General features: G+C 47.9%; 1 protein-coding gene across 1 annotated transcript; it reads left to right on the forward strand.

Annotated features, from left to right (window-relative positions):
- Nucleotides 1-15,041: 15,041 nt before the first annotated feature.
- FAM124A (family with sequence similarity 124 member A) lies at nucleotides 15,042-60,516 on the forward strand. Its single transcript, XM_037132496.2, has 4 exons — nucleotides 15,042-15,209; nucleotides 30,862-30,893; nucleotides 40,330-41,063; nucleotides 57,161-60,516. The coding sequence occupies exons 1-4, from the start codon at nucleotides 15,142-15,144 to the stop codon at nucleotides 57,959-57,961; spliced, it is 1,635 nt and encodes a 544-aa protein (XP_036988391.2). The 5' UTR covers nucleotides 15,042-15,141; the 3' UTR covers nucleotides 57,962-60,516.
- Nucleotides 60,517-63,193: the final 2,677 nt, after the last annotated feature.

Here is a 63,193-nt window from a genome sequence, read left to right on the forward strand (position 1 = left end):
TTTCAACAGCCAATGGCTCCAAATAATCCCTGTACAAAGTGGCATATTTTGGGGAGGCGTGTCCTCAACTCCTTCCGTCATATTTTGGGACAACATATTCTGCAACCCTCAACACCAACTGTCAAATACATGTTTTCTGTTTTTTAAATGATTTATGAAGGGAGGGAGAAAAACATCAATGTGTGCTTGCCTCTCATGCGCCCCCTACTGGGGACCTGGCCCACAACCCAGTCGTGTGCCCTGACTGGGAATCAAACTGGTGACCCTTTGGTTCTCAGGTGAGCACTCAACCCACTGAGCCACATCAGCCAGGGAAAATACATGGTTTTTTTAAAATTATAACCAAAAATTACTGTTTCCTTCTTGAAATAATATGTGTTTGTTTTTTTTTAATGTATTCCTGAAATCCTTCTAGAGCAACCGGGACATTGGGCTCTACACAGCATGTACAAACTAGACTTTGATGAGAATAAACGCAGCCGAAGGTTCTCGTCTCTAAAGAGTGTCATTCTGTCTGCACTGCATTTTCCCTTTCATCACCAGCTAGAGCCCATCTGGATGCAGCCGTCGCTTGAAAAACGATTGTCATCTTCCCGCATGGTTCTGATGAGGAGCCTTATTTTTAACTCCAATCTAAAACACATTAGGGGAGCCGTCTAGTGTTTGGAAGTTGGCATTTAGGAGTTATATAGAACATCCCTCCTCCCTAAATTTGATTTACCATCTGTGTTCACTCTCCATGTTCCAAAGCATCAACACAGGATATGTATTTCATTTTGGAAAGAAATAAGATTAAAAATAAAAGCTTTCTAAGCAGCCTCGCACCTGATGTTCTGGTATTTAGAACAAGGAGCTCGGCCCCACGGTTACTGCTGGTGGATTCCCGAGGACTGGCTACAACAAGGTAACAGGAAACCTTTGGTCTTTCTGAAATAAATACATTGTATGTCCAGAAGCCTCTCAAACAGGAAACCTGGATTAAGATTAGCTACCATATTTTTCAGACTATAAGACCCACTTTCCCCCACCAAATCTGGGAGGAAAAGGGGGGTGCATCTTAAAGTCCAAATGTAGCTTACCTGGCTCTCTGTGGGGGTGGGGGAGGGTGGCAGGCTATGGTATTTATGTTATTAAATATTGTACCATATTTTTGCTTCAAAATTTTTTTTCCTATTTTCCTCCTCTATAACATAGGTGCATTGCATTTTATAGTCCTAAAAATATGGTATTTTTCTACACCAAACTAGGGCCAAACCTGGACAGAGGCAGCACAGGTTACGGGCCCCTTGACAAAATTTCAGGAGCATCAGAAAAGACTCCCAAACATCTTCCTCTACCTCCTGCTTCATCCTTGCTCATTAGATAACAGCTTCATCTGAGATGTAATTGATGTGGCATAAATTGCACGCATTTAACAAACTATATAATTCCAGGAGCTTCAGCGTGGGCGGGCACACATGGAACTATCACCATAATGATAATGAATATTTCATTAGTCTCAAAACTTTATCCTTGGAAATCTCCCACGTTCTCCTTCCCTCCCAGCTCCAGGTAACCACTGTTCTGCTCTCTGCCAATACCGATAGATTTGTTTGCCTTTTCTAGAATTTTATAAAACTGAAATCAGACAGGATGGACTCTGGTCTGACTTCCTCACTCAGCACAGTGATTGTGAAGTTCCTCCATGTTGTTACACGCATCGCGATTGTGTAACTCTTTATTGACGAGCCATGTTCCACTGCAGAGACACGCCCAAGCGCGATGGTCCATTCATCTCCTGATTGATAGTTGGGTAGTTTTCAGTATTTGGCTACTACAAATGGAGCTCTACAAATATCCATGTGTAAGTCTTTGCATAGAACTTTCATTTCTGTTAGGTAAATTCCTAGGAGTGGAATTAACTCCTCAGATTGTATGGCTGTGTGTGTGTATGTATATATGTATGTACATATATGTTTATAAACATATATTTATATATAAATATATGTATACATACATAAATAACATTTTCAGATCATAACTTTATTATGAGTGTAACTAGTTAGTTCTAAAATCAGCTAATTGCAAAAGGCAGTCAAGCCATTGTTGCTACCACATTGGCTAAACAAATATTAACTGAATGTAGGGTTTTCTTTCCATTTCTATAGCTCTTATTTTCAATGTGCTATAGGCCTATTACTTTATCAGAGACCAAACCAAAGTTATAATAGAAATATAAGAAAGTTAAAAATAAAGGAAATTTTACCCAATGTCATTCTATAAACAGGATTATATGTTCATCAAAAAATATCAATAGAAACTCTTTTGGCTATAAAGCACCAAAATTTGCCAAGAGACTCAATGAACATAGAGCCCCTCTCTCTGCCTCCCCAGTCTTTATCCCCACTGCCACCCTCCCGTCTGCTGGACTCGAACACACCAACTGGCAAGCGATGGGAAACCCACCAGCTCTGTGATCCTGGTGAGACTCCGGGATCTTAAGCCTGAGCCTGCAGTTCCAGGCTTAAGGGTCAGTATTCCCCCATCCTGATGACATCGTAACACATTACGAAGAATCTAGGGCATAAAGGAGCCACTGTAAGCAGGAAGTCTTGGGGACATTGTCCTACAGACACCTCTTTGCCAAAAGGAAATTAGAGAAGTTCCCTTTAGATGGGCTCGTTTCTGTAAAGGGGTGTGCATTTTCTGGGGTACACATCTCACCTCAGCTTCGATCCCCCTTTTCCTCCTTCCCCCACTCCCTATTGTCTTTCTGCCTATCATGCTCCCTCTTTTTCTTTCCCCCTCTTTCTTAAATAGACAAGTGGTTAGGAGCACACACCCCTGACCCAACTCTAAGTTCAAATCCGCACTTTGCCATTTTTTAGCAGCATGCCTTTGGCCTCCTGACTACTTTTCTGTGCCTCAGTTTCCTCGTGTGCAAGGACAGTAATTGTTCTTCTCTCTACCAAAACGGTAAGATTAAGTAAGTTCACATATAAAAACACGTGAAATAAGCCCTGGCAGGTGGCGAGTTCTCCATAAAAATTAGCCCCCCCCGTCAACATCATTATCACCATCGTCACTGTCGCCGTCATCCACACCATCGCTCCTCTCGTCATTATTTACGTGAAAAGCAACTACTCCCCTGGGTGGTGTAAAAGAGAGAAGTCCTCAGCTGTCTCTGCCCTGCTGTTCACCCAGCTTCCACTCTGACCACCCCCAGGTGTTAGGGACAAATTTGGGGTCCCCCAGGAGAGACCCTCTCTGGGTAGCCTTGAGAAGCCAGCACACAGGTGGAAGGTGTCCGGCACGGAGCGGGGACCTCATAGACATTGGCCCATGGCCTCCCCCTGTTCTTTGAACAAGTCTCTCCCCCTGGTCTTTAACTCACCCAGCTGCCCCAAATATTAAAATAACACTATGAGGTGTCATAACTTTGTGTCTAAGATAAATAAAGTGTGGTCTTCTTGCTACTGATTTAAGATCTAGCTTATTAGAGCTTATTAGATCTTAATAAGATTTAACAAGATCTTATTAGAGGGAGGGTGTGACCTACTGCAAATCAAATGAAGACCAAATAGCAAAGCTCCCTAAAAACCTAGACTCCTTCTCCCCAGAGCCCCTCCCTGTCACCTCCTCCCCAAAACAGAACAGCAGCAGAGCTTCCCGCACGGGCTCCTCCAGTCTCATCTCTCTCACTCACTTTCTGCCCTTAACATGCAATTAGCGTCCAACCTCAGGAATCATTGCCCAGCGAGCCAGGTCTCTCCACTTCTTCCCCCATCAGCACCATCAAGGCATGGGAGCCTGAAGCAGGGGAAGTCTTGGAATAGCTCAGCTTTGGTGTCTGAAGCTGCAGATTTGTTGCACTTCGGCTGCATCCAAGTGCATGAGTTTATCCGGAGGATGTCATGGCCTTGAGCCCATCGGCGCACGGTAGATGGTGTACCTGTGCCTACCACTAGGTGGTGCGAGAGCATCACTTTCATTCCTTCAGTGTCCGAGCCCGGGAAGGATGTAGAAAGGCCCAGGCAAACCATTACCAACTCCCTTCTGCTTCAGAAGTCACTGAACCATCTGTCGGGAGCAAAGCAAGCCAGGCAACAGGCTTCTAAGGTCCGTTCAAGTTCACGATTTATCGATTTTGTCAGCTGGTGTTTTCACTAAATCCTCCATTTGATTTAACCGAGCTTCGGTCGTTTCTTTCTTTCTCTGAACGCGCTTAAGCTGAATTCCTACCAAGAGGGATTTTTTGCACACAATACAATCCTGAAATGCAACTCTTCTCATGATGCAATGAACATTTGTGACTTCAGACATAATCAAAAGGTACTTGCTACTATCTTCTTCAAATCGGATGAGTTTAGTGGCCAGTGGGAGGTGCAGACTTGGATGCCCAGTTAGCTTCGTGTCAGAGAGTAAGCTGGAGCAGACGTTACTATTCAGGTTAGTTCCAGACACGAAACGGTTCGTAGGCAGAGAAAGTGAGGGTTGGTGGAATCTCAGGTTTAATTAAGCCGTGGGCCAGACAGAGAAGGAACTAATGAATTCGTATTTCTCACTGCTTGTTGTGGCATGAGAATCGCAGTTGTACTTGGCTTTACGGCTCACTTGAGCTTGACGGTAAGATTTGGATGAACATGATGGCCAGCAGGGGGAGCAGCGCTCGTGCACGCTGATGTTTGGGTTCCACACTAAAGTTCAGGTCGCGGTGGACTGGGCAGAGAGACCTGAAGTTAGCGTTTGCAGTGGGGTTAACGCAGGTGTAGCATTAAGTTTCTTTAGCAGTGACGTGCACACCCACTTCAACGGTGTCCTTCAATGGGAGCCCACGTGTAATGAAGTTTTTAAAGGAGCTGCCAGGAAACCACGCTTGCCCACAATGCTAAAACCGCAGAGGGCGTTATTTTATAATGATGTTTTTGAAAAAGGACAAGCTTTCCCCCCCCGCTGTGTCCAGCAGTTGTATTCTCTCACATGGAGAAATGTATGTGCATGTACAGTCCATGACATGACGTGTAATCTAAAAGTCTCTAAAAGCTACAAGGAAAATGTGTCCAGAACACACCACTTTTAGTCTTCAAACTGCTTTTCATTGTGTAAAACCTATAGCAAAATTTGTGAACACTCAAGCTTAATTCGTACCAACAATGATTTTTGCAAACTTCCTTCAGCAGAGAATATAATTTCTTAATGCAACCCTCTCTTTGCGTTAGGTAATGGATATTTGGACCTGGAGAGCATTACGCTAAGTGAAATAAGCCAGTCAGTGAAAGACAAATACCATATGATGTCACTTATATGGGCGATCTAATTAACAAAATAAACCGACGAACAAAATAGAAACAGAACCCTGGAAGCCTGGAGCAGACTGGCCGCTGTCGGACGGGAGAGGGGCGGGGGCTGGAGGAAAGAAGGTGAAGGGATTAGCCAAAGAGCATTTCAGCAGGGCCCAGGACTGGACTGGGAGGACTGACCGAGGAAGCGGGGAGGGTGGGGCTGGGCGGAGGTGGGCACTGGGAGAAAAAGCTGGGACAACTGCAGTAGTCAACAATAAAACCTCAAAAAAATGAAAAGAAAAAAGAAAAGGCCCGACACCTCAGCACCCCCCTCAGCCCATCCCCCACCAGATCCTCAGGGCTCTAGGCAGATGTCTCTTCTCCCCCTGGTGGCCTGCGGATGTTAGTGGCTCTTCTGGGACCAGGAATCGCCACCCTGGCGCTCTCTCTTTCTCACTCCCAAGGAGATCAAAAGGAAGAGGGATTTTGAGACTGTGAATTCGGGAATCGAGCCACCTGGGTTCAAATCCCAGCACAGCCACTGACTGGCTCTGTGCCTTTGGGGAGTCACTGCCTCCCAGGGCCTCGGTGTTCTTGTCCACAGGAGAGAAATAGAGCCACTGCCTCCTGGAGATGAAGCGCTCAATTCACGTCCAGGGTGTAAAAGCATGGCTGGCTCTTCCTTAAATTCTCCCTGTCATCCTAGTGGGCAGAGCCCTGGGGGGGAGGGCATGGGGGGGGCAGGCAGCGGGGAGACCACAAGTCTCCGTGGTTCTGAGCTCAGGACCCTCATCTTGCCTCTCCCAATTTCTGCTCATTAGAGCAGAGATGGCCTCTCCCCGATTCCTTTCCCCCGAAGGAAACGGCACACAGAGCTCATCTCCCTACAGGTTTTTTTCCCTCCTAAGACTCCTGGACAGGAAAGGAATCAAATGGCTGTTCTCTCAACTGCTTTATGTTCCTTAGGGCAAAAGTTTAATAAAGTAGAACATTCTTCCGGCTGGTTCCTGTCGAGAATACTAAGTTACCTTTAGAATTATGATACATTTTGAGCTAAATAGTTCTGACTAAATGCTGACCATTTCCATAGCCTTGTGGGGTTATTTTTCTTCTTTCTTTCTTTCTTTCTTTTGGGGGAGGTTGTTTGCTGGATTTTTTGTTTTTCTTTTTATAAGAAAGTAAAATCATTTGTAGAAAAAAATTCTCATATGTAAGTAAAAAGTGCTTCATTGTTTTTATTCTGATTTCATGTTTAGCAAAACACCAAGAGAACTTTAAGACACGGGGTCAGCAGAGCCTAGAAACATGTCTGAGAAAATTCCGGACCAACGATTCGGTAAGAACCATTCATCTCACGTCCCAAGCTTAGACACTGTGTTTGCCAAGCAGTCTGCTGATTATAATTTGTCTTATGTTAATTTGCCTTTAGGAAAAAAAAAGTGTATTGAGCCGTGAACTCAACACATTCTTTGGGAGAAATCAGTAGTTATAATTCTCTCTCTAAATTAATGAATTGACATGATTGACCATCAGTGATCAAACTGCCCTCAAAACACTGTCTGCTTCAGCAAATCAGACGTCCCCATCCTCTAAGTCTCAACAATGCTGAGGCCACACCTGGCCTGGTTACCATTCCGTGAGCCCTGAGGGAACATCTCGTTTCTCTTCATATCATCTCCGCTGGCTCTTAGGTGTGGCAGCGGCTACTCTGGTTGCATCTCCTATTACCACCTCTGTGTGCCACTCTGCCCAGGGGGCCCTGGCTGAAGGTCCCAACGGCACTTCAAGATCGCCATTTGTAAAACACAGTGCAGAGTCTTGTCCTGCAAGCCCATTCTTCCTACTGCTCTTAGTGGTGTTAGGAGATCACAGAAGGGCTTTGAGCAGAGTAATAACATAACCTGGTTTACATCTCAATAAAATTTCTCTGCCTGGGGTAGAGAATAGATTGTCAGAAGGCAGGAGTAGATACTGGGGTGTCAGGAGGTTAGCACAGTCATGCAGGTCAGCAATGATGTTGGCCTTGACTGAGGAGGGAGTGATGTTGGAGATGGAGACAAGGGGACAGTTGGGTGACTGGCTGTGAAAGGTGGGACAGAGAAAGAGATCAAAGATGACTCCTTGGTTGCTGGTGGACGGTAGGATCATTTACTAAGAAACATGGAGGAGAAGCAGCGTGTTTGGGGAGGAAGATCATCACTGCTGTTTTGGACTTTTGGAATTTGACACCTCTCTGAGAAAGTCCCAGTAAAATGCCGTGTAGGGGGCTGGACTCGTGCTGAAGTGCAGCCGGGAGGAATGTTCAAAGACACACACTTAGAAGTCACCAGCATAATGATAGTCGTGAACGTGCCTAGAATCTCCAAGGAAATGAGAGAGAACAAGTCGGGGTGAGGGTGAGGGGCAGAACTGGCGGAGGGGCAGACGCCACCACAGGAAGTCAGACTGACCTGTGACCCCTGGCAAAGGGGTCTGAGAAGCAGCAGCCTCCAGAGACCTGGGGGAAGGCCCAGGAGGGGTGAGGCCGAGGGAAGGGCGTGGCTGCCAGCAGATCAAGTTCAAGTGTCTACAATCTTTCTCTTGGGAAAAATTCCATGATAGAATTGGAAAATGTTTATTTTTTAAAAAACAGCTCTTTGGATAGCCAAAGGTTATATTTTGAAATGTAGTGTGAATCCTAGTTACACATGATAAACTTTTCAAAGATGACTTATGCAGCACCATAATAAAGATTTGAAAAAAAACCCCACATAATTCGTTATCCAAAAAGTCTGTTATTGCAATGCCAGACATTTGAATGTTTTCAAATATCTTACTGTTTGGCACCAATGTCGACCGAATGGGCAGATGTTCTGCTGTCTTTATTTTTTCCTTGAATCATCCTCATACTTAGGATCACATGCAAAACAGCCTAAAGCTTCGGCAGCTCACCGACCCGCCTTCCACCTTCTGTAACACAGAACCAGCCTCGGCACCTCGATCTTTCTGGTTTATGCGCCCCTGGCCTCTTCCACCACTGAGCCACCACTTGTCAGTGTGCCCAGACTCACAGATAAAACGTCCCACGTGCTCCCGCCACGCAGCCAAATGCAGATACATTTTGAGTCAGTAGCAGAAGCCCTGCGACATCCTCCTCCTATGGGGGCTGAGCTGGTTTCCTAGGTGACCAAGCCGTGCCGCTTAGTTACTGTTGCAAAGCGCACAGCCAGATTCCCATCACTACCTATTCCGTTCTATTCAATTCCGTTCCCAGGAGAACACTCAGGGGTCATGTGGCACTGCACACTGAGACTTGTCCTTCTGTTGGGCATTAATAGGATCATGGCGTCATCACTCAGTGGGGAGACCTGTGGAGCTCCCGGAATCCACCCACCGCCCTGCAGCAGGAAAACATTTACCCCGAGGAACGAAGGAATGGCTGTGTTTAAAAGGCAGCTGCTGTCCCCTTCAGAAGAGAAGATTCTACAGCCTCCAACAACAACGACAAAACCTCTCGGAGCAGCCTCCACCCTGGGAGAGCCCTGGGGTGGTGGAGACCACCACCCCACTGCCACGCTGCTAGTCGAAGACAGACTGGGAAGAAAATGACCCAGTTCCCTGGAGGCCACGCGCTCTGAACTCTGGAACTACTCGGGAGAAGTGAGAGCGTTAAAGCCCCACCAGTGCGGGGTACACGTGTTCCGCACCAAGTCACTGGTGCCTGGGAAAGCGCAGGGGTCACCTGGGTCAGTCCCTGAGGGGTTGCAGGGATTTACCACGGTCACCCCATGGCCCCTTTTCCATGCCTCTTCCAGTAAGTAAATTTCCCAGTGGAGCAAGACAAGTATTTGAACTGTGTCTGCCCTGTTATGATACTGTCTTGCCTGAAAAGGACGTGTTCATTAAACCATAAGTTTAAAGAAAGAAAGAAAAACATCTTTGAGGCTTTTTCTAGTTTCCTCCAAGGGCTTACAAAAGGCTTCCGATCATTCACAGCCCGTGCGCTCTGGCACCCTTTCGCAAACATCTGAAGACCCACTGTGTGCTGGGCTCAGCGCTGACTTAGGCACAGAAGCACCTGTCGCAGTGATACCAGGTAGAAGCTCTGTGTTAGTTGGGCACAACGGCAAACAGCGCCCCCTCTGGGCTTCACGATGCTTCTCATTCAGAGGGGAAAGGAAGAAATGGTCACAGAACCACACGAATATAAAATGCCCACTTCGCTAAGGTCCTCCAGATGCGTAAAGAAGGGGCACATTAGTCAAGGAGGCAACGATGATTGAGAGGCAACGTGGGAACCAAGGAGCAGTCAACCAGGGACGCTGAGCCAGGCAGTGCGTTCCAGAGACAGAAGGCGGCAGAAGCCCAGGTCTGCGCCTGAGAGCGAGCACAGCAGGCCGCTGGAGGGACGAAGAAGGCCAGTGCGACTGGAGGGCAGGCGGCGCAGAAAGACGGGCCAGGGCCGCGGGGCGCACGACTTGGTGTGATCCTGGTCTCCATCCCAAGAGCAGCAGAAGCTACTGCGGTCCTGTTGGCTGCCGAGGGGACGACAGGGCAGACTCGCCTTGCAGGGAGGGCACTCTGGCGACGGTGTGGTGACTGAAGACAAGGGCAGGAGTGTGCGTGGGGAGCCGTTCGTGTGACCAGCTGGCCTAGAGGAGAGGAAAGAACGGACCAAGCAATGACGGTGGGGTAGGAGGCAAGAGAAGTATTTCAGGGCCCCCGCAGGGAGCAGAAATGGCAGGGCCAGTCGCTGAACTGATGGATGGCTCAGGCACAGAGAGGTTTGAGGATGGTATCTAATCTCTGGCTTGATGCTGAGACAAATGATGGCCTCCCTCGCAGGGGGAATCACGGCAGAGTGGGAACCGCGATCCTACGTTCAGCGGGCATACCTTCCATTGCGCGTGCCTTTGAGACACCCCAGCAAAGCTGCCGAGGAGACAGCAAGATTGACAGGCCAGAGTCGCAAGGAAGGTGTCAGAGCCGGATTCTCTTTGGGGGCCATTGAGCATCAGCTGAATGGTGGGCCACGTGAGGGGCGCCACGAAGAGCAAGGAGAGAGCTTAGGAGCAGACTTGGAGGACGCGAGTCGGTAAAGGTCGTAGAGGAAGCTGCAGGGAGGCAAAGCGGACAGGACCGGAGTCCCGATGTGAGACGTCCCAAAGCCGCGTGGTGGCTCAGTGGTGTGCCTCAAATTCATATATTGAACCCCTCACCCCCAGTACCGCAGAATGGAACCCTAGTTGAAGGTAAGTTCTTGCAGGAGGTAATTAAGATAAGACGGGGCATTAGGGTGGGCCCTAATCCAGTATTGTTGGTGTCCTTGTAAAAAGAGGAAGTCTGACAACACGCGGCGCTGTGTGCACACCAAGCAGAGACAAGGAGAGCAGCCTCAGGAGCAACCGCACCTGCCGACACCTCGATCCTGGACTTCCAGCCTCCCGAGCCGTGAGGAGATGAATGTCTAGGGTTTGAGCCCCCTGGTCTGTGATGTTTGTTACGGCAGCCCAAGCAGACTCATACGGACAGCTAGCTGTGGGCAGCCGGTCACTAGGGAGGAAAGTGTGAGCATGAGCAGGGGACAGAGGGCCCAGCCTTTCCAAGTCTAGATGATAACAGGACCATAGGCAGGTGACCGGACCGCAGTTCCCAGGCAGCACAGGTATCCTACGGCGTCCTAGAGGGCGGTGTGCCCTGGGTGTGGGGTTTCACTGCATTCTTAAATTTCCACAGGGCTTTTCCAGGGGTCTCTCCCACCCCGTCTCACCTTTCTCCCACCCCTCCGCCCCCGCAGCTGGAGAGGTAGCTGACCGTGGGCGCGTCTGTTCTTGGTCTCCAGAGCTCAGCCATGAACGGCAGGCTCCAAGGCTGGGCCGCTGTGTCCGCTCTCCCTTATCGAAGCCCAGTCATTGATATTTTAATGAGACCCTTTTCCAGCTCAGCAGTTTATCTTCAGTCTCATGTTCCCCCCGCCATCTGGTCCCCTTCTGCTCGCATGTGAGGCTAGTGGCTTTCTTTGTGTAAGTAGATTTGTCAATAGTTGATAATTTTTCTTGTCATGATCATAATATTTATTTTGCACATCAGACAAACTCTTCTGGAGACTTGGAAGAAAGAGGTTTTTGTGTTTCTTTTCCTTTTTTTGGTCACGTCTCTCTTTACCCTGGATTTTTCTTTGTAGAAAACATGTTGTTTTTTTTTTTTTTTAAAAAGTATTAAATAAAAATAAATGAACCAAACCTCCCAAGCCAACATATCTTCGAGTTCTAATTACTGCTGGACGCCCTAAACTGGCACTTCATTTAAGGAACAGTTTCACAGCAGGCCGGCCTTACAGCAAATGGTCGTGGAGGCTTAAACTCGGGCAGCAGAAGTGGCCTCTGGTCCCTCTAACTTTAAACTCAAACCCAGGAAAATCCCATACCTAGGACATTTTTATTTTTATTCGTTTCTCAGTCTCTAACCCTTGAAGTTCTTGTCTTAAAGCTGCTTGTCTTTGGTTGTTCAAAACCCCTGGGTCCCCTCCCAGTTGCTCTGGCTTTCTTTATTACTAACCTTTTTCCTGCTCTGGATTCACCGTCAGATTATCTTGAGATTTTTTTTCCCCCTGCAGGAAAGGGCTTTGATATTCTAGGCTCCCCCTAGTGGCTGATGGCACCGTGCACCTGTGGGGGCTGCTGGGCCCTGAGGAGCGCTCTGAGGAAGGTCAGTCTTGGTGGGAAGGCCGGGCCTGCTTAAGGGCCCAGAACACGGCAAATTGACCTCAAAAGCTCCCTTTGGCCAGCCACTGCCTCTGACCTCAGTGTGTCCCCCATTGTGTCCCTGGCACCCAGCCACTGCCTGGCACGCTGAGCGCTCCATAAATAAGTGAATGAGGGGCCTTGTTTTCCAATACCAACATGTGCAATGACATCAACAAAGACCGAAACAGCATGTAGTGGCTGAAATAAAATTAGTGCAGTTCAGACCTGTTTGAGAAAAAGTGGCTAAAAACCTCACTGACATCTGATATTCCTATGCTTCCAAGTTTCTGGAGAGCTTGAAGTGCTCGTGAGGTTGATATCAAGGACTCTATTTTAAGGATGATGGGGACCTCAAGAGTTTTTGCTTTTGTTTTGGGGGTTGTTTTGTTTTTGAGGATTTAAAGAGAGCACATATGTAAAGCTCCCACCCCAACAGGACAGGCACTAAGAGCTTTGAACACAGCTGACGGTCCACCTCTTCTCTCTAGGACACATCGGAGTCAGGCCCAGAGGTTGGTTTCTTGGTTCCTGGACCCTCCTCACCTTCCTGCCACGGCTCAGTGTCCCTCCCACACTGCTCTCAGACTCTGAGGGGACACCTCTCGGACAGTAGGCAGGGCACCTTGGGCAGACAGTGATCCTCTGCCTCTCTCATCTTTCATGGGTGAGGGAGGGGGCATTGCACCCCCACAGTTAACATCATAGATGCTAAATAGCTGGCAGTCGAGCCTGGGAACCCGGCCAGGCATTGACCAGAGACCCTCCAGTGGTCACTACGATATCTCTGGGCTGGTTCCCTGCAGACAGACAGCTGCATTTCTGGGAGAAAAAAAAAGCCACACAAACAGTGAGGCCCCTCAGGCCCAGTGACTGGTCCTCCACACACCTGCTCGGAGGCACGTTGATCGCCCTTCGCACTTTCCTTCTGGATAATGGGTGCGTTGCTCAGTTGCCCTTGGACATGGCGCCAATGATAAATATCACCTATGTCCCCGTGGTCCAGGGGACCTGAATCAATGCATCATTTTGAGATGTGGCCCAGGCCTTCTGGCTGGTCTGACCTTTGTCAAGATGTTTAAAATAAACTGAAATAATTTAAGTAGACTCTCATGTTCCACAATCCTCTTTCTAAGAGCCATGCAGATTTTACTCTTTTTACCTCTGACCTTTTTCTTAAATCTGTCTCCCTAGGGGTGCGACAGCTCCACCACCAGCCCTCCAGGCAGATGACAGGAACTCCATGGCATTGAAGGGCCACCTGGCCCCTCCACTCATTCTGTCATCTGTGTATTCAGGACTGACCCTTCTGTCTGGCTAAATAGTTACTGAGCGCATTGATACATTTGAAATCTTCATTAACTCACAAAGTTTCCTTTGCCTCATCTGCCAGTGCTCTTTTAGAAATCAGCACATCGCAGTTGGGGAGGGGGATCTCCCTAACAAGCCCAAACTGAGTGGAATATACCATTTCTCTTTCGTGTAAAAGGAATTCTATGCTTGGTAGGGAAATTCAGTTAAGATATTTGGGGTTGGCATATTTACATGTGTGGGGTTTTTTTTCTTCATGATGAGGCTGCATTTCTATTCTTTTGCTAATTGGTTTTTCTTTTGTGTAATTTAAAGTCAGAAGGGAGTGACATTTAGGGAGGTAAGTGGGAAGGAAGAAATAAAGGGAAAGGAGAGGGAGACAGGGAAGAAAACATATTCCTCTTCACCATGTCACCTGTCACCCAGAGTGACACGGCTTTGCAAGTTAAGGCTGGGATTTCCTGGTGGTTGCCGGGGCCTAGTGATTGGCCATGTCAGGACTGATGATAAGTATTTTACCTACATAAACTTCATAAACTTGTTACATTCACGGCAGGCCGCAGGGCACATATAAATCGCCGCATCTTACAGGTAAGTAACTGAAGCTTCAAAGGAGTTAAATAACTTGCCTTGAAACAGAGGAAAGTAGACATGAGTGCCGTCCAGTGGCTTGGACAGGGCTGTCAGAATTAAATCCAAACTGGTCCGATCCTTCCTGCCCTCACGCTGTCCTCCCCCCAGTCTCACCTAAGGGCAGTGTGGGCCTCCACCAGGGGCCACTAAGTCAAGGCCCTGAGGCCTTGACCGTGGTACTGGACAAATAGCTACTGTCCCCTCTCTGCTTCAACTCCTGACTGGAGGTATAGCCAATGATCTTTAAATTATTTTAAAGACATTTTGTTTTAAAAAATAGCAGAAGAATGCATGACATGGATTATAAACTGGCAAGTTGGATGGTGAGAAGCCACTCAGCTCCGTGCTAAGAAAGCTGATAATGAATTCGGTGTTGGCAGTTCTGAGGAAACTTAAAAACACCTGGGCGTGCTAACGCCCCAGAAGCGAGACAGACCCCTCCTTGCTTTCACAAGGCGGTGGGCTGTTTCTCCTTGCTGCTCGCCTGGCAGGGCTCCGGAACGGGGCTCGGGAACCTCCAGGCTTGGGAACCTCGGGGCAACCCCTGGGGCTCCGACTGACAGGCTGTGGAGCCCGAGGAGAAAGGCGTTCCCGTGCGCACACACACAAATACACACTCACACACCACACACAGTTACAAAGCACAGACGGGCACGGGAGCCCAAGACACACACACAGACGTGTGTACCTACAAATACATACTTCTCCCGCCCGCGCACATCACACCACTAACACGGGCGCACGCGACTTCACACACCTCTCCCGCTCAGGCACACACACCACACACAGGCGCGCAACACGCGAACTCACACTGCGAACTCACACTGCTCGCGCATCTACACACGCATGCTCCCACGCCGTGCACACACCCTCTTGCGCATACACACACCCTCTTGCACAGGCACCCACTGCGCACATACGCTCACACCCCGTGCACACACTCTTGCGCACGCACACACCCTCGCGCGCCCGCGCTCACGCGCCGCGCCCCGCGGCGAGGGGCGGGGCGGGGCGGAGTGGAAGCGCCAGGCCGTCGGTGCCAGGCCACGCATGGCCAGGAGAGGGCGCGGCGCAGGGACCGCGGGCGGCGCGGGAGTTGTTGGCCGGAGCCGGAGACGCTGGCGGGGACGCCTGCCAGCTCTCGCTGCCCTCGGCTGGGCGGCCCGGAGGGAGCGCGTCCCAGGTCGCGCCGGCGCCCGCGGTCCGAGCGCGCCATGGAGCGCAAGGCAGGCGGCGGCGAGGAGGAGGATGACTGTGTGGACTCGGGCGCCGAGACCGGAGGGTAAGCCGGACCGGGCGTGGATGGGAGGCGCTCTCCGAGTTGCGCGGCGGTTCCTCTCTGGCCCGGACGGTCCTGGACCCCGCGGCGGAGCCGGAGCCGCAGCCGCAGCGGCTGAATGGGGCGGCCAGGGCGGCCAGGGCGGCCGGTCCCCCTGGCCCCGGGAGGAAGCCGCAGGCGCCGCGGCGAGCCCGCCCCTCCCAGGCAGGCTCTGAGGGCAGAGTCGCGTGGTGCACGGCTGCCCCGGGCCGGACGGGCCCACTCGGGGCGGGGGAGTGGAAAGACTCAAGGTCCAGAGACCACCCCCCAAAGCGCACGCAGCCCCCCACCAATCCCCTTGGGCCCTCGGTCATTGCTAAGATGATGGGGCGCGCCGGGCAACTGCAGCGTCCCCCTGAGGTCATTGTTAGAGAGACGAGAGATGCCCTTGCACCTGTTTCGGCCTCCCTTGAGGGCTTTCTGCGGGGGGCTCCGGGGCCCCCTGGAGACCGGAGCGGGGATCCGGGATGAGGAAAAGAGGGTAGGACCGCCGGCACCTAAAAGTCTCTCGGAAGTCGGCTAAGTTGGCCTTTTTTATTTTAAGGCTTTACTGAGTTTGCTGAGACTTTACCTCCTCTCCGCCGAACTTCCTCACCCCTCTGTGCACCTGCCCCACCTGGAACCGTTTGCCGTGGGTCCAGGTGGAATGAAGACATATTTAAAGAAATGCCCTTTTCACGTCAACGACTCAGGCTACCCAGCCCTCTCCCAACAAAACCAGCTGCCGCTTGGCCTTTTAGGAGGTGAAAGTCATTGTGAAGGCTCCCACCCAGCCGCTGTCTCCGAGAATTTCCCAGTGCAGAGTCAGCGCCACGTCCAGGAAGTGTCCAGGATGCGGGTACTGACCCCGGAGGGAAGGGTGGGCGTCCTTTCCTATCCGGAGTAACCCTGGGGGCGGCTGGAGCTGCCCGTCCAGAAAGCCTGGATCCGGGAAGGGTGGGGAGGTGTCCACTACTCTCGGGGGCTGGCAAACGGGGTGAGGGCGGGAAGGGAGCCCGGCCCCAGAATGGACTCAGGGTTACTGAGTCCATTCTGACCCCAAGAAGGGCTCCCTGCTCAGCCCCGCCTTCCAGCCCCACCCCCACCCTTCCTGGTAGCGCCGCTGCCCGTGCTGGCCCAAATCTGGACATTGTGCCCTAAGCATTTACCGTACAGTGGCCCTTTGGTGTTACCCAAACCTGTGAGCATCTGAGGTGCCCTACAGAACCCAGGGTTCGTTCCAGAGGGGCACCTGATTCCAAAAATGCTGAACTCCCTGGCTTTTCTCCCACACTTTGCATATGTGGTGTTTACCAACTTGAATCGAAGGTCCTTGGCTTTTTCCTCCTCCTGCCTTTAGGTAGATGGACCACAAATAGAAGAAAACAACAAAACTAACCAGCTCATCTTCAGCCTAGTTACATAAAAGCACTGACTAGTCTTTTTTTTTTTTTCTAATTTGCAAAGCTCACCTAAAACAAATATTTTTTCCCAAGACCTCTCTCTCTAGGAGAAGTGGGTGGAGAGGAATCTGTGACCCACTTGCCATTACCCCAGGGTCCCAAAGAGCAGCATCCATGGGCCAGGACCCCTGAGAGGGGCTTGCCAAACACACTGATTCCGCAGCTTCTCTTCTCTGCCTGCCACAAAAGTGTGCTTTGTAACTGGACAGAATTGTTTAAAGAATTCTTAGAGCCTCCATAGCAGCCTTACATTAAAGTACAGGTAAAGTGGCCCGCACTTAAATAAAATAGTTTCTTTGGATGCTTATTGGTCAGGTATCTGCCCCATGGTCCCAGACCCCTTGAAGTTTAGTTATCAAAAAGCCCCTCACAGCGTCCCCGATTTTCCAGAGCTTGCCCTCCCCTCACCCTCTCTGGCTTTCAGAGAGCTTGCCTGCTGAGATTGTGTATAAAAAGCCAGAAAGCACTCAATCCATGTTGGCTATCATTATTTTTAAAGCACAAATCTGATCACCCATGTCTCCCCCATTCAAACTTTTAGTGGCTCTGCCGTCTATAAAAGGCAAGGATCTCAGCGTGGTGTACAAGCCCTGATGCTGTGGCGTCCCTCCCCCTCTGGCCTTGTTTCTCGGCAGGTCCGCCCGTGCACCCTGCACTGAGCCACGCCCGCAGGGGTTTCCTGGGGCTTGCCTTTGTCCAGCTGACCTCTTTGCCAGCCATGCCCTTCTCCGCCGTGTATACCTGTCCACCAGGTGAAACTCTACTCTTCCTTTAAGACTCAGCTCAAGTGATAACATTCACTAAGGTGGGGACACGAAATTTGGGGTCCGTGAATTGCTTCCAGTTGTTTGCAACACGATGTCACTTGTGAGTTTTTATGGGAAGAGACGGATTTTTCATCAGATCCTCCAAGTAGCCTGTGATCCCCTTGAAACCAGGTTTGGGCAGGGCGGGAGAAGTTTCATTTCCAGCACGCTGCATTCGAGGTATTGGGAGATGTCCAAGGAGGGGTGGTGACGGAGCTCAGAGTGAAGGTCAGCACAAGGACATTGCATCAGGAAACGGTCAGCCTGAACATGGCCCTCAAAGGCCTGGGAGGAGAGACTGCGTTAACTAGAGGCAGCCCAGCTTTCCCTGTGTGCCAGGCACGGTTCTGAGCCTTCACATAGTTTGTGAACTCACTTAATCCTTCAGCGGCTCTACGAAGCAGGTACTGTTTAAGGCCAGCCTTGAACATGTAAGTGTCAGGGAAAGGAGGCGGAGACATTAAAGGAGCCTGAGAAAAAGTATGCATGGAATAAAAAAAAATTTTTTTAAAGGAACAGTGTGGTATTCCAGAAGCCAGGGGAAGAAAGGAAGCAGAGATCAACTGTGCTGCGGAGAAGCCAGGATGAGGATCGTGAAGCGTGGTCTGTTCAAATGGAGAGAAGGAAGGGAAGGGAAGGGAGTATCTGGCAGGGGAGTACGGGCCCTGAACTGCTCCGCTCAGGTAAGCTGTCCCAGTTGAGTGTTAGCGGGAAGCCCCTGGTTTCCTCTACGACCAGTGCACTGATGCCTGTCCAATCAGCACTTCTCTGTATGACCAATCAGGATGCGTAATGTTGACCGACAGGGTCTGCAGGATTTGGAGAGTGGGGTAAGGGAAGGATTTCCTAAACATAGGCAATAATTGAGCCATAGATAAGCACAGAAAGGATTCTGTAAAAGGGGAAGGATAAAGATATCCTGATAGTCTATAACGTCGGCTGTCTGAAGAGGTGGTGGCAAGTAGACTTGAGGCGGCCATTCTGATCTGAAAAAAAACGGCTTTGGATAAGAGGGGGGACTTCTCCCCTCTTGGAAGGAGCAGGAGAGAAGGGAATATGGGTTTCTATTTGATGAAAATGAGCCCTTCTTCCCCAGGAGAAGGGAGACCTGACATAGCTGTTGGGCAGTACTGAGTGAGCACCCAGTTTAGGTGCGTGGCTACGCATGTATGGTGGCCCCGGTCACCTTGCCGTGTATTTCCCTACAGCAGCTCTCCAGCACTGGGGTGCAGGCAGGCCGAGAGAGGTGGTAGGTGTTTGGAATCACCAAGGCTTGGGGGAGAGGGAGTATTTCTAGTGTGAACCAAAATTAATGTAAGACTCTAATGAAGAATAACAAGCATTTATTCAAGCAAAAGGAGCTGCAGTGTGGCAGAAATAGATACAGGTAACAACTTAAACCGTGTTCCTCTTGGGGGGGGCACGGCTTTTCATAGTGGAAGTTCCTGCCTATTCCCAATTAGGTCCCTTTTTTTTTTTGGTAAATGAGGTATCCAAATTTATGCACTTAGGATTGATCCAAATCATGCAGACCCTGTCGGTCAACATTGTGCATCCTGATTGTTCATTATGGAGAAGTTCTGACTGGATGCACAGGGCAGGTATCAGTGCACTGGTCATAGAGGAAACCAGGGGCTTCCTGATATTTGACTCGGACAGCTTACCCAAGCAGAGCGGTTCAGCAAGCCCATTACTGAACCCCAGTGGGGTTGGGCTGCCTGCCACCACCAAGAGGCAAACTCTAGAGGCAGAGGCTGATGGGAAAGGAAAAGGGTTTTTATTTGAATAGCGCGTGGTCTGGGAGAATGGCAGGCTCTTGTCTCAAAGCCCATCTCCTCTGCAAAACCCAGACAAAAATCCAACTGTCTTCAGTGAGAGTTCCTGTTCCCATTTGAAGTACAGTCCTTGGGACCTGCGGGCAGCTGCTGAGCAACTGTCCACACAGCTTAGCTTGGTCCTGGCTGCTGTCTGGCTTCAGGCTGTCCCCTGGAACCTGTGTGTGGGGCTGGCACCATCACTGGCCCGTGCATTCGCCAGGTGGGCCAGAGAGCATCCCTCCCTTCTGCTGGGTTTATATAATTTCAGGTGTGCCTAGTTAACTTCCCAGATTCCCACATGTTCCAGGTGGGTCCACCTTCCAACCAACCCCTTCTTTCCCCAGGCTAGACTGACAGTCCTCTTTGGTCCAGCTCCTCCCCCTGCTGCCGCTCTGATCTGAAAAAAAACTGGCAAGTCAGCTACTGGCAGTGGTAAAAAAATCTTTAAAAAAACAGAATCTCTTAAGAGAGGGACAGGCAATGTTGTAAACCCAAATGAAAGACATAGAATTAAGACAATTCTCTGTATTTATATTTGGCCAGTAAGCCACTCTTTCAAATGTGATTTGATGGATTACGTTCATTCAGAAGTTTGATCCGGCATGAATGGACTTCCACTGCAGAGTCAGCTGTGCCCGAGCTTCCGAAAAGATAGGGTCTGTCAACAAAAGAAAGTCCAGCCTGAGAGAAGCCTTGTAATAGTTTATCTGAGCAAAACTAATGACAACTGCCAGGAAGCAAACGCTCAACAGATTGAAGAAATGCTCGGGAGAAGGGTGGTTTTGCAGCTTATTTTATCCATTGGAACCCAAGGAGGAGACGTAAGGAGGGCACGTGAAATCCACTGGTGGTAGATTAAGGGGCTGGGAAAGCGAAGCGGGGGACCCCTGGGACTGGACCAGGAGCAAAATGGAGAAGCACGTGCTGCTCTTCATTGTGGGTGCAGGACGGGGGACAGTCACGGCACACGGAGGCGGAACGAGAGGACAGTGCGGCCTCGCGCTGGCGGCCGTGCCTTCCGGGGGCTGGAAAAGAAAACGACTCTGACCTTTTAAAGGTGTGTCGTCTTAGACACATGGAGACAACAGGCAGTGTCAGGGGTAGAGATGGACCTTTGTCGAGGAAGCTGCAGGCCCAGGAGGTGACTCCCGTCCATGACTTGCTGCGAGGTAGGAATTTTTATGCTCAGCCCGTCCTGTGTGGTTACTTTTGGTCTCTGGGTTTGTAAGGCTGCCACACGGGCCTCCACCGAGCGTGTCAGGTTTGGCTCGTGGCTGCTTTCTCACCCACACGGCGTACTGTGCCCTTTGTCTTTGTATGACCTCCAACTGCTGCGTCGCCGTGATTTAAGGGGTAACAAACAATTCGCAAGTCTAGAGTTTATGGACAGGAGGTGGATGGGCAACAGTGTGGGGAAGACCTTTTAAAATGGGATGGGTCTAAAGAAGGTAAAAGGAGAAATCTCGTATAGAAGACAAGCTGGTCTGTTGGGGACACCTCATTACCCTTGTGTTCAAGGCAGAGCTCCTCAAGTCTAAGTTACCGTGGCATCTAGTTCAAAGTACTGAGTTAACAGACGAAGTCTGTGATGCACCAGGCTACATTTCATAGAAACGCCAAGATCAATTTAACTGAAAATGCCAAGATCAACTCTTATGCCAAGATTTCCCTGGAGTACAGAACTTAGGAAGGTATTCCCTATATGCACAGGGATGCTGCCAGTGGTTAAACTCTCTAAAGTGCGGGTCTTTTTACAGATTGGGTGATCCCTATATGTATGATTATAATTAAAAAGCAGTCGAGCGCCTGCACTTAACCTTCTGTTCATCATTGGCACAGATACTGAATAAATGCACTGTTTGGAAACCTGGCCACTGCATGTGTCGGGGGGAGAAAATATATAATCCATGTATTATTCTGCACGTCTGTATTGCATGTCCATAATATTTTCATCCTAAAATTCATGAATGGCCTTTCTTGCTTTATTCTGGCAGAGTTGAAGGTCTTATGCAGAGCCAGCTGGGTAAATTCTTAGGATACGAGACCAGAACCAGGTTCCCAAGGCGGGTACCTCATTGCTTCTCCTTCCTCCGCTAAAAAAGCTGCAGAGGCTGTCCCCCGCCCGAGACTGGACTTACGAGTACCCACAGAGTTGTTCTAAGCTTTACAGTTTCTTACTGGCAGTGCTTCCAGTAAATAAATGTTTTGGGTTATTTGGACTGTATTTTGAGAGCTATGAAAGGGTGCATACCGTGTCCCAGTCTCTGCCCCCCCTCATGATAATTTTTCTAAGGAAAGGAAAGTAAGTATCAAGCTGTATTGATAAATATCTCATCACTGCGTGCTTTGCAGAAGTGAACAGTCAGGGACAATCATATAGCCAGCAAAAGGGAAACGGTTGAATAAATTACAGTAAATCCCTTTCTCTAAAATGTTAACGACAGGAACCAGGCGGCAACCTGTTATGACAGTGTCTAGTCACAGGAGAGTCAAACTCACTTTCACCGGGGGCCACATCAGCCTCGAGGTTGCCTTCCAAGGGTACACTGTCATTGCAACTCCTTAACGGTTAAGGAGTAGTTACGTGTGTACAGTCCTAAAATTACTTCAGCCCTTTGAGGGTAACCGTGAGGCTGATGTGGCCCCCGGTAAACATGAGTGTGACCGCCCCCGGTCTGGTGACAAGAGACGTTTAAAACTGTATCTCCACCACTGCAGCAACTGCATACAAATTGATAAACAGGAGCAGAGGCATGGAGGTGACTCTCTGTTGATTTCTGCTTTGATGGTGGACAGGGATGGAGGAGACTGCGGAGCAGGGCAGGGACCATCGGTGATGGGCAGAGGGGTTCACGCTGTGTAGTATCAAGCTTGAACTCCATCCAGAGAGAGACGGAGGGAGCTTTGTACTTGGCAGAGTCTGGTTGCTGCCACAGGAAGGGAATTGGAGCAGTGGGGAGAGTGACAAGCCTGACCCGGGCAAGTACCTTTAGCCACAAGAAATAGGAGCAATTGCTGGCAGGAGCATTAGTTCTACTAGCACCTGCCCTAAAATACTACCATTGCTCTTTAAAATACTACCGTTGAAATGTGTCGCAATGTACATTTCATTATAGGTACATTTCCATCTGTATACAGATCTTCAAAATGTATGCATATGCGAAACCCATCTGTCTCAAGAGTACTTGGAAAATTTCCTAGCTAGAAATACTAGCACATTTTTAATAGTAAGGTCAATAGCCCTATCACATATTCTTGTTCAACATCTTATTGGAATTGCCATGAAATTTCTTTAAAGTCTGGCCGTCTTAACATGACCGTATGGCACTGGAGTTGTTTTGAGATGGCCTCCACTATACTGGATGTGTGCTGTGCATCCGTGCGCTGATATAGTGTTCTGCTCCTAAAGCCTGATTTACATCCTGCCTGATTCCAGAAAGCGTGCAGCGCACCAACGCTGGAGTCACAGACTCGGTGCTCCACTCTCCTTCCTCCTTCGTTTCCCTCAGCCAGCACACTGCTGGGTTCCGCCAGTTCCTCTGATTTCTTCTAATTTCTTCTTCGCCACCACCCTGCACACAGAGTGCCAGCCCTTATGATCCCTCACCTCCAGTTCTCCTTACAAGTAGTGTCATTTCCATCTCCTAATCAGTAATATAAAAAAAAAACTGGGTTGGATCTATGAGACTCCAGTGGGTAACATAGGAAGGGATGGGCAAAGATCACCTCTTGTTCTTGTTCTGGTTTACAATTCAGCAATTCTACGGTTACTGAGGTATTTCACTGGAAAAGAGAAAACCACATGCCGTTTTTCTTCGATAAGTCAGTTCATCATTTCATGTGAGAGACGTCGGTTATTTTAACTAGTAAGAGGCATGTGTTTTATGTTTTTGAAAAGAAATGTGCTTTTCTAAGATGCTAAGAAACTCAGTGGAGTGAAAATTGGATGATGCAAGAAAGGCACTGTGAGACTAGTAAATAAAAAGAGGGCCTATCTATAAAATTAAACATAATTGACTGCTGACTATGTCCCCTAACGAACACCTTTGCAGATTAAATCCCTACATGCCTGAGAGATTCATTTCCAACTGGGAACAACTTGGAGACACTGTGTGGGAGAAGACGAATAGCTTCCATACCAGAAATGTTGCCAGGGAGGGGAGGCTTAGCAGCCACCCAAGGAGGGCAGCAGCTTAGCAGATCCTTGGCCAGGTGCCCATTCGCACAGAGGCTGAATGCCAGCAGCTGATTTCTTAGCATAGAAACTGACGGCTAATTGCACCCTGGTCCTAACCCCGCCTTTCCCCTCTCCCAATCACGGCCTACATCCTGTTACTCGGCTATCCAGCAGGACTTGTTCTTAGATGGAACTGGACTCAGTCAGACATCATGTGCCTTTGCGTTTCCTGATGGCCGCCCAGACCTTGACAGTGGCAGTCCTCATGGCCAGGGTCCCGGCTCCTGCCCCCAAGGGCCCACCACTCCTACGCAGAGAAACATTGGTTCATGATGCGGCGATCACATTCGAAGGGTGATCATTTGCCGTTGTTTCAACTTCTGGGGAGTCATGACCTTTTTGAGAATCTGTTGAAAACTTTGAAACTTCTCCCCAGGCACATAAGTGTCCATTCAAAACTTTGCCAGAAAATTTAGATGGTCCAGGACCCCTTGGATTTCTAGTCTGGGATAGTCACGGCGCCTACATGAAGGGCCCCTGACTTCTTTCTTTCTTTTTTTCTCTGATTACAGTTGACATTCAATGTTATATTCATATCAGGTGTACAGAATAGTGGTTAGACATTTATATAATTTACAGGTGATCCCCTGATAAATCTAGTACCCACCTGGCACCATACATGAGTATTACAATATTATCGACTCTAGTCCCTATATTGTACTTTGCACCCCTGTGACTATCTTGTAACTGCCGAATCGTACTTCTGAATCTTTTCCCCTGTTTCACCTGGCCCCCTTCACCCACCTCTGATGTGGCAACCCTCAGTTTGTCCTCTGTGTCTATGAGTCCACTTCTGTTTTGTTTGTTCACTCACTTTGTTCTTTAGATTCCACATGCAAGTAAAATCATGTAATACTTGTCTTTATCAGTCTGACATCTCACTTAACATAATACCCTCTAGGTCCATCCGTGTTGCTGCGAACGGTAAGATTTCTTACTTTTTTGTGGCCAAGTAACATTCCACCGTATGTATGCCTGCATCTTCTTTGTTCCAGTCGTCCGTTGATGAGCACTTGGGCTGCGTTCATGCATTGGCTGTTGCAGAGAGCACTGCAGCGTACATAGGGATGCATACATCTTTTCAAGTCGGTGTTTCTGGTTTCTTGGAACACGTATCCAGAAGTGGAATCGCTGGGTAAAAGGCAGCTCTGGTTTTAATTTTTTGAGAAATGGCCATACGGTTCTCTATAGTGACTGCACCAGGCTGCACTCCCACCAACAGTGCACAAAGGTTCCTTTTTCTCCTCATCCTCGCCAGCACTTGTTTGTTGACATATTGATGACAGCCATTCTGACAGGTGTGAGATGACATCTCATTGTGGTTTTAATTTGCATTCCTCTGATGATTAGTTGAGCATGTTTTATGTCTATTGGCTATCTGTATGTCCTCTATGGAGATGTGTCTATTCAGGTCCGTTGCCCATTTTTTAATTGTATTTTTTCGTGTTGAGTTGTATGAGTTCTTTATAAATTTTGGATATTGACCCCTTATTGAATGTATCATAGGTGAATATCCTCTTTTCAATAAGCTGCTTTTTTGTTTTGTTGATGGGGTTTTTTTTTTGCTATGCAAAAACTTTTTAGTTTGACTTAGTCTCATTTATTTATTTAGTTTCCCTTACCTGAGGATATATCAGAAAAAAACATTGGTAAGAGAAATGTCAGAGTCAAACTTCTTCTAGGAGTTTCATGGTTGTGAGTCTTACATTTAAATCTTTAATCAATTTTGAGCTTATTTCTGTGTATAGTATAAGAAGGTGGTCTAATTTCTCTTTTTTCTTTTGCATGTATCTGTCCAGTTTTCCCAACATCATTTATTGAATAGATTGTCTTTGCCCCTTTGTATGTTATTGCCTCCCTTGTTATATATAAATTGCCAAATAGGCATGGGTTTATTTCTGGACACGCTGTTCTGATCTGTTGATGTATGTGTTTGTTTTTCTGCCAGTATCATGCTGTTTTGATTGCTGTGGATAATAGGGGTCTTTTTTGTTTCCATGTAAATTTTAGAATTATATGTTCTAGTTCTGTGAAAAATGCCATTGGTATTTTGATAGGGATTGCACTGAATCTATAGATTGCTTTGGGTAATATGGGTATATTAGGCATGATAATTCTTCCTACCCATGAACATGGTATATGCTTCTACTTATTTCTATCTTCTTCAATTTCTTTTTTTCAGTGACATAATTTTCTGGCTGCAGGTCTTTTACCTCCTTGGTTAAATTTATTTCTAGGAATTCTGCAGGGGATGCAATTGTAAATGGGGTTGTTTTCTTTGTTTCCTTTCTGAGATTTCATTATTGGCATATAAATATGCAACTGATGTCTGGGTATTTATTTTGTATCCTGCTATTTTACTGAATTCATGTATTCTACTATTTTTGGTAGAATTTTTAGGGTTCTCTATATACAGTATCATGCCATCTGCAAATAATATGTTTTGCTTCTTCCTTCCCAATTTTAATGACTTTTTATTTCTTTGGATGACTTTATTCTGATTGCTATGGCTAGGACTTCGAATACTGCATTGAATTAAAGTGGTGAAAGTGGACATTCTTATCTTCTTCCTGATCTTAAAGAAAACGATTTTAGCTTTTCCCTGTTGAGAATGATGTGAGCTGTAGATTTGTATATACGGCCTTTATTACGTTGAGATATGTTCACTCTATTCCCACTGTGCTAAGAGTTTTTATCATAAATGGGTGCTGGATTTTGTCAGACACTTTGCGTCTATTGATATAATCATGTTATTTTTATCCTTCATTTTGTTTATGTGGTTATTCATGGTAATTGATTTGCTGATATCGAACCAACCTTGCATCTCAGAAATAAATCCCACTTGATCATGTTGTATGATCTATTTAATGTATTGCTGAATCTAGTTTGCTAATATTTTGTTGTGGATTTTTGCATCTATGTTTATCAGGGATATTGGCCTATAATTTTCTTCCTTTGTAACATCTTCACCTGGTTTTGGAATCAGAGTAATGCTGGCTTCCTGTAATGATCTTGGGAGCTTTTCCTCCTCTCAAATTTCTTTTGAATATTTTGAAAATAAGAGGTGTTAATTCTTCTTCAAATGTTTGGTAAAATTAATCAGTGAAGCCATCCGGTCTAGGACTTTTGTTTATTGAGAGTTTTTTTTTTAATCATGATTTGATATCATTGGTAGTAATGGATCTGTTCAGATTTTCTGATTTTTCTTGATTCAGTCTTGGAAAAATGTATGTTTCTAAGAATTTATCCATTTCTTCTAGATTGTCCAATTTGATGGCATATAATTGTAGTGTTTTCTTTCTATCCTTTGTATTTCTCTGGTGTCAGTTGTTATTTCTGCTCTTAAATTTCTGAATGTATTTATTTGGATCTTCTCTCTTTTTATCTTGATGAGTCTGGTTAAAGGTTTATCAATCTTGTTTATCTTTTTAAAAAACCAGCTCTTGGCTTTATTGATCTTTTCTGCTGTTTCTTTTTTTTAGGCTGTATTTTGTTCACTTCTGCCCTGAACTTAATATTTTCTTCCTTTGACTCCCTTTGAGCTTTATTTGTTGTTATTTTTTTCTAGTTCCTTTAGGTATAAGGTTAAATTATTTATTTGAGACTTTTTTTTTTTTTTGGTCCTTGACATAGGCCTGTAATGCTATGAATTTCCCTCTTGGGACTGCTTTATCTGCTTCTCATAAATTTGAGGTCACTTTTTTTCCATTTTCATTTGTTTCAAAGTAGCTTTTGTTTTCTTCCTTGACCTCATTGCTAACCCATTTTTTGTTCAGTAACATGTCACTTAGTCTTCATGTGTTCGTGTTTTTCAGTTTTTTTCCTCATAACTGATTTCTAGTTTCATAACACTGTGGTCAGAGAAGATGCTTGATATTTTCAGTCTTCTTATATTTACTGAGACTTGTTTTGTGACCTAACATGTGGTCTATCCTGAAAAATGTTCCATGTACACTTAAAATGTTCCATATAAAAGGATGTATAGTCTGTGGCTTTCAGGTGAAATGCTCTGAAAATATTAATTAAATCTATCTGGCCTAGTGTGTCATTTAAAGCCACTGTTTCCTTTTTGATTTTATGTCTGGATGACCTATCCATTGATGTCAGTGGCTGTTAAAGTCTTCTACTACGATTCTGTTACTGTCAGTCTCTCCCTTTATGTTTGTTAGTATTCGCTTCATACATTTAGGTGCTCCTACATTGGGTGTGTAAATATTTACAAGGGTTGTATCTTCTTGTTGAAGTGATCCCTTCATCATCATGCAATATTCTTCTTTGCCTCTTGTTATATAGCCTTTGTTTTAAAGTCTGTTTTTTCTGATATAAGTATTATATTCTACATTATATTTGTTCTGTATAATTATGCTTTCCCTTTTTCTTTCTTCTTCTTCTTAAAGGAGTCCCTTTAGCATTTCTTGTAATACTGGAACAATGAGCATTTGATGGCAATGACCTCTTGTAGCTTTTTCTTGTCTGGGAAGCTCTTTCTCTCCCCTTCAGTTTTAAGTGATAGCCTTGCCAGATAGAGTAGTCTTGGTTGTAGGTCCTTGCTTTTCATCACTTTGAATATTTCATTCCAATCCCTTCTGGCCTGAAGTGTTGCTGTTGAGAAATCAGCAAGTCTATGGGAGATTTCTTCTAAGTGACTAACTGTCTTTCTCTTGCTTTTAATATTCTCTCTTTGTTTCTAACCTTTGGCATTTTCATTATGATGTACCCTTGTATGGGCCTCTTTGTGTTTATATTGTTTGGGATTCTCTGCATTTATGGACTTCCGTGTCTTTTTTTTGGCTAAGTTAAGGAAACATTCACTCATATTTTTTTAGAAAATAGGTTCTCAATTTCTTGCTCTCTCTTCTCCTTTTGATACCCCTATGATGCTAATGTTGTTGTTATACTTGATGCTGTCCCAGATGTCACTTAAACTATTATTTTTAAAAATTGGGGTTTTTTTTGTTTTTGCTGTTATAATTGTGTGTTTTCTGCTACCTTTTCTTCCCAATCACTGATCTGATCCTCTGTTTCATCTAATGTGCTGTTGATTTTTTCTAGTGTATTCTCCATTCCAGTTATTGCATTCTTCATTGCTGACTATTTATTTTTTTCTAGTTTCTATTTTTTTTTAGGCTTACTATGTCTTTTTTTGAAGTTCTGAGTTCATGGGTTCTTCCCCTAGGTTTTTTAAGCACCCTTATAATCAGTGATTTGAACTCTGTGTCTGGTGGATTGCTTGTCTCCATTTCGTTTACTTCTTTTCCTGAAGCTTCGCCCAGTTCTTTCCTTTGGCACATGTTTCTTTGTTTCCTCATTTTGGCTGCTTCTCTGTGATTGTTTCCGTGTATCAGGGAGCTCAGGTAAAGTGATCTTATGTAGTAGGTGTTCCCAGGGACCAGTGATGCAGTCTTCCCCATCACCTGAGCCAGCTGCTCTTGGAGTATTGCTCAGGTGGGTTGTGGGGTCCTTCCTCTTGTAGTTGAGACCTGATTGCTGGTGCTGCTTTTGAGAGGGTGGGTTTGGCCCTCAGGCTGCTGGCTGGCTGGCTGTGAAGATGGCTGTGAGGACTGGCCATGACCACAGTGTACAAGCTGCTGTTTAGAGGCTGACTCCATGGAAGGGGATTTCCCGCAGTGGGGTCTGGTGCCGGCTGAGACCTCTCTTTGGGTGTGTTGCTTGGGAAGCTAATTGGGTGGTACTGTTGTTTTCTGCAGCTGACCACCTGGTTCTGGGGCCTCTTGGGAGGGACTCTGGCACAAGTCAATGTCAGATGCTGCCTGTGATGCATCAGGGCCACCTGTTATGAGCTATGATGTGATCCACAGTTGGTCTCTGCCTGTGCTGGGCCTGGGTTCATGTGGTAGGGGCCACCAGATCTGAGGCTGGCTACCACCAGTTCTTTTGATCACGAGGGGCAGGTGATCAAAAGACTCAACACACCCCAAGACCTGCCTCCACTTTCCAAAGGACTATAAGGCCCAGCTGCTGAAAGAGCTCCAGGCAGCATGCAAGTCGGGTGAGGTGAGGTCTTGGGGAGTCAGCAGGGTGGAGAGGGAGGCATTCACCAGGCTGATACAGGTTCAGATGTGGTTGAAGCACTGGACCAAGCTCCTCTGCAAATGACTCATGGTACACCAAGGTCTGATGCCTCCCACTCGCAGCCTGTAGACCCTTGTGGCTGGTGTGGGATCTCGAGGAGTCATCTGTGTGGAGCTAATGGAGTTTACCAGGCTGATGTCGGTTCAGACTTGGTCATGTGGGGTTTGGGCTCCACACAGGGACAGTGGACGTCATGCCGCCAGCCCTTGCCACACAACTCAGTTTTTCCCTGAATGTTTCTGGTGCACTTGGAGCTTGATGGAATTCCTGGAGAGTTTTCTAAGAAAGATTGCGTGCAAGCCCAGGCTCGTTGGCACTGAGAGAGCCTGGGGACACGTGCAAACTGGACAGGGACATGTCTCAGGGAGTCATCAGGGCGGAGCCAGCGGAGGTCACCTGGCTAACGTAGATTCAGATCAGGCTGTGTGCAGGGAGGGCTCAACACAGGGACAGTCTCGGTCATCCCTTGGCACCTCACCCTACACCGCAGAACTCAGTGTCTCCCTATGTGTCTCTGGGACTCCCCAGGCTGCTGTCCCTTCACGGAGCCCAAGGTGAGTGCCCTTAAAATGAATTTGTGCAATGGCCCTTTAAGAGGATGCCTGGGTTTCCAGCAGCCTTCCTGCTCACCCATAGGGATGGAATCCCTGCTGATTTTCACAGCCAGATGTTATGGGAGCTACTCTCCTGGCAGGGGTGTTCCAGGCTGGGGACCTGGTGTGGAGCTGAGACTCCTAAGGGGGGATCTCTAAGTAGAGATATCCCCTTGGATTCTCAGCCACCACATGTGGGTATCACAGGGCTGGCCCCTTTTGCATCTTTATCCCTCCTTCTGGCTTTAAGTGACTTCTTTATATCCTTAGTTTTAGGTTTTCTGTTCAGCTCTTTTTCAGGTGGTTATCTAAGTTGATTGTTCTATAATTGGATTATAATTTCAATGTGGTTGTGGGAAGAAGTGAGTGGACGTCCACCTACTCTGCCATCTTGATCGGAACCCAAAGGGGTTTCCTGATTTTGAAAGTGCCTTTAAAGTTCTGCATCCCGATTCAGACGTAACTTTATTTTACACAAGCCATGCTTAACACTGTAGTTTTTCATTTGTGGCATTTCTTTACCAGTTAAATGCCACTCACCACTGACTTTAAAATTCTAGCTTGGAGAAACTGTTTGGATTAAGAAAATAATGTTTAATCCTACTAATGCAAAGGTTTTGTGTTTCAGGTCCGACTACAGCCACATGTCCTCCACAAGCAGTAAGTACGGTTTAAATGTCCTTCCCCGCTGTCTTCACAGTCCCCCAGGGGCCAGTCCCATCTCTGCACAGAGAGAAGGCCATCTATGTGACCCGGGCTTTAATAGTAAGACTCCCCGAAGGTTTTCTCGCCAAAGAACGTGAGCCAGTCCTCCAGCTCTGGGGGGCTCTTCCTGGAGGCTTTGATTGTACCTTGATGGCTGGACGAGCTCGGCCGCTGCTCTCCCTGTGGAAATTTAGCCTGGAGGAACCCACTCGGGCTTTCTTAGCACATATGCTCTAAAACACCTTCTGTAAAGAATGGGGGTAACCCATTCATTCAGCAAAGATTTATCAAATGCCTGCTGCTTGAAGGCTGAGGGCTCAGAGCACATTAATTGGACCCATGGAGTGGCCCCAACTCATCTCTTGGGCAAATTTCCCCAGATATCATAGGTTATGATGATATATGGTTACAAATGATTATATATGGTTAAAAATGTTCATAAACACACCCCGAGCATAAAAAAAGTGCCTCTGTATTAAATATTAAATTAAAGGTGTGGATTTATTCATGGGAAATTTGACCTTCCCTCTAGGAACAATTTATAGCAATTAAGATCATTATATATAAATCACCAAAGTCATTCACCTGATTAAACACATTTTAAAATAACAACAAAAAAAGTCTTATGGTAAAACCCTGATTTTTCAAGTCAGAATAAAACAATTCAGTATTTACTCTCTCACTGTCCTGTTAAATTCTTAATTCTAAATAGTTCCCAGTTGGAAAGACACTTGATTGGGTTATTCTGCTTGCTGATGTTCTGGCTTAGCTTTTCTTTGCAATAAGAGACTGCGCACAAAAGCCATACATCTGAAATTGTAGTTTAGTGTCAAATCATATTAAGTTATGAGCATAACTACCAGGAGCAATTTCTGGTTATCTCAGCCAACTGCAGCCTCAGTATTGCCCCTTAGTTATTAAAAACCATTAGTAGCTAATGAGAATAATGCTCCAGTGTTTTTCATTCACTCCCCGAAGCTTCTCTCTAAAAACAGCGAATGCTCTCTTGAACTCTCTCTGTATGGCCATTTTTGTTCCACTCAGTTTTGCCCAGAGGCTATATTTTTTTAAAGAGCAATTTGTATAAAACACTTACGAGAAGACTTTGCTCAATTGGTAACTCTCATATCAGCCCTCTGAGTCACAACAAAACACCTCTCTTGTCAGGAAAACAGGTAATTTGGTTTGGGGTGTTTTCCTCTTCGTTATTTTAATTGCAGTCTCTGAACTGGAATTTCTCTTCATGCAACTGGGATCAATAGCCTTTTATTGCTCTTTCTTTTCTCTCTAAATATTTGCTGATTTCTGCCTCACTCTTCAGTGCAGGGCCCTCTTGGCAAGTGAGAATATGTTTCATATCTCAGTTAGGAAATGTATTTGGCTACAGATAATAGAGAATAAATAAAGACGTGAACAAGCAGGGGTTCATTTTTCTCTAACAGTAATAAAAGAAAGTCCAGGGGAGGCAGTGCAGGTGTGGTATAAAAACTCCTTCAGTTGTTCTGCTGCAGCGTCCTTGACTCTTGGCTTCCATCCCCAGGGTTGCCTCTGGGTCACAAAAGGGCTGCCTCTAGCATAGCCATCACATCCTTGTTCTGGGCAGGAACAAGGGATGAGTGGATCCAGGTGGTGGGTCCCTGGCTGTCTCTGTCCATTGTCCAGTATGTCGTTGCCTGGCCTGTGTTTCCTCCCAGCCAGGAACGTTCCCAGCCAGACCCATACGTAAGCAGTCAGTGAAAGACAATAGAGTGGACCCTTTCTGATAAGAAAAAATTTTTTCTTAAGTCTAGAGTCCTAAATCTATCCTTTAAAACAGTAGTTCAAGAGCATGGTAATAATTAAAAAGTATCTTCCTAGTAGATTTGAAACATGGCATTTCTCCACAAACAAAGGAATCTCACTGAGGACTGAGTGGGGAGAAATCCCATGTGTTCAGCGTCCATCCTGAAGGGTTCAAGGCCGGGGCTGCTCTGCCCTCACAGCCGACCCGGCGCCTGTGCCCTCCATGTGACCAGCAGGGGCCAGAGGGTGACCATCCAGCTCCCACGTGTCCGTCCTGGGAGCTGCCCCTGCATCTCATTGTCATTCCCCTGCCCTCAGTCAGGCTGCCTCCCCTGGTGGCTGGTTTCTGAATGGTCCCTGGTTCCAGATGGGAATGCGAACGTCGACTGTGACCACTCACTGGGAAGAGATGGGTTTTTCTGTGTGTGCGAATGGTTCTTCTTGAACATCCGGGCGATGCTCTTTTGCCCATTTGTTCTGAGTTCACGGGGACATAAAGGTTACCTCGGAGAGATGGAGGGTCAGAGTCTGAGAGTCTACAGTCGATTCTCGTCCTTGACAAAAAACGGTCAGGAGAGCCTCCCCCGAGAACCCCACCCTTTCTGTGTCATCCTCGTTTCCCTCAGAATGCAGAGGCTGCTTCCGAGTGCCACCTTCCCCTCATGGGACGAGAAGCGAGGTCACCGCCGAGACAAAGCACTAGCGCAGTGGTGCAGGGTTCGGTGTCCTGGGTCCCGGTCCTGGCTCCGCCCTGAATGAGCCCACGTTCTCACACACACCAGGCAGCTTCCCTGGCTGTCCCTTTTTCTCTATAGAATGAGGCTGGGTGGTCTCCATGGACTTTTCCAGAAGCTCTGGGATGCTAAGCCGTGCACGGCTTAGAAAATCCTCCGAACAGAGAAAAGGAAGGGAGGAGGAAAGGAGTCCAGAACCGAGGAGCCCGAGCCTTTTTTCTCTGTCCCTGAATAGAGTCTGGAGGGTGTGCACCCTGCCCGGGGCCCCCAGGCCTTAATCTCCAAGCCAGGGCTGTTCACCCTCAACCTTGAGCTTCTGTACTGTGAGCTGCCCGTAAGCCGGTGGCAGTAGAGACACAGTGGTGAGGGGCTGTTGCTGCTTTTTAGTCCCCCTCCCCTAGGAAAACATGGACACGGTGCAGGGCTGGGGAGGCGCGTGCGTAGCCAGGCGTCCCGTGGCTGGGCGTCTTCAGCCTCGTGGATCATGGAATTGTGTGTCACGTAGGAACCACCATTTACTTTCAAACGAAGGTTGTAACCCGACTTGAAGAACTACTCCCAGAAGATGTGGAGAGCTTTAGAGTGAAATTTTTAGGGTGGCGTAACATTTCTTGAGGCTCTGTGTTGCCAGAATGGTGCCGGTAGGAGGTGGTCAGAGAACGGAGCAGTTCCGTCCGTGTGAGACCACTCTCTAGTTGCCCTCCTCGTTTGGCCCCACAGCTCTCCCACCCAAAACTCGGTCTTGAGAAGCCACCCTCCCCGCCTGCAGTGCTTAATGGCTCTGACCGCTACTTGGGAACTGATTCAGTTGGTGGTAAATGATTATGGCTGTTGCCTCGGAAACCTCTTGTCCCACCCACACTGAACATGGGTTTGTTCAGTGCAGTCCAGCTACGTGACTTCATTTCATGTACTTGTTTGTTGTCTCCGGCACATAGTAGGTGCACAGTAAACATTCCCTGACCAAATAAACGACTGCACCTGAGTGAATTCTGGAACACGGTATGGACGCTTGTTAAATCCTGACCTCGGTGAGGCCTCTCCTTTGGAATGAGAGGTTTGGACCCTCAATTCGATACACTGACCACTGGGAAGGGGGTGCTTTTGGGGGCACACTGGTTTGCCGGTTCTTGGAGGAGGGCCAGTCTGGCAGGCACTGGGCAGTTGAAGGTGGTATTGTAGGCAGGCTGGTGTGAAGCCCCCGGGGTGCAGAGACTGACCTTGAGGGGTGCAGTGCAGGCAGCATTGAGGTGGTCCAGCATCAGGATGGCATTGGGCAGAAGGGCCTTTGTCCATTCCTCCGGCCTCAAGTTTAGGACGTCGGCATGGGTCAGGGATTACCGGGAACTGCCCAGGCCCGACGGTTATTCCACTCCCAGCAGAAGCTTCCACCCACATGGCCCAAAGCCGCTACGTCACAGGATCGCAGCTCAACCGAGCAGCCTGAGGTTTGGGCCAGGAAACCAACAGGACGGCTCCAAGGAGGGTGGACTTGAGAGGCGGGAGAGTTCCCTGGCAGGAAGGGAGGCTCCGCACTGCCCTTGAGTGGTCGGTTCACATTTCACCTGCAGAGTGGGGAGAGCACCTTCATCAGTGTTGTTTTAGAGATGAGACGGGACGCTTTTCGGACAATGTCTGGCAGGTAATAAGAGCTTAACACATGGTGGTTATTGTCTAAATTATTTTCCATTAAACTTGAGACAAAAAATAGGGATATATAGGAGAGATGAAACATTAGGAAAAAATATAACCAATAGGTCGAAAGCGCCATTTCTGCCTTAGAAAAGGCCTGACTCTGTGCAGTCCTTAAAGCTGTTTCTGGTTTGTGTTACGAAAGGAAGAATCTAGTTCTCTATAATCCCATGGGAAAGACTCCTCCTTGGCCTCTAGGAAAGTGCAAACTGATCAGAAAGCGCCTTCAATGGCGCAGGGACAGCTCCCGTTTTGCGCCAGCCCCGAGGAGGTCTGTCCGTGACGGTTTGTATTTGCTCTGTGTCTCGCCCTCCTGGAACAGGTGCTGCGCGGGGGCCTTTGGGAAGACATGTAACAGATACGATAAAGGCAGAGCCCGTCCCCCGCCGCAGCGGCTCTGCTTCTCCAGGGAGGCAGAGAGGCTTTTCCTGACAATTAATTATTCACATTTTCTCTCCTCCTCAAATACTTGGTTTTCTGTCCAGCTCCACGGAGGCAGATTTTTTCCTCGGGTGCACGTGTAACCCTAGTGCTCAACGACGGTGTGACGGTGCCTCCTGCAGCCCTTCAAGCCTGTTTATTTTAGGCTCCTGGGCACATGCTGGCCGTGGCTAGGGCAACTAATGCTGCCACTCACGCTCCCTCCCGTTTTCGGGGTAGGAATCGGGCACCAACATCTCCCTGATTCTTGCAGTGCCCCGGGAGGGAGCTCTGGAGTCCGGCCAGCTGGCTGCACCCAGAGCTGCCTGGGCGAGCTGTTGCTGAGCCGGTGCTCAGGCCTGCTGGCCCACCCCCTGCTCCAAGGCTGGGCATCTTGCCCTTTAGCAAAGCTGTGAACATTCACTCAGCTGTGCAGGCTCAGTGTGGCCTTTGTTACTGCTCCCTGGGAAACTTCTGTGCGGCCGACAGAAGTGGCCCGATGCTGAGCACCCTTGGAGCACTGACTTGGAGACTCAGAGGCTCCTTGCACCCAGGCCGTTCCCACTGCCTGTGGGCTTTCTCTGTGGTGCGTTAGCATCCTCATTACCTTCGTTTCATGGCTACACCCACCTGCGTGCTGGCCTGTTTCACCATCCCTGCGGGTGGTGCCAGCTCTGACCGTGTAAAGACCTGGGTGTGGTTTCTGGGTTACTCTTCCTCAGAGACCCAGGACCAGGAGACGGACATGTATGTGAGCTTCACATGTATGTGAAGCTATGGGCTGGTGGCCAAGAAGCTGGCCAGTCAGAAGGAGGCAGGCGAGCCGTGGAGAGGGGTGGGATAATAGCAGTGTGGTCAGAGATGGCTGGAGAGGGGCAGCTGCTCATGCTGCTGCAACACCAGTACAGCAGACGGCGTGAGCACACACAGTGTGACTGCACACACAAAGTAAGTCGGACGCTGGGCGATGGGGACAGGGTGCCTCACCGCTTCACCCCTCGATTTCCTGCTCCCTAAAGTGGAGACAATGATAGCACCCCCCTTCTAGGGTGGCTCCGAGGGCTCAAGTGAGGTCATACACACAGAACACCAAGGAAGCGCCAGCCCGCCCCCAGTGCACGCCACACAAGTGTTAGCGAACACTGTCCCTGCAGGTACGTGGCCACGTGCGCACCTGAGTGTGGGGCGGGATCCCCGCAGGATCGCCTGCCAGCTCGGACCGTCTCCTCTCCAAGATGCTGCCTCTGCAACACGTGCTCTCCCACCACCCACTTCCCAGAAACCATCTGTAAATCTTCTCGAGTAAATCGCATCCTGAAATTGTGCAAGGCCTTCCTGCTCCCTTTCCTCTCTCACGAGCACCCACCATTCATGTTCGGCAAAGTCACGCGTCTCCGCTGTTGGGAGACCCGGGCACCGTGGAAAAGTGAACTATGCATTTTAGATGATTACGGTATCTTCTCCTCTCTCTACTGGAGCTCCTGACTGACGGAAGATTTCAGCACTTGGCATTTCACTGCTTTTGTCTCTAGGCACTTCTGCTGCTAGTGATGCAAATAATGTTCAACGCAACAGCAAGTGGCCCAGGTGAGCAGAAAGAGCAAGCAAAGAAAAGAGACAGAATAATCCATGAACTCGGGTTACCTTTTAAGCCATCATGTTGCCTGGTTCAGATGCCTATGGGGGCGCGCGTTTATGAGACAGCTGCATAAAGGCGGGAATATGGCCCAGAGGTAATCTTTAAATTCAGCCCATCACCTAAGCAACACACAGGTCCCGTGGCCAACAGGACTTTTCTCCTACGAGTCATTCAGATACCTCTGGCCAAAGTGGAACTTCTTATCTTTCCCTGCAGACTTGCCCTTCTTCCAATATTTATTAGCTCAGTTAGGCATCAATGTCAGACCAGTTGCTCAAGCTGGAAATATCAAGGCGTACTCCTCTCCTGCTTTTCCTGCTCTCACCCCCAGGCCATGTGGCTGTCAGGTGTGCTTCCTAAATAGCTCCCAAATCCATGCCTCTTCCGTGCACCCAAAGACTCTGCCTGCATCTATACTACAGTGGTGTAACAAATGCCCCCAAACGGTGGCATAAAACGGCGGTCATTCATTACTTCCCATGCGCTGTGGGTCAGCTGATATAGACCCACAGGGCTTTGCTGACGGGGCTTTGCTGGGTGTCTCGTACCACATATCTCTGAGTGTCTGCAGTCGGCATCCAAACCGACCTCAGTCTTAAATGTTAGACTTGACACCATAAAAATCCTAGAAATAATATAGGCAGTAAAATCTGACATTTCTCATAGCAATTTATATTCTGATATATCTCCTCAAGCAAGGAAAACAAAAGAAAAAATGAGCAAATGGGACTACATCCAACTACAAGGATTTTGCACAGTGAAGAAAACCATCAACAAAATGATAAGACAACCTCCTGAGTGGGAGAACATATTTGCCGTTGCAACTTAGAAGGGTTAATATCCAGGATTTATAAAGAAATTTTAAAACTCCACACCAAAATAAGCAAACAATCTAATTAAGAAATGGGCAAAGGACCTGAAAAGACACTTCTCCAGAGGACACACAGATGGCCAACAGACAAGCAAAAAGATGCTCAACATCACTAATCATCAGAGAAATGAGAATCAACCACAGTGAGACATCATCTCACCCCTGTCAGAATGCCTATCATCAGTAAGTCAACAAACAACAGGTGCTGGCGAGGCTGTGGAGAAAGGGGAACCCTTGTGCACTGTTGGTAGAAATGCAGACTGGTGCAGCCACTGTGGAAAGCAGTATGGAGTTATCTCAAAAAATTAGAAATGGAATTGCCTTATGACCCAGTGATTCCACTTGTAGGAATTTATCTGAAAAAAACTTAAGACATTAATTCACAAGAATATTTGCACCCCTGTGTTCATTGCAACGCTACTTACAACAGCCAAGATTTGGAAGCAGCCTAAGTGCCTATTAGTAAATGAGTGGATAAAACAGCTCTGGGACATTTACACAATGGAATACTACTTGGCAGTAAAAGAGAAAATTTTACCCTTTGAGACAGCCTTGATGGACCTGGAGGACATTATACTATGTGAAATAAGCCAGTCAGATAAAGACAAGTAGCATATCATTTCACTCATGTGCAGAATCTAATGAACAAACTGAACTAACAAGCAAAATAGAGGCAGACTCATAGGTAGAGAGCAGGCTGACAGCTCCAGGGGGTGGTGGGGGAATTGTGGGGGCTGGAAGGACTGAGCAAGACAGAAAAGAGAAAGAACTCATGGACACGGACAGCAGCATCGTGATTGCAGAGGGGAGGGGGGTTCATGGAAGTGGCAGAGGGTACGGGGTGATAAATGAAATAATATTGTTATAAATGAAAAAAGAAAAGAAAGAATGCCATTCAAGTTCTATCAATAAAACAGCTTATATAAAAAGTATCTCACAGTATTAAAGGAGGGTGTTGAAATATAACTTCAGTGTCTTACAAATGACCTTTATACTATGATTTCATAAAACATTGGCCTTGACTGTGGTCCAGTAAGAGTATGACTGTGTGTATTCCTAGTGGGGGGGGGGCAGTGTATTTGCTGCCAAGTAGATGCTCAATAAATATGCATCTGAGCAAAGCATTATATTATATAATTTTTGTGGAGTTTAGCAGAGCACAGCAAAACTTCATCACGCATCTCACTCATCCATGAGAAGAAAATTAAAGAAATAAATGAATGAATAAAAAGATTTCTTGACTGCTCTTGAAGAAGTCATAAAGCATATATAAATGCAAAGAGAGCACATCTTTTCAAAAAGCAGGACTTTTATCAGGTTATTTGACGAAATATGCTGAATATTTATGAATTATAAATATGCTGGTGTGGCCGGCAAACTGTTCACCCCATTGAACAGTGTTGCCCTGTTAAACAGTCTCCTTCTCACTGGGAACCGAAGCTTCCAAATGCCCCGCCAGAGGCCACAGGGAGGCCCACTGCCCGTTTAGGCTGCATGGGCCTCTGGATGGATGTGGACGGAGGACAGGCCCCAAAGTGGCTGTACACAGGCAGCAATGGTGCCACCTCGGGACCCCCGCCTTCAGCCATGGCCCCAGTAAGCTCAGGCACTCGAACCCTGTGCTTGTCCCTGAACTGTCCTTCCCTGTGTTTGCGGCAACAAGGTGGCCAGGACACTGTTGGCAGGTGGCCTGGACAGCTGGGGTTTGCTCCATCAATCAGAGTGTGTGTCTAGCACAGCACCTAGCACAGGGCGTGAACAAAAGATTGCATAAATATTTGTTAGATGAAAAAATAAGCCGATGAAATGAGCAAACAGAAGGAGTACAGTGACAGGGGACATTTGCGGGGTGAGGCGCAGCAGTTACCTGGGGGAATACTGAATGGTGCGCACTGGACGCTGCAGCGTCTCCTCCGTTGGGCCTGATACCCCTTCCGGATCAACGGAGACTTGACTCTCTAGTGCCTGATAGAAAGCACATTCGACCCGGTGAAGTGCAAGAGCCAAGTTTTCCTAACCCGGCCCAGCGTGGGAACCATTCACTGCGATGGTTCTTCTGCCCGTGGCTGCTAGGGTCCTGCCACCGTAGCTTTTGCACATGAACTTGGTTGGGATCAGAAAATCATAACGATCATGGAGCCAGTTCAGTTAGAACTTAGCTTCTCTTCCTGCCGAGGCTCTGCATGTCATCACGGGACACCTGAATGACAAAGTCACCATTTGGGGTTTTTGTTTTTCTTTTTGTGCCCCCAGGTGAGCTTTCCGTGGAGGAGGCACAGGACCCTTTCCTGGTGAGCATCCACATAATCGCAGACCCTGGGGAATCCCGGCCCCTGCAGGAGGCCATCGACAAGGTCTTGGCCTGGATCCACCCCGACCTGCAGCTGTTCCGGGTCTCGGAACGCAAGGCGGCCCGGCGACGGCGGCGGGCCCCGCGGGGGACGCAGCCCGCGCTGGCCGTGCTCCTGTTCCTGCAGGAGGACTTCGGCGAAGAGCACATCCTGCGGCTGCATCGCGCGCTGCGGCGGCCACCCTGGCGCCACCACCACACAGAGCGCGTGCCCGGCAGGCTCCTGCCCTACCTGCCGGGCAGCCAGGACTTCTTCACGCTGGCGCCCGGGACGCCGCTGTGGGCCGTGCGGCCAGTGCACTACGGCCGGGAGATCGTGCGCTTCACCGTCTACTGCCGCCACGACCACTACGCCGACAGCCTCAAGTTCTACGAGCTGATCCTCAGGCGCAGCCCCAGCCAGCGGAAGAAGGACTTCTGCATCTTCCCCATCTTCTCCAACCTGGAGGTGGACATCCAGTTCTCGCTCAAGAGGCTGCCCTGCGATCAGAGCCCGACCCCCACCGAGTGCGCCGTGCTGGAGTTCCGCGTGCGGGACCTGGGCGAGCTGGTGCCCCTGCTGCCCAACCCCTGCAGCCCCATCAGTGAGGGCCGCTGGCAGACGGAGGACCACGACGGGAACAGGATCCTTCTGCAGGTACCCTGCGGGCGGGAGGGGGTCCGACGGGGTCTGTCTCCCTGTCTGTTTGGGGGCAAAGGGAAAAAGTGGGTTGGCTCTGCTAGAACCCCAAGTGAGTACCTGTTAGGGACGGAGCCCCGAGGTCAGAAAAAGAAGGGGCCCGCGGCCTCAGGCTGGGCCCAGGTGTCCACAGGATACCCCAAACCGCAAGGAGGGTGCTTTCCATCTGTTCTTTTCACTGTAGGGTCGCGGCCACGGGCCTCAGGCATGTGGCTGCCTCTCCCCCACCCCCACTCCCTGCTCTTCGCCCACCTGTGTCTGCGCGCCCCTAGATGCGCGTGGCTCCTGGAGATTACAGAGGCGCTTATATCCCGGAGCACTGGCTGTGAAAGATTCCTGAACGTGTCCCGCACGCTGAGGGAGTTTCACCAATGTGTCCCCCCCAAAGGAACTTCAGGAAAACCCACCTATGAAAATTGTGAAAAATATCCCGCTCAGTAGAGATCTGTTTTCTCCTTCATTCTGGTGCGGCTTGACCCTCGACCCTTCCACGGCCCGGCCGTGAGTTGTTACAGTTCAGTGACCACTTGAAAGATGACGTCCTCATAAACGTTTTAAGGAGAAGGTGATGGCTTTGGACCTTCTGGTGTCATTAAGCTTAGGAAAAGGTCAGTGAACACGTTTTAAGGAAATTTCCAGTGAATTTTCTTCCCGTTAATATTTTTATGAGAGATAAAACCAAACTACCCCCAAAGTGTTGGAAATTAGAATTTTGTTTAAAATCACTCTGCTACTCCCACCGAACCAGAGCACAGTGGTCCACTTTCTTCCAGTGTTTTCGCCATGTAAGATGGACATGTTCATTTTCTTAAATTTTCTTTCACTTTTTCTTCCTCATTTATCCCCAACAATGTACAGAAGGAAACTTGCTAAGTGGGCTTCAGACCTTTCGATTGGTTTTCTCTTTCCCACCACCAGCCTTTCCCCTCCCGAATGGAAGGTCAAAGGTTACTTTGACTTTAAGGAACTTGTCGCCTGATTTTCGGCTTCATGCTGAGAGTGAGGCCCGGAACCCTCTGGAACATCGTGCAGAGGGACTCCGTCTCCTCCTTCTTACTCAGGCACAGCTCGGCCTCCCCGAGGGTCTAGGTTCCATAGTTTGGACTTCTGTCATCTCGAAGGAACCGCATGCTTCCCAAGGAGGCCTGGAGGGGCACCTGCCTGACAGCCCAGTTCAGTGTAGCAGTGCCCCTGTCCCCGTGCCCGCTCACAGCAGGCTCTCAGCGAACACCTGCTCTTAAAACCCCATGGTGCACACGCCAGCTGGCCTCTCGTCTAGAACCATCCCCCAGCACAGGGGAGTGGAGGGGGCTCCTGGCCCCTCTGTGGCCCCTGCTGTGGTCATTCGTCACCAGCAAGTCTCAGGCCCGAGGCAGGGGCCCTCACCCTACTCTCCGGATGACCCCTGGCGGCCACCCCTCCCTCTGCTGTGAGGACCAAGGGTCGGGAGGGGGAGACAGCAGACCCAGAAAAGGCAGGGAAGGCGTGAAGGGCCTCAGCCAAGGAGGGGGGCAGGCGGCAGCGGGAGGCCGAGCCTGGGCCAACCCCAGGCCTTTCACACAAGGAGCTCTGCACATTTGCCGCTGATAGCAGTTGGCTCGTGCGCCCCCATGCCGCCCCGGCTCCCGGGAGGCCCAGGGGGACTCCACCTGCCGGCGGTTCTGGCAGAAACTGGCTCTCCACAAGCACTATCTCTGGGAGGAAGAAGATGGCCGGACTGGCTGGTGCTGCTCCAAGCAGAAAGACCCTGAATGGTCCCAGGCCTCTTTGCCCCTCACCCGCCCCCTGGACCTCCCTGCAGCCCCGAAGAAGGGAGCTTACCTCCCTAAATACGAGGACATTGTGTAGCCCTGGCTGAAGTGACTGTGATGAACAACATCACCATGGTGTCTCCCAGCGGGGCTCTCCTGTGGCCAAGGAAACTTTTCTGAATGGGCTTCAGCCCAGTGACTTGTAAGTAGGGGGCACCCTGGTGAAGACAGACATTCTGCCGGAGCCTGCAAATACCGCTCATCTGCTCAGGGAAGGAAGCAAGTCAACAGTCTCTCTCGGGTTGACATATCGAGAATGTTATATAAGGCTATGTAGTTTCGTTTTTATTTCTTCAATATTTTCTGATTTGGCATTTTTTAAATTATATACTGCCTTACTTCTAAAAACTTTTTAAGTAAATATACATTTCAGGCTACTTGTCCTGAGTAAGACATCAGGAAGCGTGTAGTAAGGGGTAGAGAGAAAGGAATTGGGGGTGAACTACTGAGCTTCCTGGAAGCAACAGCACAAAGAGAAACCCAGTGTTCATTGTTTGATTGGGAAAAAGAAAAACCCAGGTCTGAAAACACAAACATCTTGGCGGGGATAAATGGTAATGAAAAAATACAATAAAAATTAAAAAGTAGAATAGAATAGAACAGAATTGAATTGAATTGAATTTGTTGTGTTTCAAGGAATTTGGTCGGTTAAAACAAAAGCTCAATGTGTGCTTCCAATTTAAAACGTAGTTTAGAATAGACTGATACCGTTTTAAGTTGAGGAATATAAGGGTAAGCTTTAGGAAATTTTTAACATCGAAACATTTAAGAGGATTCAGTATTTGCCATGTTTAATTGATTATATTTACAAAAGTTATTGAAGTGCTTAAAAGTTTTGTTTTTCAGACCACTGAATTAACTTTAAAAAGAAAATCAATAGTTTAAGATATTAAAGGAAATTAGTTAATTAAGCTGAAAGAACCCTTTTAAAACTGTGTTAATTGATAACATTTTGCTAGATTTGAGTGTCGAACTTAGTAAATTTAAGAAAGAAATGGGCTTGACATTGGTAACTTTAATTAAGTGGATATTAATTTTTCAAGTGTAGCTTTTGGCTATTTTTCTGTGCACAAAAGCAGGTCAGAAAACCCACGTTGGTACTCCGGAATTGTAACAGAGTGACTAACGGAAGGTTCATTTAACACCATCCGGAACTAGTCCAAGTGTGAATGGGACACGGTCTGGAAGACAGTGGCAGACCCAAGGACCCGGCTGAAGGCCTGGGCCAGTCCAGGCCCCGTGAGGCAGTCCAGGGGCCACTCTCGCTGGCAGCATTCCGAGACAGGGCCTCTTTACCCAGGGCTCCCCCAGGTCCCGCAGAAATGGGGATCTGGCCCACGTCCTCAGTGGTCTTCTGCACGCCCAGGGTGAACCCAACCTGAAGCAGTGACCCTGTGCCCATCTCGGTCCTTTGGCCCTGGGGCAACAGCAGGTCAAAGTGGTTTGTAATTCTTCAGGCAAATGGCCAACCGACTACAGGTCGCATTGTTGCCCCATCCGAAAATGCAAGCCTGAAATCGTTCCTCCTGTATAATATATACACCGTCTCTAATCTTATCTTCAGTGAAGATGCTTATTTATTGACATATTCGTTGCATATCTATCAAGTTGTCCCATCTTTAGGTCCTTCTCTTTCCGCATCTATGTCTTTTTTTTTAAGATTTTACTTACTTTATATTTAGACAGAGGGGAAGTGAGGGAGAGAAACATCAATGTGTGGTTGCCTCTCATGTGCCCCCTACCAGGGACTTGGCCCACAACCCAGGCATGTGCTCTGACTGGGAATCAAACCAGCAACCCTCTGGTTCACTGGCCGGTGCTCAGTCCCCTGAGCTACACCAGCCAGGGATGCATCCATGTCTTGAATAGTAAGCACGTCAAAGACAGGATTTTTTTTTTAATTTAATATTATTGCTTTCTTTTCAACCACCCAAGAAATGCCACACACAGTTCTTGCCTGGACGGCACCTGAGGATATAAGGAGTAACGACAGTGAGTTCTTGACATACTCCTGGCATGCTTCCTATTAACCCACAAAACTTTGAGGTGCCGTCCTAAATTCTCTGCTAAGTAGAGGCATTGTGATGACAAGAATAACCTCAACAGCTAGCATTCTTCCCCAGCGAGGCAGATTCATGGAGAAGATTAGACGCATCTTTGGTCCTTAGCGGCCACAGTGAGGATGACGTCCGTGCACCCCAAGGAGGGCTGGGCGGAGGTTTTGTTCAGCCTGGGTCTTTGTTCTGCGGGGCAGTGAGTTGATCTCTTCTGATGGAGGCAGCCTGGTTCCTGGCACAAGCGTCACAAATATAGTCAATAGTTCTCTGTTTTAAACGAGTAGGCAGACAGCGCTGTAAGGGGATCCTTATGTAGGTCATAGCAGCAGTGAAAACTGATGAGAATTCAAGGCTGAAAAGCAAGTCTTGGTATTAAAATAGATTTGCAGATAAGAAAAAACATAAAAGATTGCTGAGAGGGGAACGTGGCGGTGGAAACTCATTCTTCAGAATTTCCATCATCCATATCATTTTCCAGACAAAGGTTAATTGAGAGCACAACTTCAGTGTACTTTGGCCAAAGTAACTGTATGGAGCCAGGCGGGGGAAGTGCATGCTAATCTAATTAACACAGTGGGGGTCAGGGTCAGACTCGGAGAAAAGAACACTCCTCCCACTAGCCCAGCCTCTCCCACGGGTCGGCTCAGTGCAGGTCGGACCAGGCTCAGTTGTCTGAGTCAGTTTTCACAGCTTCTTCAGAACCACAGATTCTGGGATCTAAGCGATTGCAAGAGTTCACGTCACAGAGGGTTAAGAGTTTTTTTTATCGTATTTTTTTCTTTTTTTCCTCTGGCTCAAATTTTTTGTTGTTGTATTTTTTCCCACTGCCATTTGGACCCCTCATGCCCCCTCCCCCTCAATCACCACACTGTTGTGTGTGTTGGTGAGTTCTTTCTCTTTTTTTTTCACTTTTGCTTAATCCCTCAAGCCCCCCTAAAGCCCCTCCAGAGCCATCAGCCTGCCCTCTACCTGTGAGTCTCTCTCTATTTCGCTTGTTAATTCAGTTTGTTCATTAGATTCCACACATGAATGAAATCATACGGTATTTGTCTTTCCCGGACTGGCTTACTTCACTTAGCATAATGTTCTCCAGGTCCATCTGTGCTTCCGCAAAGGCCAAAATTTTCTTTCTTTCTTTTTTTTACAGCCAAGTAGTATTCCATTGTATAAAATACACTATAGCTGGGTTTTTTTGGTTTTTTTTTAATATTTTATTTATTTATTTTTCGAGAGAGGGGAAGGAAAGGAGAGAGGGAGAGAATATCAATGTGTGGTTGCCTCTCGTGCATCCCCTGCTGGGAACTGGCCTGCAGCCCAGGCATGTGCCCTAACTGGGAATCGAACCTCGATACTCTGGTTCGCAGGCCCGAGCTCAGTCCACTGAGCTATGCCAGCCAGGGCCACTATAGCTGTTTTATCCACTCGTCTACTGATGGACAAGGGCTGCTTCCAAAACTTGGTGATTGTAAATAGCACTGCACTGAACACAGGGGTACACATACTCTTTCTGATTGGTGTTCCAGGATGCTTAGGATATATTCCCCGAAGTGAGATCTCTGGGTCATGAGGCAGTTGCATTTTTAATTTGTGGGGGGGGTAACTCCATACTGCTTTCCACAGTGGCTGCACCCATCTGAAGCATAGCTAGTCATGAAAACTTATACTACCTAGTCATTCAGAATACCATTTTTAGTAGCACTAAAAATAGGTCCATGCCCCAGGCACAGGAGAAATGAAGCCTAGGGTAAGAGGGAATCCAGAAGTTGGCCTCCGCTGATGCCTGGGACTGACCCCGAAACATTTCATTGTTCTGGAGTGGGCTGTTGTTTCAAAGCTTCCCAGGTGATTCTTAGGTGCAGCCAAGATCGCAAAACACTGGCCTACTTTATACAGTAAAAGTCTGCTCTGGTGTCTGCTCCTCACACTCGGATTTTAGGACAGCCTCGTCTGGAGCACCCGGCCAGTGCATGTTTGTGGCAAATGCATGCACTCACTGATCCTGCAGATGGCGTGGGCTGAAGCGGAGGGCAGGCGGGGAGCACCCTGCCGCTCGGCAGTGGTGTCACGTCGGCCAAGTCCACCGGAGGGTCTGGAGGATGTTTACTAGACCTGACCCCTTGGGGTGGCTCCTTTTCTGATGGGGGAAGCTAGCCCAGCCTTTTGATAATCCACAGTGGAGAGGAGTGCCACTTTCCCTGAATTAATGGCAGGAGTACGTTTTGAAAAACACAGAAGGTGCTAAGGACCTCACACTTGAAGTTCAGAGAAGCACCAGCTGGGAATCCAGCCGTTTCCCCCTTCAGGGCAGGCCGGATGGCCCAGCCCAGCAGAACCAGAACTCCATTCACACCCACCTCCACGAAAGAGAGCTGGAGGTATGTCGGGTCAATAGTTGATCTTGGAGAGAGCACATCCCTTCTGCTCCCTACACAGTTGAGGGAAGAGTTTGGAAAGGATTTGGCGTTAATTCTTCTTTAAATGTTTAGTACAGTTCATCAAAGTAAATCATCTGATCCTGGGCTTTTTTGGGGGGAAGGGGCACTTGATTGCTTATTTAATCTCCTTATTATTGGTCTGTTTTGATTTTTAATTTCTTCATGATTTGGTCTTGGTAGATTATGGTTCTAAAAATTTATCTTTTTCCTATGTTATCCAGTTTATTGGCATATAATTGTTCATACATAATAGTCTCACATTTCTTTGTATCTCTGTGCTCATACTGTAATCTTTCATTTCTGATTTTGAGTTCTCGCTCTGTGAATCTGGCTAAAGGTTTGTCAATTTTATCTTTTCAGAAAACAGCTCTTAGTTTTATTGATCTTTTTTCTAGTCTCTATTTCATTTATTTCTGCTCCGATCTTTGTTATTTTCTTTCCTCTAAATTTGGACTTAATTGTTCCTTTTTCTAGTTCGTTGAAATATAAATTGAGATCATTTATTTGAGATGGTAATTGCTAGAACTGCTTTTACTATACCCCATAGATTGTTATATGTTGTGCTTTTATTTTCATTTCTTTCAAGATATTTTTGATATCCCTTTGACTTCAACACATTGCTTTTTCATGAGTATATTATTTAATCTTCACATATCTGTGACTGTTCAAGCTGTCCTCCTGTTACTAATTCCAGCTTTTATACTGTTGTGGCTGGAATGGGCACTTGGTATAATTTCAGTCCTCTGAGGTTTGCTAAGACATGTTCTGCGACCTCTCGTGTGATCTGTCCTGCAAAGTGTTCTGGGTGCATCTGAGAAGAACACGTATTCTGCTGCCATTGGACGGAACGCCCAGCATGTGTCTGTTAGGGTGACTTGGTCCGAAGTGTCACTGAAACCTATTTCCTTATCGATTTTCGTTCTGGATGGTCTACACATTGTTGAAAATAGCATATTTGAGCCCCCTACTATAATTGCATCACCGCTTGTTTCCTTCAGATCTGTTAATAATTGTTTAATATTTTAGGTGCTCCAACATTGGGTGCATAGACATTTACAATTCTATTCTCCTGAAGAATCGACCTCTTTATTAGGATATAATGATCCTCTCTGTCTCTTGCTACAGTCTGACCTAACATCTGTTTTGTCTGATGGAACTACCCCTGCTAACTTCACTTTTCACGCACCGTAAATATATTTTACTCTCCATTAACATCACCAGCCTATGAATGTCCCTGATGATTAAGTTAATCTAGTTAACATGTTTTATCCATTCAGCCAGTCTGTGTTCTTTTAACTGAAGAATCTAGTCTATTTACATTTAACATGATTATTAATAGCTGAGGACTTACTATCACCATTTTGTTAATTGCTTTCTGATTGTTTCTTTTTTGCTAAATTTCTTTGGAGTTGATTTTTTTTTGGTACTGGTTTGCTTTGATTTTTTTTCTTTATTATTTGTGAAGCTACTATAGGTTTTTGCTCAGTGCTTACCAATAAGCTTTATGTCTTATAGTTATAACTAAATGCATAAGAAAGTTGTACTCATTCACTTGTCTCTCCCCACAATTTGTTATACCCCAAATTATATCTTTTTATATTATGTTCATTAACATATTATTATAGCTATTATTTTCCACATTCTTGTCTCTTGACCTATGTGCAAGATTTTAAAGAGAACTACACCCCACCACTGCAATATTAGAGTCTTTTAAATTTGACCGTGTATTCATCTTTAGCCATGTATTTTATATCTTAATAGATTTCCGTGATGCTAGTAAGCAACTCTTTGTTTCAGCTTAAAGAACTCCCTTTAGCATGTCCTGTAGGGCAGGTCTAGTGATGAATCCCCTCAGCTTTTGTTTGGGCCCACCCCTCTCCTTCACCGCTGAAGGGCAGCTTTGCCGGGTGAAGTATTGTTGGCGGGGTCTCTCCTCTGAGCGCTCTGAAGCACCCCGCCCTCTGCTGGCCTGCCAGGTGCCTGCTCCGCAGTCTGCTCACCACCTCGTCTGGTTCTTTCCTGTGTGATGGCTCCTCCTGCTGCTCCCAAGACTCTCTTCGTGTTTTGATTTTTGAGAGATTGATTATGATGTGTGTCAGTGAAGGCCTCTTCGAGTTGAACCTGTTTGGGGTTTTTTTTTATCTCCCTGTACCTGGATGGCCATCTCTCTCCCCAGATTTGGGACTTTTTCAGCCATTTTTAAAATCACAATTCTTCCCTTTTCTCTCTTTCTTTTCTTTTTCTGAGACTCCCTAAATGAGGATATTGTGGGGGGTTTTTAATGTGTTTCACTGTTTACATAGGCTTTCCTCATTCCTTTTCATTCTAATTTTAAAAATGGCATTCTTTAAGTTATTGCTAATTATTTGTCAGCTGCTTCTAAAATACATTCTTTGAACTTTCCTTTTCTCAAAATCCTTAAATCAGTGATACTTAACCAACTCCTGATGATCCTTCGTTCATATAAACAAGACTTGCGCCTACCCCTGTGTTTTACAGTTAAGGGCAGGGCATTTCATAAATCAGGCTGAAAATAAACATTTGGGGGGAATGCAGGACTCATCCATGAAGTAAAGTCTCACTGGTAAAGGTAAATATATAGTAATATTCAGAATAACCTAATGTCATAAAGGGGAGAGGTTAATCACTTATAATGTTAACATGCAAGTTAAAAGATAAAAAATAGTCACAATAATTATAGCTATGAGTTTGTCAGTAGATACACAAGGTAAAAAGATGTAAATTGTGACCTCAAAAACGAAAGACATGGGGGAGAGTAAACATGTAGAGCTTTATAATGTGTTCAAACGTTTTAACAGCTTAAAATAGACTGTTTAAAATGTAAGTTATTTTTGTAAGCCTCATGGTCCCCCAAAGCAAAAACCTATGTAAACAAAGGAAAACAGACAGGAATCTAAGCATGCCACTGTCAACCGAAGGTCCTTCTCATCCATTCGACACCAGCAGGAGTCCCCAGGTTGCGGTGTGGGTGGTGGAGGGGAATGCGGACTGCACTCAGTGCAGACCGCTGAGCTGGGAAACAGCGTGGCTGTGGCGCAGGCCAGCTGTGGAACAGCTCACTCGTGGGACAGCCTGGCTGTGGAAGAGCACGGCTGTGAGACAGCTCAATGGCAGGACAGGTCAATTATGACATTGCACAGCTGTGAGGTGAGGGGGCCTTGGCGTGACAGCTCCTCTCCGGTGCAGAGAGAGCTCCAGCTGCAGTGTCAGAGCTCAGATGATGTCGCAGCTCTAGGCACCACTGCAGCTCCAGCAGGGGAAAGGCAGTCTCCCATGGAAACTGAGAAGTGCGCTCCTTCGAGATAGCGGGGAAGCTGGCTTACACGGAGAAGAGAGCCTGTCCCAAGTCCCTGACTGGTCTACTCTCCTGCAGATGAGGACTCCAGAGCTTCACAAAAGCACTGTCCAAAAAGCAGTGTCCTAACTGGTCACTGAAGATTCAAATGCGGATGCAGCTGCATAGTCCCAATTGGGACTTCAGCCCATTGACTCATTTTCCAGCCTAGGAGGTTCCTGTATAGGAGGAGGCTCAGATGGCAGGGACACAGTGCAGAAAGGCAGCATGGTGCCCTGAAGTGCAGAGAGCATGCAGTATGATATGATTATCCTATCTTAGGCCAAAAAACAGGTCCTGATAAATTTACGCAGATTGAGATCAGATCAAGCATCTTTCCCAACCGCAATAAGAAACCAGACATCAGTCACAAGAAGAAAACTAAAAAATTCACAGGTATACAGAGATTAAACAACACGCTACCCAATTAGTCAGTGGGGTCAGAGAAGAAATCAAAAGAGAAACTTTAAAAAACACCTTGGGACTAACGAAAATAGGGACGTGACCTGACAGAATTTATGGGATACAGCAAAACCAGTTCTGAGACAGAAGTTCATGACAATAAATGCCTACCTCAAGAAACAAGAAAGATCTCAGCTAAACAACCTAACCCTAACTTTACACCCCCAAGAAACTAGAGAAAGAAGAACCAATGAACCAAAATTTAGTAGAAAGATAGACACAAAGATTAGAGCAGAAACAACTGCAGTGGAGACCCGATAAAAGACAATAAAAAAAGATCAGCAAAAGTAAGAGCAGATTCTTTGAAACATAAACAAAATTTACATTGCTTTAGGTAGCCCTAGCAAGAAAAAGAGAGGACTCAAAACCAGAAATGAAAGAGGAAATGCTAAAATGGTTGTCACAAAGATGCAACGGATATAAGCGAACATGCCAACAAACTGGAAACCTAGAAGAAATGGACAAGCTCCTAGAAACCTCCAACCCGCCAGGACTGAATCATGCAGAAATAGAAAATCTACACAGACCATTTACTAGTGAGGAAATTGAATCAGGAATCAAAACCTCCCAACAAACAAAAGTCTGGGACCAGATGACCTCCCTGGTGAAGTCTACCAAACGTTTAAGGAAGAACTGATGCTAGTCTTTCTCCAAATCTACCAAAAAAATAGAACAGGGGGAGACTTCCATACTCATTCTACCCTCCAGCCAAAACCAGACAAGGACACCACAAGGAAAGAAAATGTCGAGTCAATATTCCAGATTAACACAGATGCAAAAATCTTCAACAGAATACCAGCAGTAAGGATTCAATAATTCACCATGATCAAGTGGGCTTTATTCCTGAGATATATGGATGGATCCACATTCACAAGTCAATCAGTGTTATATACTGCATCATCAAAATGAAGGATGAAAACTATACAGTCACCTCAATAGATGCAAAACAAACTGTTGACAGGATTCAACATGCATTTATAATAAAAACCTTCTCAGATCCTGGATGTAAAGGGAATGTATGTTAACATCTGAAGCCCACACATGACAACCCCACAGCTAACTCACACCCATGGTAAGAAACTGAAAGCTCTTCCTCTAAGACCAGAAAAAAAGGACAAGGATTTCAGTCCTCACCACTTTTACTCAACATGGTATTACAAATTCCAGCCAGAGCCCTTAGGCAAGAAAAAGAAATAAAAGGCATCCAGTTTAAAAGAGGTATAGCATTACTATTTGCAGGTAACATGATATATAATGAAAATTCTACTCCACGTTAAAAAATTGTTACAATGAACAAATTCAGTAGTGTTGCAGATTTATAAAATCAACATATAAAAATCTGTTGTGTTTCTACACCCTAAAAAAACTACTCAAAAGAGAAGAAAGATAATCCATGTATAATTGCATCAAAAGAATAAAAAATACCTAGGAATAAATTTAACCAAATTGAAATGCTTGTATGTGCACTGAAAAATACAAAATATTGATGAAAGAAATTGAAGAAGACACAAATGAATGGAAAGATATTCCATCCTCATGGATTGGAAGAATAAATTTTGTAAAAATGTCCACACAATCCCGAGCAATCTACGGATTTAGTGCAGTGTCTATCAAAATTCCACTGACATTTTTCAGAGAAAAATAGAACAAACAATTCTAAAATTCATACAGGACAAAGACCCCAAACAGCCAAAGCAATATTGAGAAAGAACAAAGTTGGAAGTGCCATGCCTCCTGGTTTCAAACTATAGTACAAAGCTGTAGTGATGGTACTGGCATAAAAACAGACACATCGATCAATAGGACAGAATGGAAAGCCCAGAAATAAACCCATGCATAGATGGTCAGTTAATTTACAACAAAGGAGGCAACACTACTGAAGGAGCCTCTTCAATAAAGGTTTCAGGAAAATGGGCCACCACATACAAAAAAATTAAGCTGGCCCACTATCTTACTCCACATACATAAATTAACTCAAAATGGATTCAAGACTTGAACATAAGACCTGAAACAATAAAATGTCTAGAAGAAAACACAGGTGGTAAGTTCCCTGAGATCAGTTTCTGGTGATGGTAGTTTTTGGATTTGACACCAAAAGCGAAAGCAACAAATGAAAGAACAGGGACCCACATCAGACTAAACACCTTCTGCACAGCAAAGGTAACCATCAACAACGAAAAAGTCACCTACCAAATGGCGGAGAATATTTGCTAACCATATATCTAAGAAGAGGTTACTATCCCAAATATATAAAGAATTCACATCACTCAGTAACCAAAAAAATGATTTAGAAATGAGCAAAGAATCCAAATAGACATTTTCCCACAGAAGACATTCACGTGACCAACAGGTACATGAAATCATGCTCAGTCGTTAATCAGCGGGGATAAGTGTTGGGAACCTTACAAACCTGTGCCACGGTGGGAGGCACCTCACACCTATTAGAACGGTTCTTACAGAACAGGCAGTAGCGAGTGTTCTCAGGGATGTGGAGAAAACTGACCCACATGCCTGTTGCTGGGAATGTAAACTGGCGCAGCCGCTGTGGAAAACAGGATGGAAGTTTGTTTAAAAATTACAAATTGAACTATTGTATTACCCAAAAATTCCACTTCGGGATTTTTGTCCAAAGGAGACAAAAACACTAACTCAAGATACTTGCACCTTTCGTGTTCATTTCAGCGTTATTTACAATAGCCAAGACATGGAAGCAACCGAAGAGTTCATCGGTGGGTGAAGGGGTAAAGAAAAGGCGGGACATCTATACAGTGGTATCTCATTCATCCATAAAAAAGAGGGAAATCCTGCCCTTTGTGACCACATGGATGGACCTTGAGGGCATTGTGCTAAGTGAAAATGAGGCAAATACAATATCTGCTCACTTATATATGAATTAAAAAAATAAACCCCTAACTCACAAATACAGAGAACAGATTGGTGGTTGCCCGGGGTGGGGGTGGTGAAGGCGGTCAAAACGTACCAACTTCCCGTTATAAAATAATAAGTCGGGTAGTCATGCACAGCATGGCGACTATAATCAATCATGCTGCACATTAAAGTTGCGAGGCAGATTAAAAGTTCTCAAAAGAAAATATGTAGGGTGAGGGGTTAACTAGACTTGTGGTGATCATTGTAAAATATATACAAATATCAAATTATGTTGTACACCTGAAACTAATACATTGTCACATGTCTACTATAGCTTAAGTATTTTTAAATTAGAATCTTTAGAAATATTTTGAAAGACAATGTAGGCTTTGCCTGCAGGTAGTAGTCTTTGTAGGGCTACGAAAACTACTCAGAAGACAGAGAGAGGACAAGCAAAATGCGATGTTTGTCTTTAAAGCAGAAATCTGATTTCTCACGTGGGCCCACCACCCAGGTTGCTCGAGGCTGCCCCTTATCATGGGGCCCATCGCTGGCTCTTCACACAGCAGACAAAGCCACACTGATGGTTTATGTCAAGAACAGATCAAGAAGAAATGACCTTCCTCCAAAAGAGGAGGCATGAAGGTGAAAGAGAACTGACCGTGAATGACCTTGAGACACCCTGAATGACCTGTGGTACCCCGCCAAGGCTGCTGGGACAAGGGCAGAGTCACCTGCACTAAGGGATTCTATGCACATGCCAGGGAATGAGCCTGTTGACACCCAGCTTCTTGAAAGAGATGCTTTGGCTCAGGCCTCTTAACGCCCCAGCTGCGAACTGCCTGCACTTGAAGTTGCATGAGAAGCCCATGGGTCGCGTACCGCATTTCAGGGTTTATTTGGCAGGGAGAAGGGGGTGCAGGGACATAACCAGATCTCCCTGGCTGGTTGCCTTAAACAGATTTATTTAGGTAATGCTCTCTGTTCCTCAGAAAAAGTTCCATAAATAGCAAAGAAGGGAACTACTGGGTTCCAGCCCGTCAGCTGGCCTGCACTGCTTCAAGGAGAAAGAGAGGAGGCCACTCGGAGGCTGCCGTCACTTGGAGAAGCTCCGGAGGGCAGCCCCGGACAGCCAGAAGCCAGGGGAGCAGGGAGGCTTCCCAGAAGGAGGGCACAGGGTGTCACTTCCCACTAGAAAGGTCCCCTGGAGAAGGGTTTCCTGCAACATCTACCATCAGTCATTTGCAGCATCTGGTTAGTGTTTCTGGTCAAGTCAGACAAGCAGATAGAAGCTGGAAGCAGCCACCAGGGAAAGAAGGGCCAATCCTTGGCCTGTGCAAGTCGTCTTTCTGCCTCAGGGTGGAGCTGGAGAGCACCAGCAGGGCCCAAGGCAGGCCTTCTCTACCCTTGCCCGGTGCTGGTGCTGCCCCCGCTCCTCAGTACCATCCACCGCCCCTCCCTGGTGCCGGAGCAAGCCCACCCAGTGCTGCCCATGTGATCAGCGTGGCCCCCTTTACCGCACGTACACGCTGTAGTGATAATTGGGGGGCTAGGACCATTTCTGATTTAAAATGATATGTGTCTCACCCTCTGGACCTTTTTTGCATCAAGGAGCACAGAAAATTATAATGATATTTATGAGGTGCAAGAGGCTGCTAGTTCATTACCGTCTCAGCACGCCTTTAATAGCCCATTCAAAGCTTAAACTCGCCAGTGTGAGAAGCTCTGCGGAAAAGACCAGCCGTTAATGTTGGCGGAAACAATGAGCCAGTCCATTTACAGGATTAAGAGATACCTAGAATTAGGCAAATAAAGATCTTAGAAATCAATGAAAGGAATGGTCTCTAGAAGAAACGTAACTAAGACTGAATAGGGCCCCAGGCAGGAGGAGGAGGAGGACAAGGATTTCTCCAGCTCTGGACTCCATTCCCAACCTGCCTTTTCATCCCCGCTTTGCACACCCTGGCCTCTCCAGTGAAGCCCCGCTGCTTGCTGCCCCTGCGAGTCCCCTGCTCACCCATCAGCCTCCGTGGTGGCCTCTCTCTCCACCATGCCACCGCCAGGAGGACAGCTGCCCATCTCAAAGGCCCACCGGGGGCCCCCTTCACTGGAGTGTCCTGTCCGCGCCCTCTGGGTGCCGGTGGTCCCTGCCTTGTGTAGCCCTGTCATTGTGCCTTCATCACGTTCTCTTGTCTGAGTGACGTTTTTTCTTTCCTCTCAATGAAACCTAAATTTCACATGGTCATAGACTGAGGCTTCCTCATTGCGGTTTCCTCGCCTTTCTCAGTAACAGGTACTCCATACATGTACATGACATTGAATGAAATGTCCCAAGTGTCTGTGGGAACACCGCGTTTCTGGGAGACCGCAGTCAGAACGCTTCTCTTATACCCGGGATCCATAAATCAGACCGGTTGGCGATCCTATTAGAAAGAGAGCCAGACCCACTGTCCTTAAGTGTTACTGAACCCGAGCTTGGCGATGTCAGGTTGCCCCTCAGGCTTGGGCTTCCAGCCAGACCAGAGGAAGAATCTGAGAGAAGCAGATGCAGGCGCAACAGAGGGCCCCAGCTTCGCGCGACAGAAAGAGACCCCCGCTGAGCTGCGGGGAGGGTGGGGAGAGACAAGGACAGGGGTGAGGGGTTCAGGGTGCACCCGCCAGTCCAGTCTGAGACTGTCCATGCGCCATTTGTCCGCAGTGGTCCCATCCCCTCCCAGTAACGTTCCCAACACTGGGGCTGTGGTTGGAGGAAAAGAACTTCCAAGCTTTTTCTTTTTCTTTTCTTTTTCTTTTTTTTTTTTTTGCATTTAAGGGTAATTCTTATCTCCTCTCAGCGGGCCTCCCTCCTGTGGCTCTCAGCCGAGCCACTCTCCCGTGTGGACTTGGAGAGTCGTTCACCATTGTGACACGGGACTGCGTCTCCCCCTAGGCCCTCCTTGGTATCACCCCAGGCTCTGCTGCCTGTTTCTTTGCTGTAGAGTTTGGAGAGTAAATGTATTGCCACGACATTGCTGGAAGTTTCCAAGTTCCCAGGTGACTAGCAGGATGTGCCCTCTTGCCCCTACAGGCGCCGAGGACGCACAGGAAATGCCCTACGCCCAGCGGAGCCGGCCTCTCCTCGGAGCTGGAGCCTCCCTGCGCGCCCGCAGCTCGCCCCTCCACACCGAGCCACCCGCCTGGCAGCGGCCCGCAGCTCCTCCCGGACAGCCCACGCCTGGGGCCCCTCCAGCCGGTTCTGCCCGCGCCACACCAGCAGGAATTGGCTGGACGAGCCCGCAGCGGCCCCTGCAAGTCCGTGTTCCCGAGGAGCAAGTCCTTGTTCTGTTTGCCCACAGAGGACTCCTCCGCAGCCCGCTCGGACGTCCCCAGGTGTCGGTCAGGCACAGGTGCCCCAGGGCACTGGGCGCCGGAGTGGAGACACGGCCTCCTCCTCTCCATCGACGACTTAGAGGGGTCCCAGGAGACGGACGTGGACACAGGCCTGCAGCTGTCCTCCTCGGACCTGTCCGTGGTCTCTGCCTACTCCGCGCCCAGTAGGTTCTGCGGCCCCTGGGAGACGCCCCTCCCCTCCGAGGGAGGCGGCCACTGCACCGGGCACAAAGGTGCCAGAGCTGGACCACCGCCCACGGGGAGTGGGGTGAGCACGGAGACCCCCTGGGCTTCCCTCCCTCTCTTCGCCAAAGGGCCTTCGCGCGACCTGGCAACAGGGGTCGCTGCTCCCCCAGCTTCTGGTGCCGCCTCACACACAGCGTCCTCCTCCGAGCTCCCTGGAGGAGCCCCCAACACCCAGCGGACTGGCCGAGACGTCGTTCTGCCTCCAGCACTGGCTGGACCCGGGGACAGCGACACAGAGGAATTCTACATCTGAACACCCTCTACTCTGGTTCTTTCTCAGACACACAGCTCGCCTTCCCCGGGCCTGTCTGGAGCCTAATTATCTGGTTCATCGGATCATTAGCGGCCTCTGCCATGCCCCCCATTCTGGGGACTGGGTGGGGAAGGTGCTGGCACTTTTATGCAAATAAATTCTCAAGCTTAAGTCGGAAAGTATATTTTTAGAATACGCGATACCATTTGAGAGATGGTTTAGTGCGTTTATCCAATTCAAGTGTTTCATACAATTATTTGCTATGAAAAGAAAACCTAGTCAGCCAGAGCTGATTCGGCAGTTTTTCATGCCGTGAGGCCAAAATGTCGAATGTGGGAAAGATACTGACTGTATGAGGAATTAATGCGCAGCACCCTGTTGTACAGCGTGCAATGGAGTTTCCAGACAGACTCACGTGACCAGCACCCAGCGACCCCTGAGAATTTCCAGGTGGCGTGTATAGCGAAAGGGGGCAGCTTGCTAAGGCAGCCGGGAACATCAGTCAGCCGGGAACATCATTCCTCGCTTGGATGCCTTGCAATATCTGCAAATCGGGATTTACACTGAAGTGGCTCGTGTACTGTATGAGCATTTAGCATGAGTAGCAAGCACTCTTGGTGCATTTCAATAACGTTTTGAGTCCCCCAAACTGGATGTGCATTCACCTTCCTGCAACACAAGCACCGTAACAAGCGCGGGGCCACAGAACATCCCTCCACCACCTGCCTTTACTGGGCTCGCCGAGGAGTCGTTGTTCACTGAAGTCCCAGAATGATGCGGGATTTAGACAGTGTGGGCAGGTGGTCTTAGGGGCCTTCAGTTTTAAAAACTGCAATCTAAGGGCTGTGTACGTTTCATCTAAGTAACAGGAGCTACATTCGTTACTGCTTTCTCCAGTAAACAGGCCTCGCCACTCTGCCTTTTTGACTTTTCTAGACTGTGTAACATCTTAACCAGCATTTTTGGTCACAATAAATGTCCCTTCTCCTGCGAACGGGATGCTGCATATGAGGTGCTCCTGCATGCACAGCACCTGGGTGCTGGCCTTGACCAGTGCGCAGGCGCCGGAGCTTCCTCCCAGCCTCCGGCCGTCCTGCCCGTTATCTGCCTCAGTCACAGTGTGAGTGGTGGTCCAGCCTCGCCCCTCTCACACTCCAGCAGGGTGTGGTTACAGTCCTACCCTCAGCAACGCCAGGGGCAGCCTTCGAGGGCAAACCCGAGCAGTCCCGGTGGCTGTTACCTCTGGGGAAGAGCATGTATTTGCTTTGCTCGTTTCAGACCCAGCGCTCCTTGGCCATGTTATTCAGAGCCATCTGCACCTCTCAGGAAGCGCCCACCCAGCCCAGGCACAGCCTCAGAACCCTCCCCACACGGCCCTCCAGGCAGCTGTTCCCAAGCCTCCAACTCGCAGGGAAGCCTCAGTCTCCGCCAGTCCTGTCAATGAAAGCCTTAGATCTTGCCCCAGACACCCTGGATATTCCGAATTACAATATTCCACTCCAGTCTAAGTAAATAGAAACATGGTCTCTTGTAATTCTAGACCGGGGTGAGCAAACTTTTTCTGGAAAGGGCTAGATAATAAATAACGTAAGCTTTGCCACCCGAATGGTCTCTCTCCTGACTACTCAATGCTGCCATGATCACATGAAAGCAGCCACGGACAATACGTGAAGGAGCAGGAGTGGCCGAGTTCCAATAAAACTTTATTCACAAGAGCAGGAGGAGGGCCCAGTTTCGCTCAAGAGTTGCAGTGTGCCAATGCTCCTGCTAGACCGAGGCTGGTTTAAGACCCCAGCCACAGTCCGAGGAAGAAAATCCAGGTCTGCAGCCCCTGCCCCCGTGGTGCGCGAGGCCAAGACGGTGGTGGGCCCCTCAGGTCAGGCCAGTGGCTCCAGACCCTCAGGGAGGGGCTTCCTTCTGCCTAGAGGGCCACTAGCTGCCCACCTGCTGCACAGAAATGGTACTCACCAGCAGTGACTGATGAAAAGCAACTGGCTCACGTTAGAGAGGAGGAGAGAAATAACGTAGAGGTGTTGACTCCACCTCCAAGGAACAGGAGTGGGGGGCAAGCACAGAAGCAGCAGAAATCCACAAGGCAGAAATGAATGGACCAGCCACCAAGGGGCAGCCCCTCCCATCTTCATTCTTAATCAGCACGCTTAGTTCAGTGTCCTGGCATGGACCCTTAGAATTGCCTTACAGTCCACCTCCGAGCCCACCTAGAATCGCTCTCTGGTCCCACCCTTTTTCAGTGTCCCACCCTCAGCTGACCCCAAAGGACGTCAGCAGCACCCAGAGAAAGCAGAAAATGCAAGGCGCCCCATAACAGAGAGAGAAGGGAAGGGAACCCAGCACAGACCGCAGCTGGGCCCCTGCCCTGCCCTCCGGTGCCACGGTCGGAAACGGCAGCTACTGTGTGGAGAAGGAACCGCAGGACGGAGCCATTCCCTCCATTTCTGGTCATGCACCAGCCTCTCCCTCGTCCAGGGAGGCTCCTGACACCCACAGTGGGCCTGACTCTTGGGTAATCAGTGTTGGGCCTGATGCTGGCATACTGTAGGTGCTCAATAAATTTGTTCAATTTAAAAACATGGAGGTTGCCTCAAATTATCTCTCTCCTGGATTAGGCTCTAGACGGACATAGGCCATCTAGATTTGAGCCCTGATTTTTTTATCATTTTTTGAAACCCAGTCTCCTCTTCTAAGCCTTGTACATGCCCGGCTAGCCCCAGAGGGCCCTGCTAGCAAGAGCCTCTGCCTAGTTCACAGCTCATCCCTTATTTGTCTCTTTTCAACAAAAGGTCCCCCAACATCATGCTCACAGCCCCACCAGGGCTAAATACTAGGAGGCCTGAACACCACCTAGTATCTTCTTTAAAGATCGAACATTTTTCAGGGCGGTCCTTAACTGCCCTGAGAACCCTGGGTCACCCGTGGCAGTACAGTGGGGCCACCAGAGAGGCTTTTGTGATGCTGGGAGGGCTGGTATGTGGCTCGCCAATGGGCCACGGTGCTGCTTCTTGAGCCCAGCGGCCCAGTGGCAGAGGACAGCCACACGGGAGCCTGTCGGCCTGGACTGTCCAGGACATTCCAGGTGGGAACAAATGTTTACCGGTGTCAGGAAGACATCTGAGTTCGTCCGTGGCTGATGTCCTCAGCCACAACGAAATCGGGAGAAATGCAGATATCTCCCCATCACCCTGCGGGCTTTCTGTAAACAAAGGGGTTCTCCCATCCATCAGCCAGGAGGTGCCTGAGTAGACTGGCAATTCCTGGAAGAGATTCCTTTTGTTTTTTAAGGTTTTATTTCTTTGTTTTTAGAGAGGGGGAGAGAGAGGGAGAGAGAGGGAGAGAAACATCAGTGTACAAGAGATACATGGATTGGTTACCTCTCACACACGCCCCCCAACTGGGAACCTGGCCCGAAACCCAGGCATGTGCCCTGACTGGGAATCGAACCAGTGCCTAGAAGAGATTCTTAAAGGCAAATTAACTGGAGAGTCTCTCTCTCTCTCTCTCCCAAGCCCACAGGACAGTATCAATGACCGGTTCTGGCAGAGATCCCAGGACTGAATTTCGGGGTGGTGGTGGCTGGTAGGGGGAGGGGGAGAGGAGTAGCTGAGTAGTCCCCTACAGCTTCTCTGCCCAAGACCATTGCTCCCTGGGCCCAACTGGGACATAAATGCCTCCTTCTGATCTGTAGGGATCTTCTCCCAATCCTCTGTTAATCCAGTTGACAGACACTGCAGAGGCTTGAGAAAATAACCAGAGAAATCAGTCCGAATAAAGATGGATGCTGCAAGGAAACAGCTTTTGCCACGATTATGACAAATGGATTCACAGGAGGCAAGAACCTGAGTGGAAAGAGTGTCATATAATTACTGACGGTTTCTGCTAACAGCTTTTTTCTAACCTTGGGCACAGAGGCCTAAATACAAATGACTTTAAATGACATAACTTATCCAAGTGAAGAACGGAGGCAAAAATGAATGGGGAATGTCAGCACAGTTGGGTCTTTTTAACAGTCAGTTTTCTATTTCAAAAGGGTGATAATATTGCCCAGTTATGTGTCCACTGCTAGGAGCATCATACTCATTTCACGCAGACAGAAGGACACCCTCCGTAACCTCCCCACCCGGTTGAAACACTGATCTTCTACGCGGGGCATCTCGTGGCTAGACCTACCCCTTAGGTCACCCAGTGCCCAGTGCGTTTTGGAGGGCAGCGCTCAGAATGTGAGATTGCGATGGGAAAGCTTTGGCGCCACCTGGTGGCCGCCACGCCCTGGAGATGCCAACGGCTGTTCTTTTTCATTGAAGACTCCACCTGCATGAAACGGAAGACTTCTGTTTATTATTCTGCCGCTAATTATTTCTGTGAAGTTTTGAGGCAACTTAAATTTCAATGACACGAGAAAATGCAAGTAGAAATAGAAAATCGGGGCTAAGAAAAAAGGTTATAAACATGCCAAGTACAGAGGGAAAAGGTTAACTGCTGTGGATGAATTTCCTAGAAGCCAAAGCTCAGTCCTTTACATTTGTGATTAGAGAATCTAGCGACATCTCATTGAAGTTGGCTCGATGCCCTTCCTCCCTGGAAACCAGGTTTTTCTTAGCACAGGTTTCTACGATCACTTTCGCAGTAGGGGGTTTTCCTAAAGGATCTTCCCTACTTTAGTTCACGTTGGTAGCTTTCTTGATGGGAGGATGAATGCACAAGACCTGGAGGGGTAGACACAGCCTCGCACTTCGGCCAAGCCTCCCTCAACGTGCCCTGCAGCACTGTTGGAGGAGGGAAATTTGCCCCTCATCAGAAAGCCTTCAGGGGGGCCTCCTCTGGTCTCTTGAGGCCAAATCTGCAGAGTCTGGCACGTGGAATACAGGTGGGGAGGCTGTCATCCCCCCAGGAAACTAGAGGCTCCCATGGAGAGGCCACACCTGCTGACGCCCCCCCTGCATCCGCAGGTGCAGGTGACAAGTCCAGCTCTCTAACAGCCTCCAGTTCAGAGGCCTAGACACTAGGAAGCTCCTCCCATTTTTCACTGACATTCTGGAATAATTGTTAGGAATTTGGGTCCCTGCACCTGTTTCGGCATTGTTCTGACTAGATTTGCTTTTTATCATTCATTCAACAAGCATATGCTGAGTCCCACTATGTGTCAGGCAGTGGGCTGAGGGCCTAGGATTGAATGGGAGAGACACAATCTCTCCCTAGTAGAACTAACCTATAACC

This window comes from Artibeus jamaicensis, unplaced genomic scaffold (genome assembly GCF_021234435.1).
Source record: "Artibeus jamaicensis isolate MK-2021 breed Jamaican fruit bat unplaced genomic scaffold, CSHL_Jam_final contig_415, whole genome shotgun sequence".
NCBI classification, from domain to species: Eukaryota; Metazoa; Chordata; class Mammalia; order Chiroptera; family Phyllostomidae; genus Artibeus; species Artibeus jamaicensis.

Excerpts from the sequence above, each read along its gene's own strand:
- FAM124A (XM_037132496.2), top strand. The coding sequence starts at position 15,142 with ATGGAGCGCAAGGCAGGCGGCGGCGAGGAGGAGGATGACTGTGTGGAC. Across the intron at positions 15,210-30,861 it reads TCGGGCGCCGAGACCGGAGG|GTCCGACTACAGCCACATGT; the intron begins GTAAGCCGGACC and ends TTTGTGTTTCAG. Across the intron at positions 30,894-40,329 it reads CCACATGTCCTCCACAAGCA|GTGAGCTTTCCGTGGAGGAG; the intron begins GTAAGTACGGTT and ends TTGTGCCCCCAG.